This window comes from Lepidochelys olivacea, assembly GCF_965140295.1.
Source record: "Lepidochelys olivacea isolate rLepOli2 genome assembly, chromosome: 14".
NCBI classification, from domain to species: Eukaryota; Metazoa; Chordata; order Testudines; family Cheloniidae; genus Lepidochelys; species Lepidochelys olivacea.
Genome location: NC_140424.1, coordinates 36200446 through 36272534, shown reverse-complemented (window position 1 = coordinate 36272534; position 72089 = coordinate 36200446). Strand labels below are relative to the sequence as shown.

General features: G+C 46.8%; 1 protein-coding gene and 1 pseudogene across 8 annotated transcripts; one reads left to right on the top strand and one right to left on the bottom strand.

Moving 5' to 3' along the window:
- The first annotated feature begins 1851 nt into the window (after nt 1–1851).
- LOC311530279 (olfactory receptor 2G3-like) lies at nt 1852–2815 on the top strand (annotated as a pseudogene). The gene has a single exon. The product of its transcript is annotated as an olfactory receptor 2G3-like (transcript).
- A 15529-nt stretch (nt 2816–18344) lies between these two features.
- Nucleotides 18345–71833, bottom strand: LOC311530561 (L-amino-acid oxidase-like; the record flags this gene model as incomplete). 7 transcript variants are annotated; one of them, XM_084647345.1, is made up of 8 exons in its annotated part: nt 18345–22137; nt 24320–24456; nt 25546–25614; nt 26360–26561; nt 27886–27998; nt 29456–29664; nt 69577–69738; nt 71772–71833. In XM_084647345.1, the coding sequence occupies 7 exons, from the start codon at nt 69587–69589 to the stop codon at nt 21288–21290; spliced, it is 1593 nt and encodes a 530-aa protein (XP_084503471.1). In that variant the 3' UTR covers nt 18345–21287. The 7 variants fall into 7 exon arrangements, with proteins under 7 accessions (XP_084503471.1, XP_084503470.1, XP_084503469.1 ...); XM_084647344.1 differs by lacking the exon at nt 71772–71833 and adding an exon at nt 71159–71324; XM_084647343.1 differs by lacking the exon at nt 71772–71833 and adding an exon at nt 71197–71324.
- Nucleotides 71834–72089: the final 256 nt, after the last annotated feature.

Below are 72089 nucleotides of genomic sequence, written 5' to 3'. Positions count from 1 at the left end.
ACTCTAATCTTCTATGATTCTATATAGTGTTGAAGCCAGGTCAATCCCAGGATATTAGAGAGACGAGGTGGGTGAGGAAATATCTTGTATTGGACCATAGATTCATAGATATTAAGGTCAGAAGAGACCATTATGATCATCTAGTCTGACCTCCTGCACAATGCAGGCCACAGAATCTCACCCACCCGCTCCTGCGATAAACCTCTCACCTATGTCTGAGCTACTGAAGTCCTCAAATCATGGTTTAAAGACTTCAAGGTGCAGAGAATCCCCCAGCAAGTGACCCATGCCCCATGCTACAGAGGAAGGCGAAAAACCCCCAGGGCCTCTTCCAATCTGCCCTGGAGGAAAATTCCTCCTGACCCCAAATATGGCCATCAGCTGAACTCAATTTCTGTTGGCGAGAGAGACAAAGTTGCTGTTAAGCTTTGCTTCCTCTTTCTTCATGTTGTGGCATTTCCATTTCAGATAGCAAAGTTTAATATGTTTAGTCATTGTACGCAGTGTTGTTGTCTCTCTAACCCACAGAAGTTGGTGCAGTAACATATATTACCTCACGCCCTTGCCTCTCTAATTTTGCATCAGTGTCATTCCTCAGCTACAAAATCCACTCCAGATTATTTGGTCTGAATTCTGGCTGCTTTGTTGGTTTTGACTACATGCCAATCCTTACAGAGCCCACACTCACACCAATTATCCCAAATACACTGTCCTGGCCTCTCCCAAATCCATTTTGTCCCTAAGTACCTAGCCCCTATTTCCCCAGCTAGCTTGCCCTTGCAAGATTCATGGTGGCCAAATTTTCATACAGCTTTGGAATACACTTAAAGCTTCATTGGTTTTCGCCGATCTTTACTTCTTGTAAAACCCTGCTGTGGACCCCATGCTCACAAACCCACTATCCCAACCTCTCCAAATCCTTTCTCTCTCTATGTACCTAGGCCCTGACTGTTCCCTCTCCCCAACCATCCCGGATCCACAGCGACCAAAGAAAAATAACTAATGTATTCCCACTGTTAACATCAATTGTTCCAAATCCATCATCCCAGTCCCATCTGAATCCACTGTGTGTGTGGCTTACCCACGAACTATCAGCTCTGTCCACTACCCTTATTCATAGCTACCATACTATTATTTAGATTTTTGGCATCTTGAAGCACTCACTCTTCTGAACAGATGTTTCTCACATAGGCTCTAAAAGACTTGTCCAGTATCTCGCTATTGTCACCAAACCTATCGTGGATCCCACGCTTACCACCAGCACCCACAAACCCATCAGTCCAGCCTCTCACCAATCCTCTCTCCCCTCTAGCCCCTGGACACTCATCTCTCACACACCACTTTGGATTATTGGTTACCAATCCAAAACAGCTATTCTGGGTTCATTGCTAACACAGATTGGCACCAATCCATCATCATAACTTCTCCCAAGTCAGCTTTCTTGATGTTTGCCTGATTCCCCAAATCCTTATCTCCCCGGACCATCCTGGTTCTGTGCTCTTTGGAACATAGCTAAACATTAATTGTTTTAAACAGCTAATTATGTAATTCTCACATAGACCCGCCCCCACCCAAATACTTGTGCTGGATCCCACATTTCCTACCAATGCTATCATGGATCCCAGGACTGCCACCAATACTCACAGATCCTACATTCCAGTCTTCCAGTCTTTCCCAAACCCATTCACTTAACACTTACCTGTCTTGTAGGACTCAAGATTATCATTCCAAAAAAACCCACTGCCAACCCCAATGCTAACACCTATTATCACAAGTCTCCTTGCTGCCGGTTATTTTTCGCCCTTACTCTTTCACCCTACACCTCTCCATCTTCCCATGCCCCTACAGGTGATGTACGGCAAAGGGGCATGGGAAGATGGAAACCAAAGCTCCTGGGGGAATTCATCCTGCTAGGGGTGTCTGACCGGCTGCAGTTGGAGATGCTGCTTTTTGTGCTCATCTTAATCTGCTACACCATGACCTTGCTTAGAAACACCACCATCATCGTGGTCTCATGGGTAGACCCCCATCTCCATATGCCCATGTATTTCTTCCTCAGCAACCTTTTCTCTCCTGGACCTCTGCTTCACCACTAGCATTGGACCCCAGATGCTGGTGAACTTCCACACGCCCACAAATCCATCTCCAGGGCCGGTTGTGTGGCCCAGCTCTACATCTCCCTCTTGCTGGGTTGCACCGAGTGCCTCCTGCTGGCCATCATGGCCTATGACCACTATGCCACTGTCTGCCAGCCGCTGCGCTACACAGAGATCATGAGCCACCACCTTTGCCTGCAGATGGTGGCCACCACTTTGTTCTGTGGCTTCAGCAACTCCACCGTTCATACCATCCTGACGCTGAGGCTGCCCTGGTGCGGGCAAAACCAGATAGACCACCTCTTTTGTGAGGTTCCAGCCTTGCTCAAGCTGGCCTGTGTCGACACCTCTGCCAACATGGCCAAGATCTTTGCCAGCTCGGTGATCTTCCTGCTGGTGCCACTAGGCCTCTTCCTGGTCTCTTACAGTTACATTGGCACTGCTGTGCTGAGAATTCGGTCAGCGGAGGGCAGGTTCAAGCACTTCAACACCTGCACCTCCCACCTAGCCGTGGTGTTGCTTTTATATGGCATGGGCATTTCCATGTATCTCCATGTATCTCCATCCAGTGACTCCCAGGACCGGGACAAGATGGTGTCCCTCTTCTACACCATGGTGACCCCCATGCTCAACCCCTCATCTACACACTGAGGAACAAGGAGGTGCACAGGGCCCTGCGTAGGATGCGAGGGAGGAACCCGACTGCTAAGGGGACCTGAGCTGGGTGACCAAATGGCACAGAATCATCTGTACCTCTCATGGCTACTGTAACCTCTTTTCTGCCCATGTGGAGCCTTCTGCCCTCCCCACAGCTCCAGACCTCTCCACACACACAATCTCTGTCCTCGCCCACTCTACAAAGAAAATCTGCCCTAATCTGCACCACAACCTGCCTTCCCTCTCCTACCCCATGCAACCCTTATACCACCCCACAGAATAAATGTGCCCTACCCACCCACACAAACAACCTGCCTGCCCTCTCCCACGCCACACAACTCTTCTGTCAGCCCACACAACACCCCTTCCCTCTGCTTTCCAATACAGCCAACACCATCCTACCTGGACCTCTAGGAACAATTCCTGTTCTCCTGCCCAAAGAGATTTTTTTATTTATTTATATTTTGATTGGAAAGAGGTAGCAGTTGAGATCAGGGTTGTGCCAGGAGCTTCACAGACACACAGTGAGAGATAGTCCCTGTCCCAAAGAGCTCATGGTCCAAATAGAGAAAAGTTGAGAGGGGAAACTGAGGCACAGAGAAGTGAAGTGACTTGCTGTAATTCACACAGGAAGTTAGCAGAATGCTGGAAATAGAACCTCGATCTTCTGAGTCCCCCTTCATGGGCCCAACGCAGTACTGCCCACAAGATTTTATCACCAGGCTCACAATATTTGTCATTTTCTTTACAGCTCCTGGAGCCATGAGATTACATGAGACGTTATTAAATTACAACCAATGTTGCCTGACCCTTTTAAAGGTTAATAACATTTGGACGGTTTGCCAATCGATCAGAAGGTCATATGGTTCTAGTCCCCAAATCAGGCTACATATCATTAAAGCCTATGAGTCATACCTTGTCGGCAGGCTTGTGGTGCATGACACAATGAGGACAACGTAAAAGTTTAGAGATCTTTATTAAAATAATGAACAAAGCCAGGAAAGCTCCAAGCCACAGAAACAGATAGGAATAACACAGTACTGGAAATATCTGTGGTATCATTCTTGGCATAAACGCTTAAATCTGCCTTCTTACACCCTTCCTTGAGGACCTGGTGGTAAGAGACAAAGGACCAGCCCTATCTCTGGCATGCCAAATGAGTCCAATGGTCCAGGTTCCTCAAGGCTCTAGATTGATGGTAGAGCTGAAGGGTTAAATGATGGAAGAAGCCAAGCTAAGCTAAAATCAAAAACTTATTGCCACCTGGTGGTTTGCCCTATGATAGGGCCTGTGCACCATCATGAATATTCATGTTACTGCTCAGCCTTCCATGCCCAAATCTAACTTCCTCACCCACATAATATTGAAGTGTTCTTGTCCTATAGGTTAACATGTTAATGCCATTTTAATTGATTATCATACCTGTCACTTCTTGCTTACGCCAGTTTGCAATTATTACTTCTATGTTCCTGCCATTGCCGTTCCCCGCTAAGTTCCAACTCCTGCCACTTAGCAAGCTAGTCTGAGTTCCCCAAAATCTGAGGATAACTGTCAGACCATTTAGCTATGCCAGAGTTCACGGGCTACTTTACTTGACTATACTTATGCTAACTTACTTAAGCTAATGATTTACAGGATACAGATCTGTAGGGTCCTTCTATTACAGCTGAATATGATGAAGGCTAAACTAGCCCTATGGGCTATACCTGTAAGGGGTGCCAGAGCAGGGGACGGGGTGAAGTGGCCATGGACCCCCACTTTTCACCACTGGCCCGGCCCCTTGTCCCTCCTCTTCCCCCGGAGGCCCCACCCCCTAGCCACGCCCGAAGCTGGAGCCCAGCCCAGGTAAGAGAGGCCTGGGGAGCTCCACCAGCTATGGGGAGATGTGGACCCTCCACCTGCCCAGGGTGGGAGGGACTGAGAGCAGCACCTGGCCCATGTCCCCACCCCTCTGGGCTCCCTATCCAGAGCAGGTGAAAGGTGCATGACTCCCCACCTCTTACCATAACCCAGCTGTGGCTCTTTGGCCCCTGAGGCCCCACCCCGAGGCCAGGCTGGAAGTCAGAGCCAGGTCGGGGTAAGAGCCATGTGGACAGCTGGGAGGAGCTGAGGGTTCTCCACCTGCCCTGGGTGGGAGTCCAGTGGGTGAGAACATGGGCTGGGGGCTGCTCTCAGGCCCCGCACCCTGGGCAGGTGGAGGGGCCCAGGCTCCCTGGCCCAGTGTCTGGGTGGTGCAGGGCCTTGGGGAGAAGAAGAGGGGCAGGGGCGGGGCCACAGAGAGGCTGGGTCCCCCCACACACACTTTTAAGAAGAATTTGTTGCCCCTGAGACCTGTGCATTCTTTTTCTTTTCCTTCTGGTTTCTGAGCCTTGAGGCCAGACTCGGGCCATGTTCTCAGGCTATCTCCATATCCACTAAAGCCAGACATTTCCTTTTCGAAATGATAGCCAGGATCCTCTTGTAACCATATGTGTCCAGAAGCTGTGGCTCTCAGAAAACCAAATATCAGGAGACAATCACGTCACACTCAGCACCAAATCACCGGCCACTTTTGCAAAGCTTCTCTCAAACACTCCTCGAGTCAGCAGCCAGCCACTGTAACTACAACAGCCTACTACCACAGCACAGTGGAGTGAACTGCTCCTATAGCTCAGGTAGTGAAGGGCCTCGCCACTGAGGCTGAAGATCCCTGAGTGGATCCCTGCTGATGATGCAATTCCTTTGCTGGGGCAAAACAGCAGGTCCACGAGCCCATGGTGACAAAGCCACCTTCCCTACTTCAATCATCTTCTTAAATAATTCCCCCTCCCCAGTCAGCAGGTGCTAAAATTTATGCCTACTCAGGTCATGCCCCGCCCGCAGCCAGCAAGGTCTTCATGATTGCCATTGCCACAGTTGTTCAGAATTTAATAGAGGCAAGTTTCAACCCCAGACCCTCCCGCTCCAATAGCCCAGATGCTGGAGGTAAGGAATTGCTGGGGAGGGGTTGTGGCACACAAGTGAGCAGTTCTGACTCTATCCAGGAAAGGGCAGCAGCGATTTCACAGTTGTCCCACAGCATCTGTGGGCCGCCTGCAATAATAGCCATCTCTCAAAGTGCTTTAGGACAGAGATCAGGATTGTTATCCCCATTTTACAGATAGGAAACCAAGGCTCATGCCCCACTGGAATCCTTGACAGAAGGTCTGACAGAAGTCTTGACAGAAGGACTGCACTCCACCCAGCTCCCATCCCCATCACGTCACAGGGGTGGGCTGGGGGAGGCAGTGAGATAGATGGGGCTGGGTGTAGGGCAGTCATGGCCAATGCGGTGCAGCTGTTCCCTGCTTCCCAGCAGGCCTATGGAAAACACAGCACTCCTGAAAACAGAACTCAGCCTGCTCTTTCGAGGCCCCAGTGCATCTCGTTCTCCTATTGCATAGCATCAGATCCTCTGCCCCGATCCTGCAACGACATAACCACAAACATACCTTTATGCACCTTGGTCCCATGGAGGGTCAGCTCAATGAACTAGAATCTGGGGATTCCTAATCTAGGGGCCCTATATATGGATCACCTCAGGCCTGTTCCTACAGTCCAGGATGAATGAGCCTGATGCAGGGGAAGGAACCTCTGGTAAGTATGCAGTTTGCTTTGATGTTGCAGGGACACATCTGTTCATTTACTCTCTTTTAATCAGGCTAAAAGAGGTAGTGAAAAAAACAATAGAGGTACACTTGCTATCTGCTTCTCATTCTCCTGTACAACTAGGCCGAGGGGGCCCTGCAGAAAAGTTTGTTTATGTGCGCAGGATTGTCCCGTGAATCCTCCGTACAGATCTCAAGGAAACTTTCTTGGAAGGTAGTCTGTAATCCTCTGCTGAAGGTTTATGGGGAGGGCTGCTTTATTCCTTCCACTGTAGTAGGACACTTTCCCATGCCACACATCAAGGCAGAGTTAGGCCAGGCACCCATGGGCAGCCGGTATAACAGGCTAGGGGAGGCTAAGCCTCCCCAAACAGCCGCTGATCTGCCACCTTTGAGAGAATGGATGCCTGGCCTCTGGCCCCACCTGCACTCCGCCATGAGGGCCCACTCCTGCTCTTCCCCCATGGCCCTGCCCACACTGCTTCTCTTCCTGCCCCCACTCCACCCCCTCCCCCGAAGCCCACACTCCCTGCCACTTGCTGAGTTGCTCCTCTCCTGGCAGACTAGAGGAGCGAGTGGCGACAGTGAGCAGTGGACAGGATGTGTGTGGGTTGAGCTCAGTATTTACTGAGAAGCAGTCTTATTATAGGGCTTCCTAGATACCAGTCCTAGCATGTCCAAAAGGTTTTCCCAAAAATCATGCATGTTACACCTTTTCATAGGATTTATCATCAGTACCAAATTCTTTGTTATAAGACTTACCATTAGCAACAAACTTTGTATCATGAGATTTAACAATAACACCAAATCTTTTATGACAGGTAGGCATTTCCAAGTGTTTTTATTATACCACGCCTTCTGCTTGGACAGTTTGGTTTGTTCAATACCCATTGTGTCTTTCAACTCCTCCCTGAACCTTAGCATGTGTTCAGTTACTGGTTTTCCTTTCCCCTCAGTGTCCCTTTCAGTGTGGATGTGCTGGGTTGCCACCCTCTCCAGAGTGCCACCTGATGTCCTGGGGTCCCACTGAGTTCTACCAGCCTGGGCTTCCTCATCCTGTCCTAGCTCTCAAGCCTCCTTTAGCACACACGCACACAGGTAGGGCTACACACAGCTTCAAAAAGATACAGACACTGAGATCAGCTCTGTGTGGGAAGACTCAGCTCAGGGATTGCCCAGTACTCAAGTGCATACCCCCCTGGAGTGTACAGCATAAGCTCATGCAATTTTCTCCCTCCCTCAGTGTGGAGGAAGATATGCACAGCTTCCCCCACCTCCCACCTCCATCCCCATTATAAATTGCACAAGAAAACAAAACAAGTTTATTAACTACAAAAGATAGATTTTAAGTGATTATAAGGGATTACTGATCAAATAAAGGAAACATGCAAACTAAATTTAATATGCTAAAGAAACTGGTTACAAGTAGTAATTTCTCACCTTAAATGTTGGGTTAAGCAGGTTGCAGTGATTGTTGAAAACCAACTTCTTTTGCTTGCAGCTTAGAGTTCCAGATATTCCTTTCACAGGCCAGACACCTTCTAGCCTTGGTCTAGTTCTTCCCCAGCTCAGTCTTAGGTGTTTTTAGCAGTCATCCTCAGCAGGGATTCAGTGAAAAAATGACCCTGATTAACTCACTCTTCAGGCTTAAATAGGATTTACATATGGCAGGAATCCTTTGATTCCCACCCCCTACTAGTGGAATAATATCAGCAGTCCAAGATTGTGTCCAGTACCAGGTGTCAAAGCAGCATCCCATGAAACTTCTCAGGAAAGTGGGAGATTAGCATCTTCCAAGTCTTATTGTTCTCCCTAATGGCCCATTCAGGCTGATTGCCTACTGTTTGGTGGGCATTCCCCAGGTGCAAACACATTTGCAATTGTTACATAGTCAATATTCCTAACTTCATATACAGAAATGATACAGGCATACAAATAGGATAATCACATTTAGTAAATAATAACCTTTCCAATGATATCTCACATGACCATCTTGCATAAAACATCTAATACTTATAACATATTCATATCATAACAATATCTCTATGAAGAATATTGGGTATAGTGTCACAATGGGATCCCAGTCTAAAGCCATCTTTGGGGTCTTGGTATTCCAGGGTCTGGTGAGGTAACGATGTAAGGGGACTTTGCATGTTGTCTAGCCCTCTGTGGAGCTACTTCCCAACCCCTGAAACTCTCCCTAAAGTCAAACTGTTTGCTCACCTTGCACAAGAGATTCACCAAAATCTGGCTGCACTCCCCTGTGTTTGCTAGCAGTGCATTTGCCATGGCCACTGACATGAAGACATCCTGTGTACGGCTTCATGAGCCATGGCATTAAGGGGTAGGCTGGGTCCCCAAGGATACATATAGGCATTTCAACATCCCCAACAGTTATTTTCTGGTCTGGGAATAAAGTCCCTTCCTGCAGCTTTTGAAACAGACCAGAGTTCCTGAAGATGCGAGCATCATGCACCTTTCCCGGCCATCCCACATTGATGTTGGTGAAACATCCCTTGTGATCCACCAGAGCTTGCAGCACTATCGAAAAGTACCCCTTGCGGTTTATGTACTCGGCGGCTTGGTGCTCCGGTGCCAAGACAGGGATATGGGTTCCGTCTATAGCCCCACCACAGTTAGGGAATCCCATTGCAGCAAAGCCATCCACTATGACCTGCACATTTCCCAGGGTCACTACCCTTGATATCAGCAGATCTTTGATTGCGTGGGCTACTTGCATCACAGCAGCCCCCACAGTAGATTTGCCCACTCCAAATTGATTCCCAACTGACCGGTAGCTGTCTGGCGTTGCAAGCTTCCACAGGGCTATCGCCACTCGCTTCTCAACTGTGAGGGCTGCTCTCATCTTGGTATTCATGCGCCTCAGGGCAGGGGAAAGCAAGTCACAAAGTTCCATGAAAGTGCCCTTACGCATGCGAAAGTTTCGCAGCCACTGGGAATCGTCCCAGATCTGCAACACTATGCAGTCCCACCAGTCTGTGCTTGTTACCCGAGCCCAGAATCGGCATTCCACAGCATGAACCTGCCCCATTAGCACCATGATGCATGCATTGGCAGGGCCCATGCTTTCAGAGAAATCTGTGTCCATGTCCTGATCACTCACGTGACCGCGCTGACGTCGCCTCCTCGCCCGGTATCGCTTTGCCAGGTTCTGGTGCTGCATATACTGCTGGATAATGCGTGTGGTGTTTAATGTGCCCCTAATTGCCAAAGTGAGCTGAGCGGCCTCCATGCTTGCCTTGGTATGGCGTCCGCACAGAAAAAAGGCGCGGAACGATTGTCTGCCGTTGCTCTGACGGAGGGAGGGGCGACTGACGACACGGCTTTCAGGGTTGGCTTCAGGGAGCTAAAATCAACAAAGTGGGTGTCTTTACATCAAGGAGTATTTCAGGCAGGACTTCACGGAGGGTTCCAATAAGAAATGGTGCACCTAAGTTATCGTTCTTATTGGAACAAGGAGGTTAGCCTGGCCTCTGATTGATACATGGCTAGATTTACCTCGCTGCACCTTCTCTGTGAGTGACTGCAGTGTGACCTAGAGGAATGAGTCCCCTAGACAGGGGAGGAGGCAAATGAGTACAAAACAAATCTGGTCTCTTTCTTGTTTTGACCCACTCCATCTATCTTTTACATCTTTGGCTGGCAGCAGACGGTGCAGAAGGACTGCATGCCATCCACATCTCATGGCTGCTCGGCAGAAGATGGTACAGTATGACTGCTAGCCATCCTCATCTCTTGCCTGCCTGGCAGAAGATGGTACAATACGACTACTAGCAATCCTCATCTCTTGCCTGCCTGGCAGAAGATGGTACAGTACGACTGCTAGCAGTCCGTATCGCCTGCCCGCTCACCATAAGACGGTTCAATAGGACTGACTGCAGGACTAAAGAGAATGACCTGGTCAAGTCACTCCAAATTTAGTCCCTGCGCCCATGTCTGCCCAGGCGCTCCTGATCGACCTCACAGAGGTGACCAGGAGCACCTCGGACATGATGATGACGGCTACCAGTCGTACTGTACCGTCTGCTGCCACAAGGCAAGGGGTTGCTGCTACTGTGTAGCAATGCCATACCGCGTCTGCCAGCACCCAGGAGACATAGGGTGACGGTTACCTGAGCGGGCTCCATGCTTGCAGTGGTATGGCGTCTGCACAGGTAACTCAGAAAAAAAGGCGCGAAATGATTGTCTGCCCTTGCTTTCACGGAGGGAGGGAGGGAACGGGGGCCTGACGATATGTACCCAGAACCACCCGCGACAATGTTTTAGCCCCATCAGGTATTGGGATCTCAACCCAGAATTCCAATGGGCAGCGGAGACTGCGGGAACTGTGGGATAGCTACCCACAGTGCAACGCTCCGGAAGTTGACTCTAGCCTCGGTAATGTGGAAGCGCTCCGCCGAGTTAATGCACTTAATGCACTTAGAGCATTTTCTGTGGGGACACACACACTCGAATATATAAAACCGATTTCTAAAAAAACGACTTCTATAAATTCGACCTTATTCCGTAGTGTAGACATACCCTTAGACTTGAGCCCAAACCAACCTTCTGTCTACACACAAATCTGACTTGGGCCTGAGCCAGGGTCCTGCTGGGACTTGGGTCCAAACTCCATTGTTTTGCAGTGTGGACACAGCTCCAGAGTCAGACTCTGAAAGTCCACCAATGCTGTCCCATAATCCCATGGGCCAGTGTTCTTTGTCCTCTCTATCCCAGGACAAACTAACAATTGAGTCCCAGGTAAAGGAAGCAAGCCCCCTTGTTCAAGTCCTGGAGCTGGATATGTAACCTTTCCATTTTATTTTGACCGCTGAGCTGAAAACACCGTGAAACTTCTCCCATATTTGGCAAAGGATGTCTTCATGTCAGTGGCCATGGCAAATGCACTGCTGGCAAACACAGGGGAGTGCAGCCAGATTTTGGTGAATCTCTTGTGCACGGTGAGCAAACAGTTTGACTTGAGGGAGAGTTTCAGGACTGACCACATGTTTGCTATTCGCTGGTACAAGCTGGCAGCTTGGGGAGTCACTGGACTGGTGACCAGCACAGGGAGCAGATAAAGGGAAGACTGACTACTGGAAAGCTAGGGATGAGAACCACACCACTGGGAGCTCATCATCATCCCGATCCTTTTATGAGGAGTTGGACGGGGTACTGGACCAAGCATGGAGCCATCACTGTAGTGGAGTGGCTGCCCCATTCCTATCCTAGATGGGGCTTCAGCAGGCCAGGGAGGCGGTATAGGTGGCCAATCAGAGAGGGCCTGTGAGGGAGCCAATCAGAGGCTGCATTAGAGACAGCCAATCAGAGCCAGACTCGGCCATATATAAAGACTGCCCAGGAAGGGAGTAGGCAGTGTCTCCCTGGTGGGCAAGGGAGGAGGGCTGGTTCCTCTGCTGGAAGGTAGCACCTTGGACAGAGCAGTGCTGGGGAAGGCCAGAAGGAGCTGGGGAGCTCTGGCAAAGGAAAACCACAGGCTGCTGGCCTAGGCCAGGCAGATGCATAGGGCTGAAGGGGAAGTGGCCCAGGGACAATAGCAGGGTAAGGGGAGAGAAGGAGGGCAGAGAGGCTGCTGCTAGAGGGTCCCTTGGTTGGGACCCAGAGTAGCGGGTGGGCCTGGGTCCCCCCCTTCCCCTTGTGCTACACTGGGCTGAAGAGGAGTGTGGCCCGATCCAGGCTGTGGCTGGGCCCTGCGATAAGGGGCTAGACTTAGAGGCTGTAGCTGGCCACTGCAACAGGTGCAGATTGTGGTCTGCTGATAACCCCACACCCCCGGGAAGGGGGTGAGACCGGAGTAGTGGGCACTGCTGGAGGGCAGTGTCCTGAAGAGGATGCTGCTGAGCGGGGAGCAATGAGGGTCCCCAAAGCAGCAGAGTAGATGAGGGGCAAGGCAGCACGTGAATAAGATGCTCCATGACTGGACAGAGCTAATTCCTGAAGCAACCAGTGGGAGGCGCCAGCGGTGATGAGTCCTAACCCTGTCACAAGTGATAGAGAATGCGGGGAACAACCAAGGCCTGCTAGAAGGACCCCTATGTACAAGATGGAGATGGACAAGCTCCTAAAATGGCTGCTGGAAAACCAGAAGCAACAGGCTGTACAACAGCAGACGCAGCTGTGGCAGCAACTGGCGGCGCAGCAGCAACTGCAGGCGATGCAAGTCTCAGGGAAGGCGGGGAGGAGGAATGCAGCGAGCAGCGGGGACTTCTGGGAGAGGGGTTTGGAGTAGAGGAGAGGAGGGACTCAGCCAGGCAGCGACGAGTGGTGGGGGCCTCAGGGAAGGGGTCTATTACACCTATCGTGCATAACCATAGGTGTAGTTTGACTTCTATATTTGGGGGGGCAGCTCCAGTCAGGCCAAAATGGCCGTACATGGGGTGGCGGTGAATTCCATGCCTGCCCGAGACTAAGTTTGGGGGGGTCAACACCCCTTTGTCCCCTGAAACTATGCCCATGTTTAAAACATAATATCAATTCATAATTCCTCCCATAGTGTGGATACATACTCTTCACAATGATATTAATCACCAGTATGTTATGTGTTCATAAAAGACCTTACATGATGCATTAATGTTGTATTTAATCAGTTGATTCAGTTGCTTATTATTTGGGGTTTAGACCCCTCCCCCTGTCTTTATAGGTCAGATAAAGTTTCTCTTCTCTGCTGGGGTGTAACCACACTGTCTCTTAGCTTGATAGCTTTGTTTACCTTGTATCTAAAAATGGACCTTCATTGTCTCTGCTTTATGGCTGGGCTGGTCACAGAATCACAGACCCATTCCTTTGTCTAAGCAGATCTGTTTAACTCTCGCCAACATACCTGGTTTACATACAGTTCAGTTATAATTTTAGCAGATACCATTATGCTTAATACACCCTGCAGTCAAACATCATACAAGAATATTAATGATCAGTGAGTTATTAGTTTTCAAGTAATACCTCACAAGGCATATTTGGTACAAAGATTATTACAGTAATATGTAGGGTGTGACTACAGGGGCACATAGTGTCATAACCTCCAATTTCCCTCTTCATCCCACCCTGTTTATTTCTATTCTGTCTGTGGGATAAATCACTCAGAGTGTTGTGTTAAAAGCTATTGGAAGAATGAACAAAGATGAGATATTGTTATCCTGAAAAGTGCCAGGCCGCTCTTAGACAGCTATATGATCTACAGATATTTGCAGAGGTGCATGAAAATCAGGCTGTGCTAAACACATGGCCTGGGCTGCATCTGTCCCCATTTTCTGTTTCATATTTTTCCAGTGTTTCCCACAATCAATAAGGTTCTGACCACTGATGCCTAGAATATTTTCTGAATTGATTGGATGTGGCATTACAGACAGAAATGACCTCAAGTTGACTTGAAGGCCTTTGCAGTCTCAGCCAACTACCTCATAAACTCTCACTCAGCCCCAGAACCCGGCCCCTCTCACTGTGAGGAACCATCACATCACAGAGGCTAGGAAGGGAAACCAGGAAAAACACCCTCCTTCTAAGAATCCAGAACATTGGCACAAGGGATACCCGAGAAGGCACTAACAGTAAGGAGACCCAGGCCCATTTCCCTGGTCCATGCCTTTCCTGGCTGGTGGAAGAGAATCAAAAACATCTGGGGCCTCCCACGAACACAGCTGGCCAAGGTGGAATTTGTGAAGATGGAGGTGAAGCGCATTTGCAAATCTGGCCACTAGGGACATAGGCAGAATTGAGCCATGAGAAGGCAGAGGGGTCAGGGGCTGGAACCTGCCCTGGGAAGGACAAGGGGGCAGACAGCGAGTTTGTTCCAGTTGAAAGCCTTGGTTATGGCAAGAACAGCTCTATCATTATATCCCTGAATCTCCTCTCCCATGGGAGGGTATGCAGTCTCTCTTACACAGTATCTGGGGAATATAGAGGCTGATCCCCCTGAAATCTGGGGGCCCAGTGAAGAACACTGCACAGAATCTGACCCAGATGCTTCAGAGACCACCAACTTCTAATACCCGAGGAGACAGGAATCCCTTACCCAGTGAGGTCACAGCCTCATAATTCTGCTGTCTGACATCCCTGTAGAAGGCTCCCTGACCCAGGTCCAACAGAGTCCCCAGCCTCTTGGTGAAATACAGACACCTCTGCAGAGGTCACCAGCTCCCAGGCAGCCATTTCCCTTCTCCATCCCCTGGGAGGCTGCGACGATCTGGAGCAAAGTGTGAACGTTACTCTGCAGCCCATCGTGGCGAGAAGGGCAACTAGGGAGACTTCAGAAGGGGCTTTCATCCATTTCACACCCCAGTACCCCCCAGGATCTTTCCCGGCAGACAGATTCTAGATCAGGGTAGTCAACAGGCCGATTGTGGGCCAGACGCTTTTGAACAGACCGCAAAATCTTTTTATTGACTTATTATTATCATGATTGTTATAGTTTTTGTATTATTTTCTCTGAAGTCTGGACCTTGTCTATACCTTGACCAAGAAATTTGGACCTTGACAAAAAATAATTGATTACCCCTGTTCTAGATTCTGTGATGCAGCAAAAATGCTCAGTCACTTTACTACAGCACAGAGCAGGTCCCTCCCACCAGTATTAAACCACAAAGATATTTTTAAACCCTCTGAACCAAATGCTATAAAAGTGTAGCACCAAAGGAGCTGCTTTGGGGGATTCCCCTGACGTTGTCCCAGAGGGCAGCAGGTTGACTCAGCAATACAGGGACTTGGCAGAGGCAGGACCTGGCTTTTCCTCTCTGTTCCGCACCTTGTTCCTAGGAAAGTGAATCTGCCTAGGAAGATGCACAAATGGAGCTGGGCAGGGCTGGGACCCTGGAACTTCCCTCCCCATTTACTGCTCCTTCTGCCCCTGCCAGTCTCTCTCTCTCTCCCTCTCACCTGCATCCCTTTCTATTTCCTTCCCCTCTATCCAGGAGACTGAGGGGATTTGCTGTCCCATAGCTAGATCAGCTCCTGCAAGACCCAATGGCAGTGTGAGAGCCCATGTATGCTAGTGAGGGCAGCAGCTCCGGGAGCAGAGCTGGGACAAGGAGGGGCCATATGTACACAGTCACTTTCCTGCCCAGCCCCAGCCCTTTCCCCTGGGTCTCTTTCATCCCCTGGAGTCTCTGCATATTGGCCAACTCCATGGGTGCTCTGGGGCTGGAGCGGAGTGGGGGTGGGAAGATACGGAGTGAGAGTAGGGCCCTGAGGGAGGAGGACAGAGTGCGGGTGGGGCCTCGGAGGAGGGGGTGGAGCAGGGGCAGGAAGAGGCAGAGTGAGGGCAAGGCCTTCGGGTAAGGGGCACAGTGGGGGCAGGGCCTTGGGGCAGAGCGGGGGTAGAGGACCCCGGGGGAAAAGGAAGAGTTGGTGCCTATGAGTCTCTGGTTCATGAGTTGATGTTGACAGAGCCCAGGCTGTCTTAGGGGGCTAGTTCCAGCCAACAGAGAAAGTCCACACCTCGGCTGGCCACAGAGGGAGCTTTTATGAAGGCCTCTCCCTGGCACAGATCCCACTGGGTGATCATCCTATAACTATGGCCTGCATTTTTTGCCTAATTGTATGAGTTTACATTTGGTCATACTGAAGTGCAAATTGTTTGCTGGGGACCAACTTAATAAGCAATCCAGATCGCTCTGTAAGAGTGACCTCTCCTCTTCATTAATTACTGGTCCCCCAATCTTTGTGTCATCTGCAAACTTTAGTGTTAGGATATAGATATTCAGGCCTGTCTGTAAAGGCCTGTACTCTAAGAATGTAGGTGTATTCTTATCACTTGGCTAGTCATAGAGGTATAAAAAAAAAGAATCAAAATCACTGTCTGCCAGTGTAAGGTCCTTCTCTTACTGTGACAGTCTGAGGCCCTGTTCTTAGGCTAAGGCCTTTGGCTAAGCAGCAGAGGCAGCCATAAGCTGGGAAGCGAATGGTCACATCCTCACATTCCAAACTAGTCACATTGAAAGAAGGTGCTATTGGGCTGTTAGGAATACAATCCTGTCCTGATAGTGCCTATCATCTCCAGAGAAAGGGAAGTGCCTAGAAAATATAAAAGGAAACTTAGTTTGATAGCATCCTGTCTGGCAAGAACTCACTTATCAATAGCTGGGATGTGAAATCCTCACTTCTGTATTGTTTTGTCATTATAGTTCCCACTTTGCTATTGTTTGTCTGTATAATCTCTGTCTGGTTCTATGATTGTTCCTGTCTGCTGTATAATTAATTTTGCTGGGTGTAAACTGATTAAGGTGGTGGGATATAATTGGTTACATAATCATGTTACAATATGTTTGGATTGGTTTGTTAAATTTCAGGAAAATGATTGGTTAAGGTATAGCTAAGCAGAACTCAAGTTTTACTATATAGTCTGCAGTCAATCAGGAAGTGAGGGAGTGGGTGGGTGTGTGGGTGGGGGAGATGGGAACAGGGAATGGGGGTAAGGAAATTGGAATCATATTTGGCTAAGGGCAGGAATGGGAACAGGGACAGAGGTGTAAAGCTCTGTGGTGTCAGAGCTGGGAAGGAGGATACTAAGGAAGGAAACTGGAAGTTCACCCCAATAAACATCGAACTGTTTGCACCTTTGGACTTCGGGTATTGTTGCTCTCTGTTCATGCGAGAAGGAGCAGGGAAGTAAGTGGGTGAAGGAATAAGCCCCCTAACATCTAGCAGGATAATTTTACATTTTCCTTCAGGTTGCTGATAAAAATGTTAAGTAATGTACTGCCAAGAATTGATCCCTGCAGGACCCCACTAGAAACACACCCGCTTCATGATGATTCCCCATTTACACTTACATTTTGACACCTGGTGGGTGAGGTAATATCTTTTATTGGACTAGCTGCTGTTGATGAAAGAGACACGCTTTCAACCTATACAGAGCTCTTCTTCAGGTCCTGTGTAAGCTTGAAAGCATGTCTGTCTCCTCAACAGAAGTTGGTTCAACATAGGATATTACCTCACCCACCTCGTTTCTCTAATATCCTGGGACTGACCCGGCTGCAACAATAGCACAAACAACATTTAGAAAAATGTCAGGTAGCCTGTTTTTAATCCATTTAATGTGTGCTGTGTTGATTTTGTCTAATTTTAGTTTTAAAATCAAAATCTTGTGCGGTACCAAGTCAAATGCCTTACAAACCTCTAAGTATATTACAGGAATATTATTACCTTTATCAACCAAACTTGCAATCTCATCAAAAAAAATATCAAGTTAGCTTGACAGGATCTGTTTTCCATAAACCCAGGTTGACTAGAATTAATTATATTTCCCTCTTTAAATTCTTTATAGGGCTGTAGATTAATCATAGTTAACTCATGCAATTAACTCAAAAAAATTAATCATGATTAAAACAATTAATCGCAATTAATCGCACTGTTAAACAATAGAATACCAATTGAAATTTATTAAATATTTTGGATGTTTTTCTACATTTTCAAATATATCGATTTCAGCTGCAACACAGAATACAAAGTGTACAGTGTTCACTTTATATTATTTTTATTACAAATATTTGCACTGTAAAAATAAACAAAAGATTATTTTTCAATTCACCTCATACAAGCACTGTACAAACAATCTCTTTATCATGAAAGTGCAACTTACAAATGTAGTTTTTGTTGTTACATAACTGCACTCAAAAACAAAACAATGTAAAACTTTAGCACCTACAAGTCCACTCAGTCCTACTTCTTGTTCAGCCAATGGCTAAGTCTGTATCCACTTTTAGGTCTGTACTTGAGTGACCAACAATGCCAGCAATGCCCCTCTGCCATGTACATTGGTCAAACTGGACAGTCTCTACATAAAAGAATAAATGGACACAAATCAAACATCAAGAATTATAACATTCAAAAACCAGTTGGAGAACACTTCAATCTCTTAGGTCACTCGATTACAGACCTAAAAGTGGCAATTCTTCAACAAAAAAACTTCAAAAACAGACTCCAACGAGAGACCGCTGAATTGGAATTAATTTGCAAACTGGATACAATTAACTTAGGCTTGAATAAAGACTGGGAGTGGATGTGTCATTACACAAAGTAAAACTATTTCCCCATGTTTATTTCACACACACACACAGAGTTTTTCACACATTCTTGTCAACTGCTGGAAATGGCCCACCTTGATTATCACTACAAAAGCTTTCCTCCCCTCCCCCCGCTCTCCTGCTGGTAATAGCTCACCTTACCTGATCACTCTTGTTACAGTGTGTATGGTAGCACCCATTGTTTCATGTTCTCTGTGTATATAAAATCTCCCCACTGTATTTTCCACTACATGCATCTGATGAAGTGAGCTGTAGTTCACAAAAGCTTATGCTCAAATTTGTTAGTCTCTAAGGTGCCACAAGTCCTCCTTTTCTTTTTACTAAGAACATAGGCATTCCTCAATCCAACAGGTGTGCTCCAACCACACACAACTCCAAATAAAACAGCTGGGCTGGGGGAGAGCTTCTTCCCAACTTTTAGCCCAGTGGTTAGCACGCTCACCAGGATGTGGGAAAACCCTGTTCAATTCCCCTTTTGGCCTGATGAGAAAAATAGGTTTGAAGAGGAGTCTCACACCTCTCAGGTGAGTGCCCTAAATACTTGTTTACCAATACTCATGATTCTCACTCTTTCTCTGGCCCACTTAATATTTAATTAAAATGGAACAGCTTCAACAGGAGAGATTGAGAGAGCCCATTATCAGAACATCCCATTGTCCAATGTGAGTAACTGCTCATTCTTGTACCCCATGGGGCTAATCAGAGCTAAAGGGCTTGTCTGGACTTGAAACGCTACAGCAGCATCTCTTTACCTCTTCTGTGTAGACACGATTTACGCCTGCGGGAAGGATTCTCCCATTGGTGTAGGTAAACCCCCCGCCCCGAGAGGCGGTAACTAGGTCAACAGAAGAATTCCTCAGTCACCCTGGCGCTATCTACTCAGGGACTTGGGTTGGCTTAACTAGGCCAATCAGGAGTGTAGATTTTTCACTTGCCTGAGTGACTTAGTTATGATGACCTAATTTTCTAGAGCAGACCAGGACTTAGGTATTACATAAAATAAGGAAGTGTGGTAGAATCAGGCCCAGAGTGAAGTACTATTCCAAGTGAGGATGAGTGGCCAAATCACATGCCCAGTTTCAGGATGAACATGTTGCCGGCACAGAGTGCCCGCGGCAAGCAACAGCTGGATTCGTTGCCCGGTATGCGTCGCACCAATGACCACAACGGGATGGAGAAGCAGAGAGATTTATTTGGAGCTCCAAATAGGGCGCAGGGAGACTGAGCTGTCTCCAATCCTGCAGCCCCGAATGCAGGTTACAGTATACATTTTATACCTTTGCCTACTTTACTACACAAGCTTATACAACTAATTACCTGTTGCCCCGTACAATACCGTAGCCAATTAGCTAAAGCAGCCAGTTATGTTTTTCCTCAGTAGCATTGCCCAAGCCTTGCCTTATTTGGTTTATTTGTTACTGGTTTTTGCTAAACATTTTTGCCTTATTTATATGTTTTCCAGGCCGAAGCTGGCCTTGGCTGGCGAGCCGTGTGCAAACCTGTCTGTTTGTGTGCTACCTTCCTCATAGTTGTGCAGGGTCACAGAAAGTTTAAGGAGCAGAGGGCTTTAGTTTATTTGGGCCTAGAGCAAGAGGGCTTTATTGACACTTGTAGTCTTCCACCCTCCCGAGTTACCTAGAGTAGTGCCCAGTGTCACTAACAAAGACACCCTCAAAACAAATCCCACAGTGGCAGAGAAACAGCTTATTTCATCCTTATGTACTTCAGCAATATCTGAAAATGTTTAATTCACATTTTCTTGGAAAAGAAATCGCACAGGGCCCTGCCAAGACCAAAATTTTTGCCCTTGTTTGTTCAGTGGCACAAATATTGCTTCCCAATCTGGTTCCTGAGCCCTAACTTGAACCCGTGACCAACAACAAACATTTGTGGAGTATCTACATTTGCATTCAGCATCATGTGAGTTCACCCAACATGTCAATCAACCTGAGTGACAACATGACCAACAATTCTAGTCTAGTCAGGGCCTAGGATTTAAGGCCATCAGCACATGCCTGGTTTTGTTTATTTGCATTGTCAGAAACATGCTTAGACAAGTGTAACTGATTGGAGTTTGTTTCGGAATAAGCTGTTCTCTCAGCCTTCCCTGTTCCATAGCATCACCACTGCAAAATATCATGGTTTACAACTTATAAACAAGATAAAAGCAATTCATTGAAACTGAGCAATATTTAATTATTTCCATCTCTTCCTTTATTGATAGGATGCTACAGAACAATTGTTTTTCTCTTTATAAAGAACAGGTTAGTGCAGTGTATTTGATCAGTAATAACTTTGATTAATGAAACCAACTATTTCTATGGAGGTTCCTATACTGTAATAGATCTACCTGTCTATCTAATATTTCAAAGGAGAAGTACAATCTCAGTTCACTTACAACAGATATGGGGCCAAATCCACTACTGGTGTTGATTGGTGTAGATCTATTGACTTCAATGAAAATAGACCAATTTACACTAGCTGAGGATCTGTCCCAGTGAAGGAGATTAGCAGTGCAGTTTCTAATTCCCTACTCAGAGGGCATGTCTATACTTATGGCTAAATGGGCACTGTGCAGCAGTGTCGATTTAGCGGGTCTGGTGAAGCCCCACTGAGTCGATGTCAGAGCATTCTCCCATTGACGTCTGTACTCCAGCTCCTTGAGAAGCTTAAGGTAAGTCGGCGGGAAACCGTCTCCCATTGACACAGTGCGGTGTAGAAACCACTGTAAGTTGACCTAACTCGTGTCGACTTCAGTTACATAACTTACGTAACTGAAGTAGCATAACTTAGCTCGACTTACAGCTTTAGTGTAGACCAGCCCTCCGTGTCCAGTGCAGTTGTGCCTTCCCTAAATACCCATGAAGCAATTAAAGTTCAACTTTTTGAACCCAGTTAACCCTTTCCTGCTCCTGCTCTTGCTGCTTCTGCAGCTGATGTTGCCCCCATGACAGATAGCTATCCCCATGGATGTTCCTTGCTGCTCTCACAGCAGATTTCATAGCGGTGTCGATCCAGGCATGAGGCTGGGCTGTGTGTTCTCCTGCAAAGTGGACCCTCCCTTCATTCTGAAACAAAGGCCCAGAATAGTCAGCAAACTGGTAGGGGGTGAACGAGGCAAATGCTCCCATGGAATATTTGTCCAGGTTCCATCTCTGTATCACGTGTTTATCACAGATGAACTGGAGATGGCCCTTAGATACCTTGTGGATTTCTGCCAGGTCCTCCAACACCACATCGATGCACTTCTCATCACTCAGGGGAAGAAAGAATTCAGCATCGTCGTTCCACGTGTAGGAAGCCACAATCACCCCCACCCCACTAGAGAAGTTGTGGTTGGGATAGTAGATGAATCTGGAAGGGTGATCTGTGACTGACGGCCCACCTCGAATCCCCTCCTTCTCCCAGAACTTTTCGGTGCAGGCCAAGGCAACCTTGGTGGCGGTGGCATAGTGAATGGAGCGCAGGGCATGGCGCTTATTGGAGGAAAGCAGTGGCAGAAATTTGATATGTCTCATGGCTTTTGCTGAGGCTGTGACAAGGACATAGTCAGCAGTCACTAAGGAGGGGCTCAGTGTGTTGGGTGCACGGTAAAACACTCGGACCTTGTTACCATTGGATATTATCTGCTCTACTGTGCAGTTCAGCTGGACAACTCCAGGCATAGACCGGTAGAAGGCCTGGGGCAATTGGTCGAATCCCCCTGTGATCTCATCAAAACTGAAAGAAACAAGAAGTGAGGAGTGAAAGAATTACATTAGTAGCAGTATCACGATTGCTTTTAGGGACAACAATAAAGTGGTGCCCCTTTGAGGTAGGGGCTGTGTCTGACAGACCCTGCCTCAAAGAGATTACACTCCAGCTAGACAAAACAGACCAAGAAACAGGGGCATTGTGGGTGGTGGGTGAACCACCCACTTGAGGAGGCTAGTCCCCGGCCCACCCCTTCTGCTTGAGGCCCCGAAACCTTCCTCCTCCCCCTTTCCCTCCCAAGCCCAGATCTCACCCCACCCCCCACAGCCATGAGCCTCCCCACACCCAGAGCACCGGACATGCATGCACCCCCCCCCCCCCCCGAACCCCAGAGCACTAGGTGGGTGGGCAGGCGGTGCGCAGCTCCCCCACCTCCCAGCCCCAGGCAGGCGGGTGGGCAGTGCGCAGCCTCCAGCCCCCCAGAGCACCGGGCAGGCGCAAGCCCCCTCTCCCAGCTTTGGAGCACCTAACAGTGCATGGCTCCAAGCCCCAGGCAGGCAGGAGGCACGTGGATCCCCGCAGCCCTGGAGTGGTGGGTGACACACAGACCCCCCGCCCTCGCCCCTCTGCCCTGGAGTACTGAGCAGTGCTGTCCCAATGCCAGGGCACCCCTGGCACTTGGCAGGCCCAGCTACCCCAAGTCCCAGCCACCCAAGCCCCAGCCCCAGCCGTATATGCCCCTGCTAAGAAAGGTTTATAATTGCCATTTTACAGAAGGGGGAGCTGAGGCATGGAGAAAGCAAGTGACATGCCCAAGGTGACACATGAAATCTGTCATAGAATCATAGAATCATAGAATATCAGGGTTGGAAGGGACCTCAAGAGGTCATCTAGTCCAACCCCCTGCTCAAAAGCAGGACCAATCCCCAATTAAATCATCCCAGCCAGGTCTCTGTCAAGCCTGACCTTAAAAACTTCTAAGGAAGGAGATTCTACCACCTCCCTAGGTAACGCATTCCAGTGTTTCACCACCCTCCTAGTGAAAAAGTTTTTCCTAATATCCAACCTAAACCTCCCCCACTGCAACTTGAGACCATTACTCCTTGTCCTGTCCTCTTCTACCACTGAGAATAGTCTAGAACCATCCTCTCTGGAACCACCTCTCAGGTAGTTGAAAGCAGCTATCAAATCCCCCCTCATTCTTCTCTTCCGCAGACTAAACAATCCCAGTTCCCTCAGCCTCTCCTCATCAGTCATACAGTTGGGTTCTGAATCCAGATCTCCTAAGATCCAAGCCAGGGTTTTAACAACGGATCCTATGTATCTCAAGAGAAAGATAGCAAACAATCCCTCCCCACTGTAGGTTTGAACCCAAGCCCTGCCAGAACACAGCACAGAGTGTGACCATTTCAGAAAGAGCAAATTATAGCTGCAATTGATGATAGTCACGTAAGTCAATAAGAGCCCCACAGAAATCTCTCAAAATAGGGCTTAAGTGACCCACAGGCCTGGGGCCCGGAGGTGAATTTCAGCCAATACTGGGGAATTCCGATTGAGCTGCACAAGGTGAGTCAAAATTATGGCCCAGATTAAGTAAAACAGGAATATATCCTGCTGACAATACGACCCATTCGGTGATAGAGATTGCTTCTTTCTGCACATTCTAACTTCCACCAGAGGAGTTTCACATTGCTAAGATGGAGTGTCTGTCTCTTCCCCTCTCAGCTGCAAAAAGAAGGATAGTATTATTTATTTACTAGCATTGCAGTCACACAAAGGGTACGTATACACTGCCGGCGGCAGAAAGACTCTGAGCCCAGGTTGAGAGACTTGGGTTAGCGGGTCTCGCAGGAGCACTGTAGAAATAGCTGTGTAGACAGTGCTTTGAGGTTGTGGCTTGGGCTGGAACTCGGGCTCTCAAGCCCACCCATCTCCCTAGCCTACAGGGCCTGAGCTCCAGCCCCAGCTGCAATTTCGGAGTTCTGTCTACACAGCTATTTGTACAGTGCTAGTAAAATCCCCACGAGCCTAAGTCTCTCAACATGGCCTAGGAGACTCACTGCCATGGGCAGCCTACTGGTAATGCAGACATACCCCTAGAGGCCAACAATCAAAGGCCCCATAGTCCTAGGTAAAGTACACACATGCAGAATGAAAAGATATAGCCACGCCCCAGAGACCTTGCAATTTAAGTACATTCGTTTCTCACCCGTCTTCATGAGAGAAGATATTAAACTCCATGAGAGAGTTAAGAAATGACATGTGGAATCCAGCATCCTCATTCATCAAGTCTCCGATCATCTGTACAGCCCCATGGCTTAATTTCCCTTCTTTAATCAAGTACTCCTGGGAGGGGAGGAAAGTGAGTAAAGTTGTTCTCTCTTTAGGCACAAGAAGGACATTTATGCTGGAAATAAGAGGCATGGAGGCATCATTGGGGAAAGATTTGACTTCCATGAGGAAGGAGAAGATAAAGGGTTATTTTCAAGTTTTATATTGTGATGATATTGTTGCCCCTTTTTGGCCTGAGCCATTGCCAATATCCAAAGCCTTGCCTCGTTCTTTCTGTTTGAAGGAGAGATTGAGGATGTGAGTCAGGTCTTTCTTTGGTTCAATCCTGTCTATTTAAAAAGAATGGACACAACATCTTGTTTCCCTGAACACAGTAGTAACAATCAACAGGAAGCAATGTCCCTGCTCAGCAATCCAAGTCTGCCTTTCCAGAAAATACTGTGACCAAAAGAAGCTCCCTCCCTTGTTTTCCTCTCGGGCCCATGTTCATCACTGCAACTCTCTCTTTCTTCTTGCTTCCTTTCTCTCACATACACAGACTCAGCTGCAGACATTCAACCCCTAGCCCCTGTGTTTGCAGTCAACCATAGGGAAACCCCTCAGTCCACACAGCTTAGCTTCTGATTGGCCTTGTAGTGCCTTGGGCAGTGGCTTACACTACCACTAGCTATCTTACTCCAGAAAGGAGCTTAATTGCTTCTTCCATATATCCTGAATGAAGGGTGGTTAGCATGCCCATCCACTTTAACCAGGTCTGTGGATAATTTATGTATTAAAGATATGCTTGATTGCAACCATTAACACCTTCCAGCACAACATTACAATAATAATTGAAGGAAGTATGACATATGTCTGGCTCTCGGTCCTTTATTTTCCATACTCTTGGCCACAACCAAAATCCGGGCCACTCAGGCTGCCAAAAGGAGAAGGCAATCCCAATAGGCTGTGCAGAGTTTCATAATATGATGTTTTCCCTCATTCCTTTACTGGTGCTTTGAATAAAGGACAACCTCGACATGAAAACTGGCATCATTAGGTTTCATCAGGATAAACAGGCGCATTTTACACCTCTCTCAGAGCAATTATTTCAGGCTTTCCATAAACATTTGGATTTAAAGGTACTCAAAGGTCCATATCCATTACCTTGGTGGAAAAGGAGTCATACTGATCCAGCAGCTCTTCACAACCTGAACTCCGGAACTGTTTTAGGGTCTGTGTTGGAACCATGCATGGAAACATTCAGAGCCAGAAAGAGAAATATGTTCACAAAAACACTGGACCAAATTCTGTTCTCCTATCTAACTAACCATCTATGCAAGTACCTATACTTGCATGACCCTCCTCGCCATGATATCTGCAGGCTTCATAATTGCGGATGGATTTTATTCCCAAAATACTCCTTTGAGGTAGGGAAGAATCAGCTCCATTTTACAGAGCACATAGCTATGGCAGCAACTGAACCCAAATCTCTTGAGTCCTACTGCAATGCCCTATCTACTTGACCCTAATTCCTCTGTATAGCCATGAAACCCCACTGAATGTAACTGAGGTGCATGGCATAGTCTCCAGCCCTGCTGTTGTTAAATGGCAGGAGTTGATCCCGAGTTCACTGTTTAGGAAACAAAAACAGGTGTTTCTTTTCAGAGGTGCTGAGCACCCACAGCACTGGGGGGATCACATGAATAAAAGTGAAAGGAAAACCGGGGCCAGATCATGTGGTAAATCCCCCACAAGGAGTATTATAGCTACATGCAGGCAGCAGTCTAAGATTCCCCTGACACAGGATGTATTCTGGGTTGGAACGGTGTTGAGAAGGGATGTGTTGGGAAAGGAGCAGGGGAGACCAGCACATACTGCAGAAGAAGAGACCTCCTGTACTGCAGTACAAGTTAGGGCCATTTCTCAGAATCAGGCCTCGTGATTTCTTTTCTTTTATACAATCAACCAATAAACATACCTTCTTCAGAATTCCTAGATAAAGTTCCTTCGCAGATTTGCCTCTCTCTGAGGGAGCCACAGTATAATTCAAAATATCAGGGTTCTGTTTGACCTTCCCAGCTGTTGTCCTGACACCATTAACCAAATACCAGGCGTTGTCATCCGTCTCAGAGAACTTGTTTAGCTTAAGGTCAAATTGTCTAATAAATTCACGAACAATACTGCGAAAGAAAGAAAGGGGAGAGAAAGGGGAAAGGAGAGAGTGAAAAATAAGAAAATAAATTATACGCTCTACTGGCTATACAAATAATACGGTTGTAAGTATGTTATTTATGTCATTCCCTTTTTGAACTTTCCTGATTCCAACTAATGTGATTAATGCTGTAGGACAGGGGTGGCCAACCTGAGCCTGGGAAGGAGCCAGAATTTACCAATGGACATTGCCAAAGAGCCACAGTCATACGTCAGCAGCCCCCCATCAGCTCCCCACCCCCGCTCCGAGCACCTCCCACCCACCGGCAGCCCCGCCGATCTGCGCCTACCCCTCCCTCCCCGCACCTCCCAATCAGCTGTTTCATGGCATGCAGGAGGCTCTGGGGGTGGGGTGGGGGGAGGAGCGAGGGCACGGCAGGCTCAGGGGAGGGGGCAGGAAGGGGTGGAGTCGGGGCAGGGCCCTGTGGCAGAGCCAGGGGTTGAGCAGCGAGCGCCCCCCGGCACAGTGGAAAGTTGACACCTGTAACCCCAGCCCCAGAGTCAGTCCCTATACAAGGAACCGCACCTTAACTTCTGAAGAGCCGCAGGTTGGCCACCCCTGCTGTAGGAGTATGACAGATAGGCAGATAGATAGATCCTGATGTAAACTGATGTAGTTCCATTGCCTACAAGGGGACTACCAGCTATATAGTAGCTGAGGGCTTGGAATATTGGCGGGTTACCACGGGTGTTGTATATGATAACCTCATCTGTTGTTCCGCTTCTGAATTGTAGTCTCAGTTCACGGTAGTTTCCTTTGAAGTTAGGGTACATTTATGGTACTGGTTTTTGTGTTTGTTTGTTTTAATAAGCTTTTGCTCCATATAATTGTGCTGAAAAAGATTCTACTCTATTCTAGTTCTTCTACTTCCTCACAAAACAATTGGGTGCAGTGTTTTATGAAACAATGCAACTCATTTCAAATCACTTTGGCTAATGAAGAGCCCATATCTGTTGTCTGGCTTCCCTTTGACTCAGGGCCTGATACAACTTCCGTTAACATAAATTGGAATTTTTCCATTGGTTTCCATTGGAAGTTTGACCATGCACTCACAAGCTGCCAGTTCCATAACTAGGCCCCGATCCTGAAAAAACTTATTGCTCAGTTCATTGTTTACTATTGGCCATAATCCCACCCAGGTCATTGTGACTAGTCATGGCAGGAAATATTACATCTAGCAGCAAGTTCTTTTAGGGTGTTTGATCTCATCCCTAACCACAGCAGAATTCTGCAAAACTGGGCTGTTCCTTTACCAAACAACTTACATGGCTGAGGAGTAGAAACTGTATTACCTGTGGGTGCTTGGCAAACGCATGGCTCCCAACTCCACGTACCAATCTTGTGTCTCATCTCGATAGGTCCTGATTCGTCCTCCCACACGACCACTGGTTTCCAGAACTGTAACCTAGGAACCAGCATGGAACATCATTTCCACTCACTTATGTGGCACATGCAGAATTTTAGGCGCAAAGGACAAAACTTTCAAACCTTGGTGACTAAAATTAGGTAACTGAATCTACATTCAGGCACCTGAATAAGTGTCCTGATGGCTCTGCACCCACCAGTTCCTAACATTATGTACATTGCACCTCTGAAAATTGCACCCATTTAAGGTGGGATTTTCAAAAGCACTCCATCTTGGTTGAACTGCACCCACTGCAGTCAATGGGAGGAGACTGATGCCAAATTTGAGTGCACCTTAAAATCTGAGAGCCAGTTCTACACTCCCAAGGTTTGTCGGCCTAGTTGTGTTGTCAGGGGTATGAAAAAAAACCACACATCCCAGGCAACATAAGAATGCTGGCAAAACCCCCAGTGTAAACATAGCTAGGACAACACAAGAGTGCTTCTGTTGACACAACTAATGTCATTTGGGGACTTGGAGTTACCATACTGACAGACAAAACTCATTCTGTCATCATAAGCTGCATCTAAACTAGGCAGCTCTGCTGGAATAGCTATCCTGGCAAAGAATTTGTAGTGTAGGCAAGGTCTGAGCCTTACATGCTGGCATAAGGATTTTGAGGGAAGATTTTCTCCAGCTGCATTTAACTGTCATTGTGCTTTTGAAAACCTTCCTGTAAGTGCTTAACTTTAAGCACCCAAGTTTGAACATTGTCTGTATGTTTTCCAAAGCATCAGGGTCCTCAGAATTCACAAAGACCGTAGACTGGGATTTTCAACTCCCTAGGCTTCTATGCCTGAAAGACAAATGGATTTATGTGGGAGTTAAATAGTTCATAAGTCTTGCACTGACTCCCCTGTACACAGAGATGAAGATCATTTAAAGATATGCATCCACTGGGCTGAAATTCACCTCTGTTGTTTGTGGCACGCAAAGAACATAAAAAGAAGGCAGAGTGAAGGCTACCAATAGCATATCAATTTTCACATGCTTAGATTTCTGTGAAAGAATGTATGCCCTGTACAGATATTGACATTTGAAAGTAGATAACTGTAACTTGCCACTTTCTAATGGATAGGGTTATTTTGAAACTGTAGCTTTTGGGGTGTTAGTTCCCCTTTCTATTTCTTATGATAGTTACTGTAACTTCTCCAGCTTTAAATTAATGAAGTTTTAGGGAAATGTTCCAGGACAGAAATGGGAACAGGGGAACCTAAATCTTATTAAAATACAATGGGAGTTGGGCACCTAAAGTCCCATTATTGCCTTTGAAAAATCTCTTCCTTTGTCAGCAAGCCTTTTCTTTCTTTCTTTTTTTCGTGGAAATTCCCCTTGTTTCATTATTATCCATTCTTTAGCCTAATAACCTTTATTCCTCAGACAAGAAATAATGAAAAATACTCAAGCCAGCAGTGACTCCCTGCCTTGCTCTGACATCTCTCTGTGCATAGAATTACCATGTGACCAGCATCTCTGAGCAGTTTGGCAGCAGTGAGTCCACTTATGCCTGCCCCTACAATGACCACCTCCACTGGATGAGTTGCCTTTCCGAGCCCATTTTCAGCAATCTTCACCAGGTCATTGTAGTCGGGATCATCAAGGCAAGGGAAGCTAGAGAAACTCTCAGGCCATAATACAGCCACAAGGAAACACAGCCTGGAAAGCACTGGGGACATATGGACAAAGAGAAGTGAGGTGTAGTTAATGAATGATGCAGTCAGGGAAGCAAATTCATTTTCTGAAACCCAGATGGCAGGTGGCATCCCTGAAATGACATGAATCAACCCACAGCAGAGCTAAAATCCATAAAAGGGTGTGCAGCAAACCAGCCCTGAGTATTGCCAGACGATACATAAGAGCAAACCAGCTCCTAACTTTACCAGTGTACAGAGACTATCATTTTAAGGTATGTCTACACTGGAGATGCATGTGTCATTTCCAGCTTGAGTAGACAGACCTGTGCTCCCTCTTATTGAGCTAGCATGCTAAAAATAGAATGGTATCCACAGCAGTGGAAGCATGGGGCGGGGAGAAGTATATTCCTAGGATCTTGGACAGAACCATATTAGGGGCAGGTACCCCTTCCTGCTGCTCACACCACCATGGCTACCCTCAGATTATAAAATCTCTGGGGAATGGGCTGTCATTTAAAACATCTTTGCACAGTGCCTAGCACAATGAAGGTGAGAGGCCTGGGTGAGACCTCTTGGATCCACCACACATGGAGTCGTTGACAGCCTAGGTAGAGAAGCTCAAACATATAACTCATCTCTGGCAGAGTGTGTGTCCGTCCCACCCGTGATGTGCCATACCCAAGCCCTAGGGACAGGGCAGCAACCTGGGGAGAGGAGCTGCAATGTAATGAATATAATGGGCAAGAGTTTCAGAAGTGCTGTTGTGTGACCAACTTGGGACACTTGAAAGAGGGCTGATTTTCAGATAGCAGGTGTCCAGCCTTTTCTGAAAAATGAAGCCCCTTTAAGATGCCTCAACTGGGGCACACTGAAATTGCTCTTTACCCTGTAGCTAAACCACAAGACATAGGCTTGATGCAGGAATTACAAGATGAAATTCTATGTCTTGCATTAGGCAGGAGTCAGACTGGAAGATCACAATGGTCCCCTCTGGACTTAGGGTCTGTGAAATAATAAGGCATGCAAAATCAATAGGTTCCTCCCCCACTCTGAACTCTAGGGTACAGATGTGGGGACCTGCATGAAAAACCTCCTAAGCTTATCTTTACCAGCTTAGGTCAAAACTTCCCCAAGGTACAAAATATTACACCCGTTGTCCTTGGACTGGCCGCTACCACCACCAAACTAATACTGGTTACTGGGGAAGAGCTGTTTGGACGCGTCCTTCCCCCCAAAATACTTCCCAAAAACCTTGCACCCCACTTCCTGGACAAGGTTTGGTAAAAAGCCTCACCAATTTGCCTAGGTGACTACAGACCCAGACCCTTGGATCTTAAGAACAATGAACAATCCTCCCAACACTTGCACCCCCCCCTTTCCTGGGAAATGTTGGATAAAAAGCCTCACCAATTTGCATAGGTGACCACAGACCCAAACCCTTGGATCTGAGAACAATGAAAAAGCATTCAGTGTTTTACAAGAAGACTTTTAATAAAAAATAGTAGTAAATAGAAATAAAGAAATCCCCCCTGTAAAATCAGGATGGTAGATATCTTACAGGGTAATTAGATTCAAAAACATAGAGAACCCCTCTAGGCAAAACCTTAAGTTACAAAAAAGATACACAGACAGAAATAGTTATTCTATTCAGCACAATTCTTTTCTCAGCCATTTAAAGAAATCATAATCTAACACATACCTAGCTAGATTACTTACTAAAAGTTCTAAGACTCCATTCCTGGTCTATCCCCGGCCAAGACGACTACAGACAGACACAGACCCTTTGTTTCTCTCCCTCCTCCCAGCTTTTGAAAGTATCTTGTCTCCTCATTGGTCATTTTGGTCAGGTGCCAGCGAGGTTACCTTTAGCTTCTTAACCCTTTACAGGTGAGAGGAGCTTTCCCCTGGCCAGGAGGGATTTCAAAGGGGTTTACCCTTCCCTTTATATTTATGACAAATGGCTTGGCCCAAAAGATACAAAACACTTTGTTAACTTTAAGGTCTTGTCCACATTGCAGATCTTTTCCCAAAAAATTCAAACCAGTTTCAGTTGGAACCACATTTGGAGCCACAGAGTCAATAAGTTTGTTGTTGGCCATAATCATATTTATAACCAGTTTAAATAATTTGGCTATCAGGAGGCTTAAGTAAACCAGTTATAAGAATGATTTTGGCTGCTTGAGCCTTGTCTACATTGGGGTTCTAACTAGGTTCAAACTGATTTTAAAACCAGTTTGAATCTTTTAATACATTTCCCCAGTGTGGACAAAATTGTCGTGAAGGGTGCTACTTAACTTTAAAGTTCAAAAGGAACTTTATAACAAGGAATATTAAAGACGTTTAAATAAAACGTTAAGGCGCAGTGGGTGAGATTTTCAAAAGCGCTCAGTGTTGACCTAAATTTGCTCCCACTAAAGTAATTGAATCTCCACACTGCTACAGTGCTTTTACTCCGTTGGCTATTTTGGAAATATTGGTGATTAGACCTCTCTGTGCTCCTCAAATAAATTTAGTTTTCTAGAAATGCCCTGAGAAACAGCAGGGTAGAGCCGAGCCCATTCAGAACAATCCTTTAAACTATAAACAGATGCATCAGCAATGCATATAAATTCAGTTCTCAGGAATGAGAAACACAGTTCAAGAGTTTCCAGTTTCAGGTGGAAGCTACTACCCAAAGAACCACAGAATAAGATTTTTTTTCTCTTCCCTTCTCAAACAGGCACCAGTTTCACTCAAGAAACTAAACAGTACCAAAAATTTCCTTTGGACAACATGACTTGCTTTAAACCCTGATCCTACAAGCCTGACTCACACTAGGAATCTCATGGAATCATTGTTGGCACTGGAACTGTGTCCCTGATCCATGCCCCAGCCTTGAACAGTTGTAAGTGAGACCCCCTCACACCCCACCCCCAGCATATTATTGGATGGCACTTTCTCAGAGGGTTACACAGTATTAACAGCAATCGATGCATTTAGAGTCCTACAGTCTAACCCTGCTGCCATTGAAGTTAAAGGCAAAATTCCCATTGCTTTCAATCATTCAGGATCAAGCCCTGAGTGTGACCAAATTTTCCCATAAAATACCCACAAAGGTGGGTATGGATTCTCTTTTTTAAAAATCACATTGCCAGCAAGAAAGCGTGATCCAAGGCTCATGGAAATCAGTGGGAATCAACTTCAAGGGAGCAGAAAGGGGTACTGAAAAACAAAGCCCAAGACATATTCATCTAAAAAAGAGCAAAAAAAAGTGAGAGGTTAAAATAAAGAGAAAGATGCAAAACAAGAAAGCAGCTGAACATGGACTAACACACATCCTTTCCTAGCCCCAAAGCAATTCTCCCAGCACAGCAGTGTCACTTACAGAATCTGTCCATGTTTCCACCAGCAGCACTAGTCATCTAGTGATCACTTTCATTTTATAGCCTGAACCAGCTGATCTCAGAAAAAAAAAGTGGTTCAAAACTTCCAACCAATCAGTATGTTCCAAATACTGAGAGAGATGTAATTAATTATTCTAGGGGAAAAGAATTTCCAGTCTGACACAATTATGTGTATCTTTCTGCCCCACCCTTTGATCAGGAGACACCAACTGACTGGAACACAAGTTACTTATTGTTCTGGTAAGTCCCAAACATGTATACATGCAAGTCATACAACTATCTGTCTTCCTTTCAGCAGACATAGTACAATGCCTAATTCTGTAATTTGCAAAAATCTCTATGGATTTTTCTGCCTATTGCCCCCCTAAATCTGAAGAAATCTGTGCAAGGCACAGGGGGAAATTGATGAAATTTCTGTGGATATTTATGCTACACTCCTGCAAGCAGTTCAATATCTCTGACTTTGCATCCCTCCATTGGATCCCCTTGTCTTCCCTGGCAAGGCCAATCATGGACTATCCCCACTCCACCTATAATCTCTCGCACCACTGTGCTGTGGATACCTGCCCCAAGCGAGGTGCAATGGGGGGAGTGTACCTCTCCTCACAGTGAGTAGTCCCCGGCTGCCTTCTGTCCCTCCCATGGCCCAGCGCGGCAGCCATGCTTCTGTTCTGCCCGTGCAAGTAAATGGGGTGCGGGCCACGCTCCTTCCCCTCCCTCCCCGGCATGGGGCAGAAGCAGTGGGATGGCCAAGATTGGGAAGGGACTGGGACATTCCCAGCACCTTCAGCAGCCGCTCCACCTGGCCGTAGCTCACAGCACCCCTAGGTGGGCTGACCTGGACCCTCACACTGTTCCAGCCCCACATGCTGGGTGGCCACCATGCCAGGAGCCTGCCTGGCCGCAGGGGAGCAGTGTGTATTAACTTTAACTTTTAACCCACTTTTAACTTTTAGGTTCCCCTAGAACACCAGCACCCCTAGGCATGTGCCTAATTGGCAATCTGGCCCTGCAGAAGTGACAGTTGTGATCATCTAGTCTCACCTCCTGCATGTTGCAGGCCACAGAACCTCGTCCACCTACTCCTGTAATAAACCCCGATCCTCTGGCTGAGTTACTGAAGTCCTCAAACCATGGTTTAAAGACATCAAGTTACAGAGAATTCACCATTTACACTAGTTTTAACCTGCAAGTGACCTGTGCCCCATGCTGCAGAGGAAGACAAACCCCCCCCCAGGGTCTCTGCCAATCTGATCCAGGGGAAAATTTCTTCCTAACCGCATATATGGTGGTCAGTTGGACCCTGAGTATGTTGGCAAGACCCATCAACCAGACACCAGGGAAAGAATTCTCTGTAGTAACTCAGAGACCTTCCCATCTAGTGTCTCATCACCAGTCATCGGGGATATTTGCTACTAACATTCGCGGATTGGCTACATGCCATTGTAGGCAGTCTCATCATACCGTCTCCTCCATAAATTTAACGAGCTCGGTCTTGAAGTCAGTTAGGTTTTTTTGCCCCCACTGGAAGGCTGTCCCAGAACTTCACTCCTCTGATGGTTAGAAACCTTTACCTAATTGCAAGCCTAAACTTGTTGATGGCCATTTATATCCATTTATTCTTGTGTCCACCGTGGCTTAACTTAAATAACTCCTCTCCCTCCCTGGTATTTATCCCTCTGATGTATTTATAGACAGAAATCCTATCTCCCTTCAGCCTTGGTTAGACTAAAAAAACCAAGATCTCTGCGTTTCCTCTCATAAGGACCATCACCCCATTATGAGAGGTGCTGTATAATCATAGAACAAAATAGACATCGGTGATGAAGCGAGGTGGGGTGGGGGTCCTGTTTTTCAATGGTTTGCATGCAGAGAGTGTGGGACTCAGTTTCCCTGGGTGTTACTGGTTTAACAGGGTGGTGGGAGAGGGAGTTTGTTGTTACAGAGGGCCAGTGAATGGCCTGGAGAATGGATACGCCAGCGACAGGTGACCTGGTGACCGGGAGGCCCAGCTTGGGAGTCACTGCTGGTTCTGGCCAGTGAGAGGACAATGGGCTATGGAGAGAGGACCCTGGTGACCTCACCAGCCAGTTCCAGCCAGTGGGGAAACAAAGGACTGATGAGAGGAGAGGCTGAGAGGAGAGGAAGCCCAGGTGGCCTGTTTACCTGGGACAGAAGACAAAGGACAGAGGTGGAACTTGGGGGATGGTGATATCAGATGCCCACGTGGAAGGAAGGGTTTTTCTGGGCTGGGAGGAGAGAGCAGCCAAAGCTAAGGTTGCCAACTTTCTAATTGCACAAAACTGAACACCCTAGCTCTGCCCCTTCCCTGAGGCCCCGCCCCCTGCTCATTACATTCCCCCTTCCTCGGTGGCTTGCTCTCCCCAACCCTTACTCTCTTTCACTGAGCTGGGGCAGGAGCTTTGGGTGTGGGAGGGGGTGAGGGCTCCAGGTGGGGGAGTGGGCTCTGGGGTGGGGCTGGGGATGAGGGGTTTGAGGTGTAGGAGGGGGCTCCAGGCTGAGAGGTGGGGCTGAGGGATTCGAAATGTGGGAGGAGACTGCAGGTTGAGGCAGGGGGTTGGAGTGTAGGAGGGGGTATGGGCTCTAGGCTAGGGGTATGGGCTCTGGGGTGGGGCCGGGGATGAGGGGCTTGGGGTGCAGGAGGGGGCTCCAGGTTTGGGGGGGCTCAGGGCTGGGGCAGAGGGTTGGGGTGCAGGAGGGGGTATGGGCTCTGGGCTAGGGGTGCAGGTTCTGGGGTGGGTCTGGGGCAGAGGGGTTTGGGGTGCAGGAGGGGGCTCAGGGCTGGGGCAGGGGGTTGGGGCTTGGGGTCGGGGCGCTGGCTTACCTCGGGCGGCCCCTGGTCAGCGGCACAGCGGGGCTAAGGCAGGCTGCCTGCCTGTCCTGATATCGTGTTGCATGTGTCCTGGAAGCTGCCAGCAGGTCCGGCGCTAGTAGGCGGCTGGGAGGGGGGCAGGAGGCTGTCATAAATATAAAGGGAAGGGTAAACCCCTTTGAAATCCCTCCTGGCCAGGGGAAAGCTCCTCTCACCTGTAAAGGGTTAAGAAGCTAAAGGTAACCTCGCTGGCACCTGACCAAAATGACCAATGAGGAGACAAGATACTTTCAAAAGCTGGGAGGAGGGAGAGAAACAAAGGGTCTGTGTCTGTCTGTAGTCGTCTTGGCCGGGGATAGACCAGGAATGGAGTCTTAGAACTTTTAGTAAGTAATCTAGCTAGGTATGTGTTAGATTATGATTTCTTTAAATGGCTGAGAAAAGAATTGTGCTGAATAGAATAACTATTTCTGTCTGTGTATCTTTTTTGTAACTTAAGGTTTTGCCTAGAGGGGTTCTCTATGTTTTTGAATCTAATTACCCTGCAAGATATCTACCATCCTGATTTTACAGGGGGGATTTCTTTATTTCTATTTACTTCTATTTTTATTAAAAGTCTTCTTGTAAGAAAACTGAATGCTTTTTCATTGTTCTCAGATCCAAGGGTCTGGGTCTGTAGTCACCTAGGCAAATTGGTGAGGCTTTTTACCAAACCTTGTCCAGGAAGTGGGGTGCAAGGTTTTGGAAAGTATTTTGGGGGGAAGGACGCGTCCAAACAGCTCTTCCCCAGTAACCAGTATTAGTTTGGTGGTGGTAGCGGCCAGTCCAAGGACAACGGGTGTAATATTTTGTACCTTGGGGAAGTTTTGACCTAAGCTGGTAAAGATAAGCTTAGGAGGTTTTTCATGCAGGTCCCCACATCTGTACCCTAGAGTTCAGAGTGGGGGAGGAACCTTGACAGAGGCTCTGCGTGCTGCTCTAGTCCGCAGGCACTGCCCCCTAGCTCCTATTGGTCAGTTCCCAAATGGGAGCAGCCCCCCCACCCCCCACCTAGAAGCCAGACCTGCTGGCTGCTTCCGGGGTGCAGCGCAGTGCCAGGACAGATAGCAATCAGCCTGCCTTAGTGCCACAGCACCGCCGACCGGCCCTTTGACGTCCCAGACGGCGGCGCTTATGACCGGCGGAGCTGCTAGGGTCCTTTTCGACCAGGTGTTCTGGTCGAAAACTGGACACCTGGTCACCCTAGCCAGAGCTAGGACAACCTGCAGGCTGGAGAGACCTAGATGTACTGTGCTGAGGGATGGTAGGCCTGAGGCCCTGAGAGTTTTGTATACTGTGATCAGACGTGCAATAAACCCTCCTGTTTTACGCTGGCTGAGAGTCACTCCAGTCTACAGGTCGCGGTTGCATTATTCCTGCTGCGCGTGGAGGCCCTCGGGGTCCAGAGCAAGTGGACTCCCTGAGGGGTCCACATCGAGAGACAGGCACGCTGAGGGCTCAGAGAGGTGCGGTTCTGGGAGGCGGCGGGGCCTACAGCTTAACCCCTGTGAGAGAGTGGACCCCGAGAAGGGCTGTCACACTGAAGGGGTTTCAGAGTGGTAGCCATGTTAGTCTGTATCAGCAAAAACAACGAGGAGTCCTTGTGGTACCTTAGTGACTAACACATTTATTTGGGCATAAGCTTTTGTAGGCTAGAACCCACTTCATCAGATGCACAGAGTGGAGAATACAGTAGCAGGTATATAGACATAGTACATGAAAAGAATTCCCATCTTTTCATGTACTATGTATACATACCTGTTACTGTATTTTCCACTCTATGCATCTGATGAAGTGGGTTCTAGCCTACGAAACCTTATGCATCCGATGAAGTGAGCTGTAGCTCACGAAAGCTCATGCTCAAATAAATTTGTTTGTCTCTAAGGTGCCACAAGTACTCCTTTTCTTTTTGCAAATACAGACTAACACCGCTGCTACTCTGAAACCTGTCATTATGCAAGAAAATAAGGGAACTGGTCAGCATGTCAGGCTGCTGTCTAACCATTGTCAGCTTTTTTTTTTTTTTAGGCATTACAGCAAAGGAAATTTGTAAGGAGGGTTTTGAAAGAGGATAATGAGATAGCCCTGTGGATGTTTTTGAGGAGCTGCTACCAAACACAAGGAGCAGAATGGGAAAAAGCACACAGGTGCTTCTCTGAAAACAAGTAGGCAAGGAGGCTGGTATCATGGGTCGGTCAGAGCCGGGTGCTGACATTTAGATATCACCACAGCTCTCTATAATCCACAGCTGCGCCCCGGCTTGGGCTGGGAGCGCCATGCGTGGTGGATGGTCTCGTGCCTTCCCGAGGAGGCTGTGCTTATATTTCTTTTTGTTTCATTTTTAATGGAAAACAGGAAGGTCAGCTGTAGGCAGGTGCGGGAGGGCGCTGAAGATGCTGTGCCTAGGGTTGCGTAAGATGTAAATCAAGCCCTGCCCTTCTGGCCTTTAAATCTATGAGTCTCTGACTAGCCCTCTGTTCACTACAACAACATCAACAGTAATATGTGCATAACTTTACGCATGTGAGTAGTCCCACTAAATTCAAGTTACACATGACTGTAAGTGTTTGCAGGATCAAGGTCTTAATTTACATTTTTTTTAAATTATCATTAACAGTATTCAATACTTATTACAGATGGACAAAACCTGGGAGAAGGCAGAGGGGAATTTCATGAAAATTAGGTTGAAATTCAAAAAATCCAGGACATTTTCCATTGAAATATTTTCAGTCAGGTTTACAGCTGGGAGAATTTTCAGGAAAATTTCATAAGATCTTTTGCCCTCATCTTTTCATGGAAATTCAAAATGTCCATGAAAATGTTTGTTAGCATTTAAGAATTTAAAAAAAAAGCCAACCCAACCACTATAACAACTTTCATTCCAAAGGATCTCAGAACTCTTCACAGACTATAACTAATATCTGCAACCCTTAATCCCATGACTGGTTCCCGTCTAGTACTCATTATTCATGTGAACCATCTCTTCGGCTTCAGGGAAACTATTCATCTGGGTAGGGACCCCTCGCAGGAGAAAGGACACATGCTTTGTGTGACAGAGGACATCACCCTGCAATATCTTGGGCAAACTTTAATGAATTAAGTTAAACCTCATTAAATTAAATTCAATATCTTTGGAGTTCATTGTATTAAAAATGCAATTGTTTCTGTGAGATTGCATGTAACTTCTCTAGGAGGAAAGAGTTATGTTAATGTAATTCCAGTGGGAGGGCCGCCGGTGCCCAAACCATGGCCCCACCCCCTTGCGCCACCCTTTTCCCTCGAGCCCCTGCCCTTGCACCGCCCCTTCCCCCTGAGGCCCCACCCCCACCCCACCCCTTCCCCCGAGGACCTGCCCCTGCATCGCCCCTTCCCCCTAAGACCCTGCCCCCTCCCCCCACTGCTTACCCTTACAGCCGGTAAAAAGTGGAGGGGCCATGGCCCCCTGCCTCCCTTCCCCTGTTCCGGTGTCACTAGTTCAAACTGGATTCTCCAAAGACCAACAGACAAAAGAAAGGATTTTTTGGCTAAATAGCCTAGTTTTAAACAGGCTCAGAGCCTTTTTCCCTTGTGCAGCAAAGAGGCAGGACCTTTGGTCCACAGAGGGCCTCAATACCTAGGGAAGGCTTGGAAGGGCTTAGCCTATGGAGACCATATAAGACTGGGTGCAAGTTCTCATCTGAGGCCGTTATGAACTTGTGACAATAAGAGACCCCTTTGTGGGGTTTTGAAGGACTGCTCCTGCCAGAACCCATGTTAGAGTTGGGGAAATCTCTGGTCATCTTATTAGCAGGCGTATAAGTTCTTTTATTGTTTTTAACATGTGTTCTCGGTAGTGCTTTTACCATAAGAACAAAATAGACTTGCCTAGGAAATGCTGTGTGGTACCTTAGAACAGCCTCTGAGGATGTCATAAATATAAAGGGAAGGCTAACCACCTTTAAATCCCTCCTAGCCAGAGGAAAAACCCTTTCACCTGTACAGGGTTAAGAAGCTAAAGATAACCTCGCTGGCACCTGACCAAAATGACCAATGAGGAGACAAGATACTTTCAAAGCTGGAGGGGGGAAAACAAAGGGTTCTCTCTGTCTGTTTCAGAGTAGCAGTCGTGTTAGTCTGTTTTCGCAAAAAGAAAAGGAGTACTAGTGGCATCTTAGAGACTAACCAATTTATTTGAGCATAAGCTTTCGTGAGCTACAGCTCACTTGCATCCGATGAAGTGAGCTGTAGCTCACGAAAGCTTATGCTCAAATAAGTTGGTTAGTCTCTGAGGTGCCACAAGTCCTCCTTTTCTCTGTCTGTTGTTTCTTTTGCTGGGACCAGAGCAGGAATGCAGGTCAGAACTCCTGTAAAGGGTTAATAAGCAATCTAGTTAGATATGCGTTAGATTCTGTTTTGTTTAAATGGCTGATAAAATAAGTTGTGCTGAATGGAATGTATATTCCTGTTTTTGTGTCTTTTTGTAACTTGAGGTTTAGCCTAGAGGATTCTCTATGTTCTGAATCTGATTACCCTGTAAGGTATTTACCATCCTGATTTTACAGAGGTGATTCTTTTACTTTTCTTTAATTAAAATTCTTCTTTTAAGAACCTGATTGCTTTTTCCTTGTTCTTAAGATCCAAGGGTTTGGATCTGTGTTCACCTATGCAAATTGATGAGGATTTTTATCAAGCCTTCCCCAGGAAAGGGGGTGTAGGGCTTGGGGGGGATTTGGGGGGGAAAGACGTTTCCAAGTGGGCTCTTTCCCGGTTATATTTTGTTAAACGCTTGGTGGTGGCAGCAATAAAGTCCAGGGACAAAAGGTAAAATAGTTTGTACCTTGGGGAAGTTTTAACCTAAGCTGGTAAAAATAAGCTTAGGGGGTTTTTCATGCAGGTCCCCACATCTGCACCCTAGAGTTCAGAGTGGGGAAGGAACCTTGACAGAGGAGAAAGCAAGCAGCCCTGTTTCAGCCGTCGGACTTTGCTGGTGGATTCACAGTCTCACTAGGGAGTTGTTAGTAGTCTTGGAAGAGATGGAAAGAGAAGCTTGCTCAGGCCATCTGGGGATAACACAGTGAAGGCAGGGAACTGTTCAGCCTGGAGATACCCCAGTCAGAAGGGAGAGAGCCATGTGTCTCCACCCAAGAGAGCCTGAAGTGGGTGCCCTCACTGAACCACTAAGGGGAGATATCGGTGCAGTTGCCCTGAACTATGTCACTCTACATTTAGGGGCCATTTACATCCAGCATTGAAATTCAGCTGCCTCTACTGTGATCTTGCAAAGTTTTATAGAATATGCTTAATTTGAACTCCCATGGAAGTCAGGGGGGCTATTCTATTCTATTCTATTCTAAATATGTGATTTTTTTTTTACCAACATAGCTATATGTCTGCACAAATCCTAGAGTAAATTCAAGTATATTGGCATAACTGCTCTTACGCTGATATTCATAGATTCAGGATTCTGAGGCCAGAAGGGACCACTGCCTTCCTGTATAATACAGGACACAGAACTTCGCCAAAATAATTCCTAGAGCTTACCTTTTAGAGAAACACACAAAGTTCATTTAAAAATCATCTGTGATGGAGAATCCCCCATGATCCTTGGTAAATTGTTCCAATCCACCAAGGCCCTTCGTAAGCTGTGTTATAACAGTAGACCTGTCTCCACGCTAGGAAAGCTATGCAGGTATAATTATACCAGCCAAGCCTTCCTACTATGGTAGACCTGGCCTTAGTATCACTGGGGGCCATCACCCTTTGAATCTTGGGGTAACTCCGCACAGCAGCTGGAAGGCATCATTCCCAGTTTGGGTAGACATACATGCTCTATCTCTGCACTTGTGTGGCCACAGCAGCAAAGGCAGCAGCTTGGACTAGCTACCCACATTCATATCCAGGTGTCAGGAGGAACTGCACTCAGGTGGCCAGCCAGAGGGGGAATGTCTCCCAAGCTGTGAATTGCACTTTCCAGCTACAGTATACACGTACACATAGAAGCGTTAATCACAAATTCAGTCTTCCTCACATGATGCGTAGGGCTTGTAGGTATGGGAAAGTTTGGCCAGTTATACCAATGTATTTATACCAATATAGTTTAAATCAAAATAGTAATACTGGTATAACTTCTCAAGTGGACACACTGAGTCCAGAATCAGAATGGCTTGTTATGGTTTAGTTTAAACCCCTTCCAAAGCACTAAACTGGATAAAGTTACCTTATTCTGTAATAAGAGTGACTATGGGGCAGTTATATTGATATAAATAGATCAGTTTAAATTCACACTTTAGTTTATGTAGGTTCCTTTGTAAACAAGCCCTCATTGGGTTTGGTGCAGGTTCCTCAAAGGTATTTCGGGTCCTAACTTTCACTGAAATCAATGGGAGCTAGAAGCCTAAATACCTTTGAGGATCTGGGCCTTTGTCCTTGATGAGCCTGGTTTACTCACTGTTTTTCTTCCCCACCCCCTTTCCCCCAAGGAAATCATGGGTGGCAGATATAATGAGCCAGGAGTGGCTAAACCTCCCCTAACCCAGGCCGGGACCCCTCCCACGTTCCACCCCAACCAAGGCCCCGCCCTCATTCCCCCTCTCCCCTGAAGCTAGCAGGGGCTTAGCTTGACCCAGGGGCCTGGAGCTCAGAGCTGCTGGAGCGGGTGGGCCGGTGCCCAGGCCGGCTGGCGGGCCAGGACTCAAGGCGGTCGGTGGCCTGGGACTCAGGGCAGCTGGGGTGGGCTAGCCGGAGCTCAGGCCAGGGTGCGGTGGGTGGGTGGGTGGGTGGGGGCTTGGGGCTCTGGTGGGTGAAGGGAGGTAGAAGGGGTGTAGGGGCAGGGCCTCGGGCAGAAGGGGTGGGGCCAGGGGGCTAGCCTCCCCGAAGGGTAGATTCACACGCCGCCCATGCTACTAAATAAGTAATTTAAGGTTCACTTCATCTGAGAAGTGTAACTTTAAATTGGCACTCCCCAGATTTTTAAATGTTCAAGGTTTTGCGAGGCTGTTTGGATTTTTTTTTTTTTTGTCCTAAGATTCTTGAAATGTAACATGCTCTCAACCTGCTGATCTGCAATCACAGTCAGAATTTCACTTTACTGGAATATTTATATATGTTGTAATCGCTGGTGTTTCTCCCCTTGTCTGGGCCCCACTTCCTCCTTCAACTACTTTCAGTTCTTCTACTACTTTTATTTCTAAAAAGTCAGCTTAGAATCACATGGCCCAAAGAAGAGACTACATAGACGCATAACAACCAAATTACATCACTTGCCTTCTGAGTTTATGAGTCTGAGCGCCTCCCAGACCTCATTGCTTCCCATTTATGCCAGTGAAACACAAGAGTGAGCACGCAGGCTCGTAAGACAATCTGGAGTGCTAGTAACTTTTGAAAGTTTCCTTTCCTGTGTGGTTTCCACTAGCCCTGTGACTGTCTCAGTAGTTTCTCCTAAACTGCCATGCCCTCACTGAGGGGTGGTTCCCATTCTGGCCTTGTGTATGTTACAAGTTTTTAGCATGTTTGAACACAGTTGTGAAGAATTCAGAGCAGAACTAGCATATGTATGTGAACTGGTAATAGCGTCTCCCAGCTGCAGTGAAGACACAACATCAGGCATAGGTGCCAACTTTTACTTTTCCCCTGAGGGTGCTCCACCCCTGCCCCGCCCTCACTCCGTCCCTTCCCCCAAGGCCCCACCCTCGCTCTGTCTCATCCCGCCCCCACTGTGCCCCCTCCCCGAGGCCCCGCCTGCTCGGTGCTCTCCGCCCTCCCCCAATCCACTCCCCAAGCTGCCAAACAGCCTATCAGCTGTTTGGTGGCGTCCCCGATCAGCTGTTTGGCAGCACCCTGGATTAGCTGATCTGGCGTGTCACCAAACAGCTGTGACTGGTGGGTGATGAGCACCCACTGTTTTTATTCTGTGGATGCTCCAGCCCCGGGATTGGCGCCCATCCCCTCAGGTCCCTTCACACTACTCCAGTAGGATAAAGGGGTCTTGAAGTGGTTGTAAATGCCCCTCTGAGAATAGTCCCCTGCACAGGGGACTTCTCAACTGGTAGTGACCTGGTTTAAGAGATTTACATTGGCCCTACAAGTGAAGGGAGCATGTTGGAGATATTGACAGTGATGTGATGCAGAATGCACGGCACTACACCTATCTCTCCTGCCAAAAGCCTATAATAGGGCATGGGAAACAGAATAAGGTCTACACTACAAACTTATATTGGTATAACAGTGTCTCTCAGGGGTGTGAAAAACCCACACCCCTGAGCGAAGTAGTTATACCAACCTAACTCCAGGTGTAGAGCTTCTTCCACTGACATACCTACCACTTCTCAGGGAGGTGGATTAACTATGCCAGCGGGAGAGCTCTCTCCTGTCAGCACAGAGCGACTTCACTAAAGCGATACAGCGGCACAGCTGCACCAATGAAGCCATTATAAGTATAGACTTGCCCATATCTACCGCCTCTCTGAGAGGTGGATTAACTACTGTGACAGTCTATACCCTTATGTTCACCTATGTACAAGGCTATGATAAACTTTGTACAAAGTATGCCTTATGAGGTATCATTTGAAAACTCATAATTTGCTGATAATTATTGTCCTGGTAAAATATGCATAGCAACATTGTATGTAACATTATATGTAACAACATTGTATGTAACAACACTACTGTATGTTGTTACTAAGACATATTCCAAATCTGGGGAGACAGCAACAAACCAGTTGCTCAGAAACAAGAGCCAGACTTATGCCTCAGTCAGGTATCAACAAGATCAAATGGTCTATCACATGGTCAAGTGGCCATTCTTTGGCAAGAAGAAGGGTATGCATGAGAAATCTACATTTTGACAAATAAACAGCTGGGGCTTTCTGTCCCCTCAGACGTTCTCTCTCCTGAACCTCAGCTGGAGATGATTCTTGCTAAAAAGAAATGACTATAAGAGGGGAAGGCAAACGTCCCAAGGGTACTTTTCCTCCCTTTCTCATCAACAACACCTGAAGGAAAAGGCAAGGAGCATTGGACTTCATTTACTGGGGGAAAGGTCCTGACTGAAAGGCATCCAGCAAATAACACTGCAAAACATGTGGTGAGAGAAATCTTTGTTTTGAATTCATTTCGCTTGTTAAGTTAGGTAGTAGTAGTGTTTTACCTTTTATTTCTTTGTAACCCATTCTGACTTTTAGCCTCATTACTTGTGAACACTTAAAATCTTTCTTTCTCTAGTTAATAAACTTGTTTGGTTGTTTTATCTAAACCAATGTATTTGGATTGATCTGTCTGGGAACCTCTATTTGGGATAACAGGATTTGTGCACATCATTTTCTATTAATGGAAATGATGGACTTTCTATGAGCTTGTATTGTCCAGAAGGAGAGAGCTGGGCAGTACAAGATGTACATTTCTGGGAGGAAATCTGGGACTGGGAGTTTGCTGATGTTGCTGTACAATATAACTTGTGAGTTGTTGGCTATAACACTCATACAATATATCTGGGAGTGATTTACATGCTGGGGGCTGTGTGGTTGTTCTCACAGTGAAGCCATATAAGAGGCACCCTGGGCTGAAGAATTGAGGGGACACAGCTTTTCAACTGTCCAGACTGTACTCTGGGGAATGTCACATCTAAGCTGACGGGAGAAGCAATCATGCCCAAAAGTATGAGGAGCACAAAGGTTTCTTGAACCCCACTGTCTTCATCAATCCATGCTCCAAGTGCAGGAGCAGAGTAACTGAAACTGCTGTGCCTAATTAATGGTACCCCTCAACCTCCATCCATAACCCAGGCTCCAGGCATTCATGAGGTCCAAGCATGGAGCCACTCCTTCATCATGGGACAAATTCTATCAGCCTCTCTCACAATGAGTAGCAATTTAGCAAGTAATCCCACTGCAGTGGCAACTGGTGTGTTTGCCACTGTGTCACCTTAATCCTGCTCAGAACAAGTTTCATCTACTGGAGTGTTCCCACCATTACCTGACACCTCTTGGTGGGTCACCAAGAAAGTGGATGGGACCAGGGACCTCTAGATCTAAAAGCATCCATCTCTCCTGCCTGAGCCAAAAGAACCAGCTCTGTTAGATCAAAGCTATCAGCCAACTCATCCAAGCAATATGTAGAGGGGGGACAAAGAGTCGCACAATGTGAGCAGTAGGAACAAGGAGCACAACCTGAGCTGATGCAGGACAGAGGCAAGAGCCATCAGAGCTAGAAGCCAAAGCATTGCCCAGCCAGCAATCTGCTGCTGCTGCTGAGCTTAAAAGCAAGCCTGTTTGCTCCCCCTAGCCAATCAGGCAGTCTGTCCGGTGACCCTACTGCAACTCAGCGGAGCTCATTAATCTGCTTGGAGACTGGGCTGATGAGTCCTCAGACTCAGCTGAAGTGCTCAAAACACACTGGAGTTATTTGCAGTGTAGTTGTAGCCGTGTTGGTCCTAGGATATTGCAGAGACAATGTGGGTGAGGGAATAGCTTTTACTGGACCAACTTCTCTTGGTGAAAGAGACAAGCTTTCGAACTACACAGAGCTCGTTAGAGTTATGTCAGTGTAAAAGCACTGTGAGTACCATGAAAGCACATTCAGTCCCTATTAGAGATTCACTACAGTTGTGCTGTGGGCCAGATTGACTGAGACACGTTGACAGCTTTGGGGCACTTCGTGGATGCAAAGCAGGTGTACATGCAGCATAATTAGCCCTCTGTACAGGTTTGCTGCTGCTAGATGCTGAGCATTCTCTGCTCCTATTGATTTAAGTCCAACCTGAGATCAGTGGCAGCTCCAGGAAGCTATCAACACCTGGCAGCGTCAGGCCGTTTTTTACAACACAACAACCTGCATACCTTGCTCCGTGTCGCATAAAATAGGTCTTCAGCAGATCTGCCTTTCTTTGAGTCGACCATGGGGTAATTCAAGATATCAGGACTTTGTTTGACATTTCCTGCTCTCTCGCTGGCACCAGTAACCAAATATCAGCTGCTGTTACTCTGTGAGAACTTGTTTAGCAGAAGATTAAATTGTTCAATAAACGTTTGGACAATTCTGAGAGTGAGAGAAGAGAGAGGGTAATTTTGTTTAAAAGGAAAAGTCTTCTACGTGAACCAGAACAAAACTGGAGATCTAGTTCAAACCGGTATTTTTTACTTGAACCAGAACCAAACCTGCACCATAATTTTGGTCTATCTACTGAACCTGAACCAGAATCAAGAGGAAGAAAAAAAAAGGTCACCGCCCCAACAAAAAGTAGATGGGCCAGGCCCGTCCACTGGGGTAGCATCCACCCAATCTACTTCCTCAGTCACACTGCTGCAGCAGAGTGGAGTACAGGCACTCTTCCTTGAGGATGAAGAGGAAACCCTGATCCTGGGAGGTGCTTGAGGTCCAGGAGTGGTGTGATGATGAGTGGCTTTTGCTCCAAGTTGGGGGTGAGATGAAGGGGAGAGGAATGGAGAGCAGGCACCGCTCCAATTGCGCTTTGGAACTGGAGCTGGATGGGAAACAAACTTTGGTGCATCTCTGGAGTAAGGTGCTAACACTTTTTTCACCTACATAGGTTTTGTAGGGTGGGAACCTCCATCCCACTTGCCCTGGGACAAGGCATCTTCCACCAACCTGACTCTAAGCATCTACACAAAAATGTCACTCCCGCCGATGTAACTCGCCCGTTATTCCGATGTAATAACCGCACCTCTGCGAGAGACGTAGCACGAGGTCGATGCAGTTAAGTTGACGCAGTGTCAGTGTAGACACTGCGTTGCTTACATCGACCGTCGCTGGCTTTGAGAAGCCTTCCCACAATGCCCCACACTGGCAGTTAAATTGGTGCAAGCACTCTGGGTGAGAACGTGCGCTTCCAGCACAAGGAGTGTAGTATGGACGTGCAAAAGTGATTTAATTACTGCGGTGACTGTACAACACCGTAACTTAGGTCACCATAATTAGGTAATGTAGACTCAACTTTAGAACCAGTAGTGCCGTTAGCAAGGAGTCTAAGGCTGTGTCTACACTAGCACTTATGTCGGTAAAACTTAAGTCCCTCAGGTCTATGAAAAAACCACCCCCGTGACCGACATAAGTTACACCAACACAAGCGCCGGTGAGGACAGCGCTGTGTCGGCGAGAGATGCTCTCCCGCCAACACAGCTACCGCCGCTCATTGGGGGTGGTTTAATTGTGCCGACGGGAGAGCTCTCGCCCATTGGCATAGAGCAGCTGCACAGGAGACCTTACCGCAGCGCAGCTGTGCTGCTGTAAGTTCACGAGTACAGACATAGCCTAAGAAGCAACTTGGAATTTGGAAAGGCAAAGTCTAGAGTCAGAACAAGCTCTGCAAAATTTGCAATTCAATCCAACTCACACGGCTGACAATGACTCAAAATCACCCCCTCTGACCTGCTAAAACACACCCATACTTGATCAGATTCTGCAAATGTGCAACTGGGCTGCACTATTGACACTCGTATAGAGGCTTGTTTCAGCAGTAGGTTAAATACCACAGTTAGTAGCCCTGCACTTTCATACTTGCATTCCATCAGAACTCTTGGGTGAAGGCCATCTGGTCCTGGTGACTTTTTATTGTTTAATTTTTCAATTTCTTCTAAAATCTCTTCTTCTGACACATCACTGTGGGAAAGTACTTCACATTCGTTACCTAAGAAGGATAGCTCTGATGGGGCTATTTCCTCCACGTTCTCTGCAATGAAGACCTATTCAAAGACTTCATTTAGCCTCTCTGCAATAGCTTTGTCTTCCTTTTCACAACGTGTGCATCTAGTAGCCTGCTTGCAGGCTCCCTTCTTCCGCTGTACTTAAAAATCACCTTACTGTTAGTTTTTGCATTTTTAGCAGGTTGCTTCTCAAATTCTTGCATGCCATTCCTTATTATACTTTTACACTCAACCTGCCAGAGTTTGGGCCACTCCCTATAATTCTAATTAGGATTTTACTGCCATGTTTTTAAGGATGCCTTTTTGCCTATAATGGCCAGCATTACAGTACTTTTTCACAATGGTGTATACCCACTACATCACTGATGCTTGAAACAGAAGGCACCCAAGCCACAAGATTGTACATTAAGAATCTCCTCTATTTTCACACAGTGAACAGCCAAAGAGGGGATGGTGGTATTGGAACAAGCAACCATTCAAAGTCTAGAATTTAAAACAACCAGACAAGGGTAACTTCTGCCTTCTAGAAAGCCAATAAACTCTCTGATCACCAAAGAGCCCCTCAAAGCTATATCTCCACAGCTTTCTCTACTTTGAAAGACAGCATTGCTCAAGAAAGAGAAGGGAAAGAGGTGGCTTGGTATTCAACACTCAATGACTGCTTAGAAAACAGCCATGCTAACATAAGAACAGCCATACTGGGTCAGACCAAAGGTCCATCTAACCCAGTACCCTGTCTTCTGACAGTGGCGAATGCCAGGTGCCCTAGAGAGAATGAACAGAACAGGTAATCATCAAGTGATCCTTTCCCAGTTGCTCATTCCCAGCTTCAGGCAAACAGAGGCTAGGGACACCATCCCTGCCCATCCTGACTTATAGCCATCGATGGACCTATCCTCCATGAATTTATCTAGTTCTTTTTAGAACCCTGACATAGTCTTGGCCTTCACAACATCCTCTGGCAAAGAGTTCCACAGGTTGACTGCATTGTGTGAAGAAATACTTCCTTTTGTTTGTTTTAAACCTGCGGCCTATTAATTTCATTTGGTGATCCCTAGTTCTTGTGTTAGGAGAAGGAGTAAATAACACTTGCTTATTTACTTTCTCCACACCAGTCATGACTTTATAGACCTCTATCATATCCCCCCTTAGTTGTCTCTTTTCCAAGCTGAAAAGTCCCAGTCTTATTAATCTCACCTCATATGGAAGCCATTCCATACCCCTAATCATTTTTGTTGTCATTTTCTGTACCTTTTCCAATTCCAATATATCTTTTTTGTGATGGGGCAACCACATCTGCATGCAGTATTCAAGATGTGCACGTGCCATAGATTTAAATAGAGGCATGATACTTTCTGTTTTATAATCTATCCCTTTCCTAAGATTCCCAACATTCTGTACGCTTTTTTGACTGCTGCTGCACACTGAGTGGATGTTTTCAGAGAACTATCCACAATGACTCCAAGATCTTTCTTGAGTGGTAACAGCTAATCTAGACCCCATCATTTTATATGTATAGTTGAAATAATGTTTTCCTATGTGCATTACTTTGCATTCATCAACATTGAATTTCATCTGCCATTTTGTTGCCAAGCCATCTATTTTTGAGAGATCCTTTTGTAGCTCTTCGCTGTCTGCCTGGGACTTAATTATCTTGAGTAGTTTTGTATCATCTGCAAATTTTGCCACTTCACTGTTTACCCCTTTTTCCCGATCATTTATGAATACGTTGAATAGGTCTGGTAGCAGTATCGACACCTGGGGGACACCACTATTTACCTCTCTCCATTCTGAAAACTGAGCATTTGTTCCTACTCTTTGTTTTCTATCTTTTAACCAATTACCAATCCATGAAAGGACCTTCCCTCTGATTGCATGACAGCTTACTTTGCTTAAGAGCCTTTGGTGAGGGACCTTGTCAAAGGCTTTCTGAAAATTGAAGTAAACTATATCCACTGGATCTCCCTTGTCCACATGCTTGTTGACCCACTCAAAGAATTCTAGTAGATTGGTGGGGCATGATTTCCCTTTACAGAAACCATGTTGACTCTTCCCCAATAAATTATGTTCGTCTATGTGTCGGACAATTTTGTTCATTACTATAGTTTCAACCAGTTTGCCCGGTACTGATGTCAGGCTTACAGGCCTGTAATTGCCAGGATCACTGCTGGAGCCCTTTTTAAAAATTGGTGTCACATTATCTGTCCTCCAGTCATTTGGTACAGAAGCTGATTTAAATGAGAGGTTACAGACTACAGTTAATAGTTCTGCAATTTCACATCTGAGTTCCTTTAGAACTCTTGAGTGAATACCATCTGGTCCTGGTGACTCATTACTGTTTAGTTTATCAATTTGTACCAAAACTTCCTTTAATGACACTTCAATCTGGGACAGTTCCTTAGCTTTGTCACCTAAAAAGAATGACTCAGGTTTGGAAATCTCCCTCACATTCTCAGCCATGAAGACCAATGCAAAGAATTAATTTAGTTTCTCTGCAGTGGCCTTATCATCCTTGAGTGCTCCTTTAGCATCTTGATTGTCCAGTGGCTCCACTGGTTGTTTCGCAGGCTTCCTGCTTCTGATGTACTTAAAACGATTTTTGCTATTACTTTTTGAGTCTTTGGCTAGCTGTTCTTCAAATTCTTTTTTGGCCTTCCTAATTATATTTTTACACTTCATTTGCCAGAGTTTACTTTCCTCATTAGGATTTAACTTCCACTTCTTAAAGGATGGCTTTTTGCCTCTCACTGCTTCTTTTACTTTGTTGTTTAGCCACGGTGGCACTTTTATGGTTCTCTTACTAGGTTTTTAAATTGGGGTATACATTTAAGTTGAGACTCTATTATGGTGTCTTTAAAAAGTTTCCCTACAGCTTGCAGGGATTTCATTTTTGGTGCTGTATCTTTTAATTTCTGTTTAACTAACTTCCTCATTCTTGTGTAGTTCCCCTTTCTGAAATTAAATGCTACAGAGTTGGGCTGCTGTGGTGTTTCCCCCACCACAGGGATGTTAAATTTCATTATATTATGGTGAATATTACCAAGCAGTCCAGCTATATTCACTTCTTGGACCAGATTGTGTGCTCCACTTAGGACTAAATCAAGAATTGCCTCTCCTCTTGTGGGTTCCAGGATTAGCTACTCCAAGAAACAGTCATTTAAGGTGTCAAGAAACTTTATCTCTGCATCCCGTCCTGAGGTGACATATACCCAGTCAATATGGGGATAGTTGAATTCCCCTATTACTATTGAGTTTTTTATTTTAATAGCCTCTCTAATCCCCCTGAGCATTTCACAGTCACTATCACCATCTTGGTCAGGTGGTCAGTTACATATCCCTGCTGCTATATTCTTATTATTAGAGCATGGAATTACTATCCATAGAGATTCTATGGTACAATTTGGTTCATTGAAGATTTTTACTTCATTTGATTCTATATTTTCTTTCACACATAGTGCCACTCCCCCACCAGCACGACCTGTTCTGTCCTTCTGATATATTTTGCACCCTGGTATTACTGTGTCCCATTGATTATCCTCATTCCACCAAGTTTCTGTGATGTCTATTATATCAACATCCTCATTTAATACAAGGCACTCCAGTTCACCCATCTTATTATTTAGACTTCTAGCATTAGTATACAAGCATTTTAAAAACTTGTCACTTTTTAGCTGTCTGCCATTACATGATGTAATTGAACGGGACTTTTTTCATATGATTGTTTCTCATCAGATCCTACCTGTATTTTATCATCTTCCATCTTCTCCTCCTTACTAGGACATAGAGAAGTTCCATTAATAGATCCTCCCCTAAGAGATGTCCGAACCACGTGCTCCTCCACACCCATCAGCTTTCCCCCAGCCCTTATTTCAAAAACTTTTCTATGACCTTTTTAATTTTAAGTGCCAGCAATCTGGTTCCATTTTGGTTTAGGTGGAGCCCATCCTTCTTGTATAGGCTCCCCCTTTCCCAAAAGTTTCCCCAGTTCCCAATAAATCTAAACCCATCCTCCCTACACTATCGTCCCATCCATACATTGAAACGCTGCAGTTCTGCCTGTCTAACTGGCCCCGCATGTCAAACTGGAAGCATTTCAGAGAATGCTACCATGGAAGTCCTGGACATCAATCTCTTACCTAGCAGCCTAAATTTGGCCTCCAGGACCTTTCTCTTATCCTTTCCTATGTCTTTGATACCTACATGTACCATGACCACCAGCTCCTCCACAGCACTACACATAAGTCTATCTAGATGTCTCGAGAAATCCGCAACCTTTGCACCAGGCAGGAAAGTCACCATGCTGTGCTCCCAGTCATTGCAAACCCAGATATCTGTTTCTAATAATCGACTCCATCATTACTAATACCTGTCTCTTCCTAATAACTGGAGTTCCCTCCCCTGGAGAGATATCCTCAGTGTGAGAGATTACCACAACATCATCTGGAAGGGGTGTGACGTTGCACTCCTTAATGTTTTATGGAAATATGCTTATGAGTGTGAATATGATGTAACTGAAGTATGCTTTATGCAAAAAGTCTCATGTACGGTATCATTTCAAAGCTTATGATCTACTGAGTGTGTTCATCCTATTTGATTGCATGTATTATTTCTATGTCTGCAGTTAGGAGAATAAGATATAAACTTGTATTACTGATGTAAACATATTAAGTGGAAGCCATTACGGGTGCTTCAGAATCAATGACCTGTAAATGGCTCTGTTTACTTTCAAACCTTCCTGGGTACCTGCAGGCCAGCCCTGGAGAAATGGAGGCTGGGGTCTCACAGGACATGTGAACGTGTCACCTGATACTGGAATCCATCTTAAACCTGGTGCTTTTCCATTTAGCAGTAGGGGTGGGGACCCAGAGAAACAAAAGATTCCCGCCTTGTGCCAAAGCTATAAAACGGGGTGGAACAGAACAAAGGGGGCTGCCAGTCATGAGAAAACCCCTAGTTTCCACCTAAGATGTCTGCTGGAACTAACAAGGACTGTACCAGGGGAAAGGATTGGGCCCAGACTAGAAAGGAATCTAGTCTATGAAAGAAGCTTATTGGAACATCTCTGAGGATGAGATTTTACCTGTAATTAGTTTCTTAATGTATTAGGCTTAGACTTGCGTGTTTTTGTTTTATTTTGCTTGGTAACTTACTTTGTTCTGGTTTCAGAGTAACAGCTGTGTTAGTCTGTATTCGCAAAAAGAAAAGGAGTACTTGTGGCACCTTAGAGACTAACCAATTTATTTGAGCATGAGCTTTCGTGCGCTACAGCTCACGTCATCGGATGCATACCGTGGAAACTGCAGCAGACTTTATATATACACAGAGAATATGAAACAATACCTCCTTCCACCCCACTGTCCTGCTGGTAATAGCTTATCTAAAGTGATCATCAGGTTGGGCCATTTCCAGCACAAATCCAGGTTTTCTCACCCTCCACCCCCCCCACACAAATTCACTCTCCTGCTGGTGATAGCCCATCCAAAGTGACAACTCTTTACACAATGTGCATGATAATCAAGTTGGGCCATTTCCTGCACAAATCCAGGTTCTCTCACCCCCTCACCCCCCTCCCAAAAACCACACACACAAACTCACTCTCCTGCTGGTAATAGCTCATCCAAACTGACCACTCTCCAAGTTTAAATCCAAGTTAAACCAGAACATCTGGGGGGGGGAGAGGAAAAAACAAGAGGAAATAGGCTAAACTTCAAATCCAGACTCCAGCGAGAAACTGCTGAATTGGAATTCATTTGCAAATTGGATACTATTAATTTAGGCTTAAATAGAGACTGGGAGTGGCTAAGTCATTATGCAAGGTAGCCTATTTCCTCTTGTTTTTTCCTACCCCCCCCCCAGATGTTCTGGTTTAACTTGGATTTAAACTTGGAGAGTGGTCAGTTTGGATGAGCCAGGGGCAAGCCCTGTGTGGCTCTGATGGCTGGCTCGAAGCAATAGATGCAGGCCGGCTGCCTCCCACTCTGGGGACAGCATCACGTGGAGACTTTGACTGGGGTGCTACACCAGATAAATCTTAGCCCAAGTATATAAAGGCCAGCTGAGGGTGGACAGAAATCTTCCGTGGAGCCGAAAAGCTAAAGGTAGCCTGCCACCCTCCTCAGCTGCCTCCCCCACTCATGGGAGCACTGGCCTGAGCTGCTGGGCTGGGGACTCAAGAGATTGACCCGCTGGCCATAATTCTTTCCAGTCGAGGTTTCCTCCTCAGGTGGAGCCCACACTGGATTAGCGAAAACAACAAAAGAAGTTTATTAAGCACAAAGAGCTAGATGCTAAGCGAATACAAGTAATGAGACATACAAAGTCATAAATGGTTACCAGAAAAATAAAGATAAAATGCAACTGGTGCCTAACTTAACAAACTACATTAAATTCAAAGCAAAGGTTTTCTCACCTAAAGCTCTCAGCAGTCCTTAGGTTTGGACCTCTGCTCTTCTTTAATGGTTGCTTCCTTTGTTCCTTCTGGTGTAGTGAATCAATGGACAGAGAGAGGAGGAGGTGGGGGTGCCTTAGGGTGTTTGTCCCCCTTTTTATAGTGTCAGTCCCCGCCTTGGAAAACATTTCCAGATGAGATTCAGGAGACAGAGTCTATAAGAAAGGGTGTTCCCTGCTGCTTTCCTCACCTGTTTGAGGTTTCTTTGTCTACCCTTCCTCCTTGATGATTCTGTTTACTGCTTCAATGCCAATTAAGCAGGGCACACATTCCAGGGCTGTTTGCCATGCTCAGCTTGGAACATGTCTTAATAACACCATACAGTGGAATCTTATAACTTCAAATACAATATCGCCACACACATTTTAGCAGGACAGTAATGAGCAGCAAATTATGAATTTTCAAACAATACCTTACAAGACATACTTTATACAAAGAATATGGCAATCATGTGTAAGGTGTGGACACAGGGGTGCACTCTGTCACTGACCCCAGGTCTGCAGTACTGACTCTTCAAGGCAAAATCCTATGCAAACCAGTGAAGGTTTTTGTGGGTTTTTTTTTTTTGACAATTATAATGTCATGTCCCAAAGAAAACGTATTATACCTGTGACTAACCATTTTTTTCCAGAATTCTCATAAGAACGGCCAGACTGGGTCAGCCCAAAGGTCCATCTAGCCCAGTATCCTGTCTTCCGACAGTGGCCAATGCCAGGTGCCCCAGAGGGAATGAACAGAACAGGTAATCATCAAGTGATCCATCCCCTGTCACCCATTCCCAGCTTCTGGCAAACAGAGGCGAGGGACAATTGCCTGGATTATTCTTAGGGTAATTATTCTAATATGTTGTATTTACAGGATTGTTATTTTGCAGCATAAAAGTATATAATGGTGACTTCTCTCCAAAACATCAACCCCTACATGGAAAGAAAGAAACAATTAGAAGTGAGAGAGAGATGTGAGAGAGAGAGTCTGCATGCATCCGATGAAGTGAGCTGTAGCTCAAGAAAGCTTATGCTCAAATATATTTCTTAGTCTCTAAGGTGCCACAAGTACTCCTATTCTTTTTTAGAGAGAGAAATGATTCCCTTGTCTGTGTTTTCCCATTTTTTAATTCAGTGTAACTTAAATCTCCCTTCCTGAAAGAAAAGCTCAAACAGGAAAGGGAAAAAACTGTGTCAGAAGTGGGATTTGAACCCACGCCTCTATACAGAGACCAGAACACCCAGAAGAGGGGAAGACAGAACCTTGAGTCTGGCGCCTTAGACCACTCGGCCATCCTGACACTTACAATATAGCATTTCAAACAAATGTATCCTCGTTTCTCTGACAATGCATGATTCTAATTTGTTTTGCTTCAGTAGTTTGTTTTCTCTTCCTGTTGTTCACACACCCCTAAAACCTGCCCCGCAAAACACCCAGACCCACAGGCAGACAAAGCGCGACTGAGCCAGCCGCTCCCGCTGTGTTGGTGAGGGAAAGGGGAGTGGGTCAGACTCACTCCGGTCTGGGGTTCCGCTTCTCTGCGTCCATGTTTGGTGTTTACGCTACAAATCAGGCAGAGGTGAGCACACCGCTTGGAAAACGGATACAGACAGTTACGGGATAGCTCAGTGGTTTGAGCATTGGCCTGCTAAACCCAGGGTTGTGAGTTCAATCCTTGAGGGGGCCATTTGGGATCTGGGGCAAAAATTGGGGATTGGTCCTGCTTTGAGCAGGGGGTTGGACTAGATGACCTCCTGAGGTCCCTTCCAACCCTGGTATTCTATGATTCTATGATCAATAATATAGCAAGCCGGGAAAACACCAAGGCCAAAGATCCGCCTCCCCTTTACAAGCCGCCGCCACCCCAACTCCCTGTCGTCTTTAACGCCTACCCCTGGTGGACGTCTGGCTGAAAGCTGTCACAAAGCAGATAGCTTTGGGAACGATTCTTCTACCTTCAGCAGGCTCAGGGCTTGCCTACACGAGGATGTGTTTTCACAGCACAGTTAGCTCAAGTTATAACTTGAATATTACCCCTAATTTGATTCCTGTCCATACATAACAATCTCAAGCTCAAGTTAAAAGGTGCTTTAAATTTGAACTCGCTAGCCTATTGGGAGGGTGGGTTGAAGCAAGTAATGCAGTGGGGGGGGAATGTAACAGCTAATCCAATCCCCCTGCTAATGCCATATCACCCTGTGTAGCCAGAGTGCTGTGCTGAAGTGTGGTCAGTCACTTTCACTCCAACGAGGCTAGGTCAAGTACGCAGTACCTTGAGTATGTTAACTCTCACTAACTGTTACACTGAAAACAAGCCCTTAGAGTTGTTCCTGGTCAGCAGCGTGTGTGGAGATTCTTATTCCAGAACAAGAATGCCTGGTTTGTGTTTAACCAACTGTTAGAGTTAAACTATGCCAAAACAAGACACTCTTGTTCAAGAATAGGAGTGTCCATTGTCCAGAAGCAGCTACTGCGCTTTACATTCACAATCTCTCTTAACTTGCATTAACTTTCAAATGTAGATAAGCCCTCGGTGTTGTCAACTCTTGCCATAGCTGGTGTTTTTCTTAAAGTTCCAGCTCCAGGAGTCATATGATTATGACCTTCAGCTTTGTTTTGTTTTTTAAGAAGTTTCTAGTCCCCAATGCAAAGAAAAGTTTGAAAACATTCCCTGAATGGATTCTAATGGCTCAAAAACCAGAAGGCAAAGAAAAAGAACCCCAAATGTACTAGCTTTAACAATGCAATATCATGATTTTTAAGCCCCCCTAATGATTTTTTGAGGCCTTTGAATGCCAGGCTTTAGTGTTACTGCATGTCTCTGTCCCATCAGAGAGAGGATGATCTATTTCTTCAGCTGGAACACTTTGATTTCTTAATGCTCACAGTCAAGTGATCGCCACGAGGGGAAGAGCAGGACGGCTAAGAACAGGAAAAGAATCAAAGCAGCGCTATCTCTCACAATTTACATCACGCGTCTCACAATAGCTGGCGGTTTACTCGAAGGCCCAGCTGCTGGAACCAAGAGATGGAATGAGAATCTCAGCTTTCATGGGGGGAAAAAAAAGTGTAGCTTTCTCGGGGGAAGAAAAGACCTTTGAAATGTGAAGCAAGTGCAATCGAAAGACCAGAAGCCAAAGAAAAAGAAAAAAGTTATTATTTGGCGGGGGGGGAATCTCATGAATTTTAAGCCAGTCATGACTGGGGGCTCTGATTTATGATTTTCAAATGCTGGGTTAGTGATACTGCAATCAGCTATTTTGATAGGTCCAGGCACACAGCTCCAGATCAGGGAGGAGGCTGCTCTTTCTCACACTTAGGCCTTATCTACACTACAAATGTTTTGCCGATAGAGCTATTCTGTTACGGCTAAACAAGCAGAACCCCTAGTGTAGACACAACTTATGCTAACAGAGGGAGTTTTTCTGCTGGTGTAGTAACATCATCTCCCCAAATGACATGAGCTATGCCAACAGACAGACTCAAGGACTAGCTGTATAGAGAGAGAGATCTGTGGCTATCCCCAGTGCTTTGATGAAAATCAGTTCCCTGAGGAATAAAGTTTATGACACACATTAGCTACAGAACCCCATGCTCCTTCTCTTTCCCCTTTCCCAGCTCCCACCATTTTTCTTCATCTCCGCCTCCCCACCACACCTTTCCCTTCCCCCACCAAAGGACGTGAGAAATCCATTGTTGAAATCTCTCCAGGCAGGTCACATATGCACAGCCAGCTTTCCCCTCTGATCTGTTCTGTGTTTGAATGGCACCTAGCACGGCAGGGTCCTGGTCCATGCCTGAGGCTCCTTGCACATAGGTGCTGGAACTAGGGGTGCTGGAGGTGTGGCAGCACCCCTTGGTTTGAAGTAGTTTCCATCCTATACAGGGTTTACAGTTTGGTTCAATGGCTCTCAGCACCCCCACTGTACAAACTGTTCCAATGCCTATGACCTTGCAACTAACACAATACAAATAATAACAACAAAAATCACCCAGGCAGCCTCTCTTCAAACACTGTTGCAGGCCCGTGAATAGGCAGACACAAACTCCGCCTTTTTTTTTGCATGTGTTAAGGGTGCAATGGAAAGGTGAAGACAATCCAGTTATCTCTGTGCCCTCTTTCACCTCTTCATGATGAAGGATAAGATTATGTCACGGATTCTGTGAGTCCAGAAACCTCTGCGACATTTTCCACTTCCACCCAGAGGCAGCGGGGGGAGGGGGATCTGGAGCCCCAAACTGCCATGGGCAGCAGGGGTCCCTCTCAGTTGCCATGGGTAGTGGGGGGAACCTGGAGCTCCGAGCCACCGCGGGTGGGTGCGGGGGGGAGAGCACAGCTCCCAGCTGCCATGGGTAGTGGGGGAACCTGGAGCTCTGAGCCACTGTGGGCGTGGGGGGGGGGGGAAGAGCACAGCTCTCAGTTGCCATGGGCAACAGGAGGACCTGGAGCTCCGAGCCACCGCGGGGGGACTCCAGAGCTGTCAGCTGCAGTGGCGTCAGGTGCTGTCCCTCCTTGATCGATGGGTTTGGGGGGTGCTGAATTTCTAACCAAGTCTCCTTTTCTCCCAAGCGTTTACTCAGCCAGAGTGGGGAGAAAGGGGGTAAAATAGGGCCCAGCCATAGCCACCCCGCCCTTGAGTAACTCCCAGATGCAGAACAGTGCTGCGGAGACACTCCCCGGCCCCCACACACTAAGAGCCCAGGTACTGCCTCCCCTACCCAGGTGTGGACAGAATAGAGGATGGCCAATCTGCTCCAGCCAATGAGAGCAGAAGCAGGGACCTCTGGTCTTTTGGACATTCAGAGAACATGCTACAGTATCAATAGGCCTTTCTCTGACCTGTGTTGATGGGCTGTTTCTCCAGCCATGGTATAAATCTATAAAACTATCAATCCATGGTACACCCCCATCTTGAATGCGTGCAGCTGTGGTCGCCCCATCTCAAAAAAAGATTTATTGGAACTGGAAAATGTTCAGAAAAGGGCAACAAAAATGTTTAGGGGTATGGAACATAGGAGGAGAGATTAATAAAACTGGGAGGAGGAGGAGGAGGAGGAGGAGAGATTAATAAAACTGGGACTTTTCAGCTTGGAAAAGGGACGACTAAGGGGGGATATGATAGAGGCCTATAAAATCATGACTGGTGTGAAGGAAGTAAATAAGGAAGTGTTATTTACTCCTTCTCATAACACAAGAACTAGGGTTGACCAAATGCAATTAACAGGAAGCAGGATTAAAACAAACAAAAGGAAGTATTTCTTCACACAAAGCACAGTCAACCCCTGTGGAAATTATTGCCAGAGGATGTTGTGATGGCCAAGAGTATAGCAGGGTTCAAAAAAGAACTAGGTAAATTCATGGAGGATGAGCCCATCAATGGCTATTAGCCAGGATGGGCAGGGATGGTGTCCCTAGCATCTGTTTGTCAGTAGCGGGGAGTGAGCAACAGGGGATGGATCACTTGATGATTGCCTGTTCTGTTCGTTCCCTTTGGGGCACCTGGCACTGGCCACTGGTGGGGGGCACCAGGGAAAGGCTGGATGGACCTTTGGTCTGACCCAGTGTGGCCGTTCTTATGTTCCTCCCACTCCCCCTTTCTCATCACCCCTGCATTACTCCTCACCATCGCAGCTCAGAGCAACTGGCCCTGTATTCCCATCCCATCAACCCTCCAGGGCACTCCCTCTGGCTCCCGGCTCCTCAGCCCGCACCTCTCTTAGGCAGAGACTCGCAGCTCTCTCCTCCCTGACCAGGGGGTTTTCCAGGCTGCACAGTGATAATCCCACAAATCAGACTGCCTCTCCAGGCCAGGCTCTGCACTTTGCTTTCCCTCCAAAGGCTGTAACTGCCCACACCTACGAGTTACCACACAGCCCTTCCTAGGCCAGCGCATTTAGTCTTACGGTGCAAGCGTTACAGAGAAACCACATTAAAAACAATTTTAAAACCTTCCTCGATTGCAATAACGTACCAGAGATCACCCCCCAACTCCAACAAGGCCTCCGGTCAGAGTCAGTCCTCCAGCCTCCACCAAGGGGATTTTTTGTGATTACAAGTTGGTTAACAGGCTTAGCTCAGAGAGCGCACACCCATTAATAGGTTAGTCTTTCCTTTTACAGCTTGGGTCTTGGCCTCATGGCAGCAAAGCCCCACTCCTCAGGACACAGGTGGAAAAGGACGGGTTTTTGCGTCACCGGAGGTGGGGAATAGGTGCCGACTCCATGGGTGCTCCGAGGCTGGAGCACCCACAGGGAAAAAATGGTGGGTGCTGGCAGCCCCCCTATCAACTTCCCCCTCCCGCCCAATGGCGGGCCCTGCAGATTAGCACCTCCCTCGCCCTCCCTGCGCCTCCGGCCCACTGCAATCAGCTGTTTTGCAGTATGCAGGAGGCTGGGGTGAAGGGGGAGGGGAGAGGAGCGAGGCAGCACGCTCAGGGAAAGGGGCAGAACTGGGCAGGAAGAGGCAGGGTGGGGACGGAGCGAGGGCGGGGAGAGGTGGGGCGGGGGTGAGGCCTTGGGGGAAGGGGTGAAGTGGGGGCAGGGCCTGGGGCAGAGCCGAGGGTTGGGCACCCCCCAGCACTTTGGAAAGTCGGCACCTGTGCCTCTCCTTAGAGATTCCCCTGGTAAACCTCTTGACACTGTTTGTCCCCAAAGTCCATCCTTATCTAGCACATTATTCGATCCAGTCCTTTGAAATCCACAACACTTCCCAGGGTTCACAGCACATCTCCCCCTTGGAGAGGTTACAAACCATCCCAGCCCACAGCTTTGCATTTAATACAATGGACTCCAGCGAGACTTACACTTAATTCAGTAAGCTCTCCCAAGGCCATGGCAGGAAATTGCCATAGCTGTCACACCCCCCTTCCCCTCTTATCCTCCTCGCCCCTGCTCTGTCCCCCTCACCCTCTTTCCCTTCCCTTTAGCTGATCCCCTCCTAACTAAACCCATCCGAAAAAAGGTGCAACTCCCATCACGTTGCTGCCGTCACCTTGTTCACTCTGCGGGTGCGTTCTACCCCTTCCCCCACCCTGTGTCTAACTCAGCGGTTCTCAGCCAGGGCTATATGTACCCCTGGGGGTACTCAGAGGTCTTCTGGGGGTACATCAACTCATCTAGTACATCAACTTGTCTAGTTTTACACCAGGCTACATAAAAAGCACTCGCAAAGTCAGTGCAAACTAAAATTTCATACTGACAATGACTTCTTTATACTGTTCTATATGCTGTACACTGAAATGTGAGTACAATATTTACATTCCAAGTGATTTATTTTATAATTATAGGGTGTCATAAATATAAAGGGAAGAGTAAACCCCTTTAAAATCCCTCCTGGCCAGAGGAAAAATCCTCTCACCTGTAAAGGGTTAAGAAGCTAAAGGTAACCTCGCTGGCACCTGACCAAAATGACCAATGAGGAGACGATACTTTCAAAAGCTGGGAGGAGGGAGAAAAACAAAGGGTCTGTGTCTGTCTGTGTGATGCTTTTGCCGGGGACAGAACAGGAATGGAGTCTTAGAATTTAGTAAGTAATCTAGCTAGGTATGTGTTAAATTATGATTTCTTTAAATGGCTGAGAAAATAGCTGTGCTGAATAGAATGAATATTCCTGTCTGTGTGTCTTTTTTGTCACGTAAGGTTTTGCCTAGAGGGATTCTCTATGTTTTGAATCTAATTACCCTATAAGGTATTCACCATCCTGATTTTACAGAGGTGATTCTTTTTTTTACTTCTATTAAAAGTCTTCTTGTAAGGAAACTGAATGCTTTTTCATTGTTCTAAGATCCAAGGGTTTGGGTCTGTGGTCACCTGTGCAAATTGGTGAGGATTTTTACCAAACCTTCCTCAGGAAGTGGGGTGCAAGGGTTGGGAGGATTTTGGGGGGAAAGACGTTTCCAAACTACGTTTTTTCAGGAACCCAGATAAAGTTTGGTGGTGGCAGTGGAAGTCCAAGGGTAAAATAGTTTGTACCTTGGGGAAGTTTTAACCTAAGCTGGTAAAAGTAAGCTTAGGGGGTTTTTCATGCAGGTCCCCACATCTGCACCCTAGAGTTCAGAGTGGGGAAGGAACCTTGACATAGGGCAAAAATGAGAAAGGAAGCAATTTTTCAGTAACAGTGTGACTGTGACATTTTTGTATTTTTATGTCTGATTTTGTATGCAAGCCATTTTTAAGTGAGGTGAAACTTGGGGTACGCAAGACAAATCAGCCTCCTGAAAGGGGGACAGTAATCTGGAAAGGTTGAGAGCCACTGGTCTATCTGGTCATTTACATTGTAAGCTCTTCCAGGCAGGGACTGTTGACTACTTTGAGTTTGTACCAGCACCTACCACAAGGGGGCCACACTCTTGGTGGCTCCTTATGCACTATTGTAATAAACATGATTAAGAATAATAATTTGAGTCAAATAGGTGCAATAGGAGTAGAGACACTACTTAGTCTCCACTGTCCACAGTATTCTTATTCTTATTTTATGTATTTGTACTGTGGTAGTCCCTACAGGCTATCTATGTACATACAGTTAGTTAGTTAGTTGGTTAGTAGATAAGGTGCCAATAGATGGTGCTCAAGAATTATAGTTGGACCCAGTAGAGGTAAATGTAGATAACGTTTCTAGACACATCCCATCATAAGACCCTGTTTTCAGTTGCTTAAAACTTTCGCAAACTTTTGAGGTTTGGGCTGACATTCTCCATTCGGGTGCCTGCCTTAGGATGTCTTTTTTCGATAAGCGTCAGCAAAAACAGGTAAGCTGTTGTGAGAACAAGATTAGGGGACAATATGTGGATTTACCCAGGCTAAAAAAAATTCGCACAGGGCATTTGGTTGAAAAGCTCGAGTGTTTTGGAGCAGGGACCTGAAATGGACAGGCAGTGTGGCCCCATCAGGGATGTTCCTTTTCCTGTCCATGTGGAACTCCCCTATACACACACACACAAAACTGGCTAAGTTTGAAGCCTTCAACACATTGCCATTTGACTTGCTCAGTAGAGAACTGATAAGAGTTTGGCAGCTAATATCTGCTATGGTTCCATTTGCACTGAGCATTCTCCAGCCTGGAGCTGCAGGGGCTGAACAGGACTTCTCCATGCACTTTGCTCCTCTGGCCCGCTGATCCTGTGCACTCAACCCTCCCTGGGTACCAAAGCAGCATGGAGATAGAAGCCATTAACTAGAATGCTGAGGGGGCCAGAGCTTGATCTGATCAGGTGATGTGGCGAGTGTGGGGGGGATGACAAGGAGCTGTGGGAGAAGTTTGGACAGGAGACCTGACAAAAGCTGGGGGGCAGACTGAGATAGGGAGATGTATGGGGGGTGGAGACTGGTACTGACTGGGCAAGGAAACTTGGACTAGGTGCCAATGGGGAAACACGGGGGTGGGGAAACACCCCTACTCATCCCACCACGAGCCATTCAGCAGCAGGGATGTTACCAACCCTTACATTTCCCTGAGAGGGAACAGACCATGGTTGCCCATTATGAGGCACATGGGTCTGTACCAACATCATCACATTGTGACTAGCCAGGGCATTGTTCCAGCCAGCCAATCACCAGGCTCAGAGATGACCCCTCATTTGAATGCCTGCCACTATATATGAGTACAGCAGGGGGAAGGCCAGAGGCATTTGCAGGCAAAAGGGTTAGGCTGACCTGTGTGAGAGCAGAGCAATGGCTGCTTCCCAGAGAGGGAGGAAGAAGGCCCAGACTCGAAGGAGACAAAAGCACTATGGGAGGAAGTCCCAGGCTAAGCAGAGGAAGTCCCAGGACAAGCAAAGGAGGCAAGCCAGGCGGAAGCCAGCAGGGAAGCGTGGGAAGAGCCCCCAGGGGAAGAAGCCCTCCCCCGCCCCTTACGACGCCACGATGCTGAGACAGCTGCAACGGGACAACAAGCTCCTATCACCCAAGGCCAAAGGGCTGATGTTTTCCTTCGTGAACGACATCTACAAAAAGGTGTCCACCGAGGCTGAACGCCTGAGGAAGCAGAGCCGCCGCCCCATGATCGGCCCTTCGCAGATGCAAGCCGCCCTGCAGCAGGTGATGCCGAGGAAACGGGTCAGGCGCTCGACCACCCCGGTCTCGAAGAGATCTCACTAGAGGAACTTCCCTCCCCTTCTCCCCGGGGTGCCTCCTGGCTGGGATCAGAGGAAGAACAAGAGGGGAGAAGGGAAAGGAGGAAACGCCAGCCTGAGACACTTCAGCACCCTCCTGATTAAAGAACTGATGTTGCTTTAGACATGCCAAAAAACACACACACACACACACACAAAAAACCCCAACCTGTACTCTGCCAGAAGGACCAACTTCTCCCCCAGCAATTCTTCATGAGACACTATGAGAGACTGAATCAGTGAGAGACTTTCCATGACCAAGCCTGATAGACCGTTCCACACTGCAGCCTGCTTCAGTGAGACCATCACTGGTGGGAAGAGGAGACCATCATCTCTGGACTAAGCCAGTGAGAAAGAATTTGCATCCTAGTTAAAAAGAGACCTGCTGGCTGTGGACTTAATGAACCAGACACTTTTCATCACTGCAAATGAGAAACTATAGAAGGACTGGGTGCTTTCCTAAGGGAAATAAAATTGTCATCTTGGCATTATATTAAAACAGGATTTTAGCAGCATTTCTGGTGTTATGTTTCCTTTAGTGTAGTGGGCAATGATGGGGTGGATTGTGCTTCACAATTTAATATAAAATTAGTAGTAGTATAGTGCAGTGGGTGTGAATCTTTCCAGATGACTGGCTTGTCTTGCCTACCCCCAAGGTAGGGGATTTATCTTGCCTCCCCCAAGTTTCACCTCACTTAAAAGCGACATGCTTACAAAATCAGACATAAAAATACAGAAGTGTCACAGCCACTCTAGGACTGAAAAATTTCTGACTTTCTCATTTTTACCACAGAATTATAAATAAACTGGAATATAAATATTGCACTTACATTTCAGTGTATACAGAGCAGTATAAACTAGTCATTGCCAGTATGATATTTTAGTTTGTCCTGACTTCAGTAGTGCTTTTTATGTAGTCTGTTGCAAAAGTAGGCAAATATCTAGATGAGTTGATGTGCCCCCCCGGAAGACCTCTGCGTTCCCCCAGACAGGGGTATGTGTACCCCGATTGAGAACCACTGGTATAGTGCCTAGAAGTTCTAATCCTGGATCAGGAAAAAAAAAGCTTTTGACTAGAAGTTTTGGATTTTGCTTTACTGAAAAAAGGGGGATGCTTATCCACCACCGCCAATCATTCCTCCTTCTCACAGACTAAAAGTGAACATCCCTGTCTCAAATGTTAAAACATTTTAGACCACAGCCACCAACTTTCTCCTTTCCAGGTGGATTCTCCACCCCTGCTCTGCCCCAAGGCCCCACCCCCATTCTGCCCTTTCCCCCAAGGCCCCACCCTCGCCCTACCTCTTTCCACCCCTGCCACACCACCTGCCCCAGGGCCCCGCCCCTGCCATGCCTCTTCCCACCGCTACTCCCCAGCCTCCCCCTAGCACCTCCCACCTGCCGCCCAACTGCCGATCAGCAGCGCCCACCAAGCAGCTGATCGAAGGGTGGCTGGTGAGTGCTGAGCACCCAGTATTTTCTTTTTCATGGGTGCGCCAGCCCCGGAGCACCCACGGAGTCAGCACCTAACCCTTCAGACCACCTGAGAATTGAGGAATAGTTAAGGGACCAATAAGAGATCCAGATTTTAAATCAATCAGCCAAAAGGTGGGCAAAGCCACTACATATGCAGACAAGTCACCGCACTCTCTAGTTAGACCTGTTCCTTCCAATATTACTCCAGTCTTACCTATACTGATCTGAAGTCATGTGGCTTTCACCCAGAATCCAGTCTTTGTTAAATCAGAAGGGGCCGGATCTGCCCGATAGCAGTTTTAAGATAAAGAGGGCTTTACTGCTGTGTTGATAACACCTGCTCTTAGCAGGGTTAGAGGGCCTGGTGATAGCCTTTGTTCTCCCGCCACTGGTACTCTGGTAACAAAGGGGAATCTCATCAAGCTCTCATTGTATGTACATGTGGCCAACAAATCTTCCAGGAACACGAGAGAGCCCTGAATTCAGAATGCAAAAGTCAAGCAGGAAGAAACAAACCTTGTGGATTTTCTTCATCCATCATGAAGAAGCAAAAAGAAAAAGAAAAAAAAAGGGGGGGTGGGGGTTACAAATCCAAATCCATTTTTTCCTTGTAACTGCCACTTTTCCCAAGAAAACAAGAGGCCTCCTGTGTATTGCCATTTAAAGGCTATAATCAGCAAGCCCTACTGTAGGGGCAGACTTTTCGGAGCAAATATATTTCAATTAGCTTCCCAATCCCTTCTTTCAGAGTAGCAGCCGTGTTAATCTGTATTCGCAAAAAGAAAAGGAGTACTTGTGGCACCTTCGAGACTAACAACTTTATTTGAGCATAAGCTTTTGTGAGCTACACAGCTCACTTCATCGGATGCATCCGATGAAGTGAGCTGTAGCTCACGAAAGCTTATGCTCAAATAAATTTGTTAATCTCTAAGGTGCCACAAGTACTCCTTTTCTTTTTGCAATCCCTTCTGTCTGATCCAACTCCCACCAAGTCACTGGAGTCTTCCCACTGATTTCCGTGGGCTTTGGTTCAGGCCCATACAGAGCAGGCTGCCTTCCTCACCCAGACACTTAGAGAAGAGTGGATTTTTCCACTACAGCAATTCTCAGCCTTGGTTTTCATTCATACCTGCCGGCAAGATACTTCACCACAAACAAATACTGTTCAGAATACAGGGCCTGGAATTTCCTGTTAAGCACATTTCTGACTTCTGTGCATTGCCCTGTTGAAATCCAGGGGCTACTCACACTAGCTAGCACTACATAGGCTAGTGTCTGTATGCTTTGGCTTTCAGGGTACCTCTACTGTACACTAAGCTTACGCTCAAATAAATGTGTTAGTCTCTAAGGTGCCACAAATCCTCCTTTTCTTTTTGCGAATACAGACTAACACGGCTGTTACTCTGAAACCTGTTCTTAACTCAGGTTAGTTAGTTTGGGTTAAAGGAGCAGTGAAGACACTAACCTAGGTTAGCATCTGGAGTTCAACCACCAGGCTCCCTGCTAACTGCTTAACTGCTAACCCAAGTTAAAAACAGAGCTACTGTGTCTTCACTGCTATTTTAACCCAAGTTAAGAACACACTTCTTTGTGCACCCTTAGTTACTAGCTTTTTGCAAATGCAGATCAAAGACATAAACAATACAGCTGTATCAAAAATGGAAATACGTATCTAGACCTTGCCTAGATTAGGACTGTGACTGATGCCAGGTGTACACTGCAAACTGACATCGGTGTCACTACATCATTCAGGGGTGTGAAAAATCCACACCTCTGAGAGACTGACCTAGCCCCTGGTGTGGATGGCGCTATCTCAATGGGAGAGCTTCTCCCACTGACGGCTGCAAGTAGGTTTCAGGGGGTCCACCAAGCAGGGCTAGAATTAAGACTTGCTGGGGTCCAAGGTAGAAAGCAAAGCCCCACCGCCTGGGGCTGAAGCCCAGGGCCCTGAGCCCTGCCACCCAGGGCTGAAGCTGAAGCCTGAGCAATGTAGCTTTGTGGAGGGCCCTTTGGCATGGGGCCCCAGGCAACTGCCCTGCTTGTTGTGGCACTGGTGGGACTGTGGCTGTATTAGTATATTTTAATACTATAAGGGACTTTAAGACTGCTCATCAGTGTAAAGCAATACGTGTTTAAATGCTGGAAAGGGTCTAACAGGTTCTGTAAGCACGGCCTGGTAACTGTAAGAGCTCTTGTTGTGACGTGGGGATTTGTGCTTAAGACCGCCTCGCTCTTCTACAGCATTTTTCATGAGTAGATCTCAAAGCACTTTATAACGGCGGTCACTGTCACAAATGGAGAAACTGAGGCACGAAGAAGTGACGTGACTTGTGTAGGGTTAATCAGCAGGTCAGTGCCAGAACTGGGAATGAAACCCAGGTCTTGTGACTGTCAGTGCAGTGATCTAGCTACTAGACCATGATGATTGATTTCATCCTTTGTTTCTTTCCCATAAACCTGACACTTATTTTTAAAACAAAAATAAAGCAAGCTTTGATGAGCACAATAACGGTAAAGTCTCAATTCCTAATGGATTTCCAGTTTGGGGAGGATGATAATTATGATACTAATCAATAATAATTAACAAGGGTTAGATTCTGACACACTTACTCCAGCTGATTAGTACTTTAACCTTCCAACAGCTTCCCGGTTCTTAGTGGGACCACTCAAAGAGTAAGGCAATATTTACTATAAATAAAGGGGACTCTTTATTTGGTTAGTCTTTTAAAAAAAAGTTTGATCCCAGATTGGCTGCACTTTACAAAATACCCCCCTTACTCTGCTGGAATAGTGCAGATTTTTTTTATCAGCACACTTTGCCCCTTTAAACTAAGAATTGAGTTTTATTTCTCTCGTTTACATACGAAGTGGTGCCTTACCACACAATTTACCCTGCTGATTTCAATGGGGCCACTCATGTGGCAGAATCTGGCCCCAAATAACTTTGCTTATGGCTGGGACAGGAAGCATCTGCTTTCAGGCTGAGATTTTGTAGGGCTGTAGAATGACTCATAATACTTAGCTCTCATATAGTACCATTCCTCAGCATATCTCCAAGCACTTTGCAAAGGAAGGCACCAGCATTATCTCCATTTTTGAGATGGGGAAACTGAGGCACGGAGCGGGGACTTTGCTCAAGGTCACTCAGGAGAGCCAAGACTGGAATCTAGCTGTCTTCAGCGCTACTCCAAGGCCATGCTGCCAAATAAAGGAGAGAGAAAAGTCAGCTTGTTCCCCAGCCTCCTAGATACAGTGTTGCTGAAGGTCCTTCTACTAGTCAATAAAATCAGAAAGTGACAAAAAGTGTTAGCATCTGATTATTTGGTGACACCCTAAGAAATATACCCTATGGCTCCTAACTTCGCTAAGAGAAACAGTAAGGTTTCTCTGCACACATGAATAATTTCATTCACCACTATCCCCATGGTTTCAATGGCTTACTCTGTGAGTAAGTCTTAGTTAGTCTCTAAGGTGCCACAAAGATGCTTTTCTTTCTGTGGGTAAAGTTACTCAGGGGCATTTGTGCTTCCTGCAATCAGCCTTCACAAATGTCTCTCCTGGATCCTCATCTATCTAGCAGTTTTCTAAGCCCCCTAGGGCTGGGGAAGCAATTGAATCATTCACAAGCATAAAAACAATGTTAATTTCTCTTCCCAGGTTGCAGTAGAATGTAAAAATCTGGCCTTCTGAAACTATAGCACAAACTTTAAAAAAAAATACCAAATCCATATTCAGAATTGGAGAATCTCTTTCTCTTCCCCGCCCCTTCCATGTGAAAATTACAGGTATTTTAATTTAAAAGTGTCATTCCCTGACCGGGAATCGAACCCGGGCCGCGGCGGTGAGAGCGCCGAATCCTAACCACTAGACCACCAGGGAAGAGCTGAGAGATGTCTCACGTAGGATGTACTCCTGCTGGCAGGTACAGAGCTAGTATTTTCCCCACTAGTTCTGACCAAAGCGGAAACGCAAAAGCCTTCACTGCAATCACACACCATCATTTCACGTCCCTGAATTGAGCAAAGCACCTAGACTGCACACGGAACTCTGCAGCAGACACAAATCCTGTGCAAATCAGCAGAGACTGGCTTTGCTCCGCCCCCCGCAGTTAATTTAAACTTTGAAAGAGCTGTCTGTGCGGCGGGTTATAGATTTTACGGCTCTTTTCAAGGCTGTCTGAACAATGCTAAAATCAGAGCGGCAGCTGATCCACCCCCAAATCTCCCCTTTACCCCTTAGAGCCCCTCCATAATACAGGGCAAATAAAGATCTGATGGAAAAGAGCCCTGGAAACAAAACACATACACGTTTTTAAATATACTGTGAAATGAAAGAAGGAAAGAATCCTTGGCTTATTTTCCCATTTTAATCTAATGAGACTAAAACTTCCTTTGAGAGATAGCAAAATTAATATATTATTACTTAAAAAGATCGTGTCAGGAGTGGGATTTGAACCCACGCCTCCATACGGAGACCAGAACACCCAGGAGAGGGGAAGACAGAGCCTTGAGTCTGGCGCCTTAGACCACTCGGCCATCCTGACACCGACAGGAGCAGCTTTGAAACAAGCGTCCCACAATCTCTCTGCAGAAGTGTCCCCCCCTTCGCTCTCCCTCACCGTGTTTTAATTCTGTCCTGAGAGCCCTCAGGTCTCACCTTCCACGACACACACAGACCCGCGACTGCTGCTGATCTACACAAAGGATCACAGACGCACCGAACTACTCCCGCTGGTTTAGACAGGCTCTAAACTGGACTACACCGGCTGCTCCCGCTGAGTGCTACTCGCTCCCATTCCTCAATACAGCAGCGCCCTGCCAGCAGTGTGTATCAGGTTTCAGCCCGTCTTCCCGGCCCCGGTTCTTTTTTCCATATCCCTTCTCTCCCTTCTCCAAGGGTACCTGCCCACTTTCTCCTGCCTCCCTCTTCTCACTTGTTTCCCTTCCCCAGGCCAGAGCCAAAGTGTATAAAGTCACCCAGGCGTGGACTTCACCGTCCAGCTAGCCGCACCGAGTATATCCTGGGCTTGGATTAAACTCTCCCTTTGGCTCAGGTTGATCCCTGATTGCTGGTGTTTGCAATCATGCTTTAATCCATCCAATCCACTTCCCTCTACCGCCTGCTCAGTGGCAAGGCTAGAGTACTCGCGGCGGCTACACTATCTCCCTTCCAGTCCACACTCTCAACCCAGGGCAAACCACTGCAGCCTGGAGCACGGTACACATCTTTACCTCCCAGTCAGAAAAGCAAAGTCGCGCCCACAGTCTTCCTTCCTTCCTTCCTTCCTTCCTTCTTCTCTCTTACACACAATCGACTAGAGTTGCTCGGCCTGATTGACTGACTTACACGCACACACTCACCCCCTACTCCTCTCTGGGAATCACTGCATTTGATTCCCTTGTCATGCTAGGTATACCTTTAAACCAGTACAGGGGTGCAGTGTGGACACTCATTACAGCGACAGGCAGAAGTGGATTAGAGGATTGTAAAGCCTGGGGCCAGTGCAAGTGGGGGCCCCACCACACGCCCTGCGCTCCTGTTGGGGAAAC